At 45.7% G+C, this 69,747-nt stretch overlaps 2 protein-coding genes across 7 annotated transcripts; both read left to right on the top strand.

Annotated features, from left to right (window-relative positions):
* The first annotated feature begins 13,534 nt into the window (after positions 1-13,534).
* On the top strand, positions 13,535-24,496 carry Prrt4 (proline-rich transmembrane protein 4). Of its 3 annotated transcripts, none has more exons than NM_001109226.1 (5): positions 13,535-13,664; positions 15,254-15,976; positions 16,084-16,188; positions 16,525-16,650; positions 22,170-23,995. In NM_001109226.1, the coding sequence occupies exons 2-5, from the start codon at positions 15,325-15,327 to the stop codon at positions 23,993-23,995; spliced, it is 2,709 nt and encodes a 902-aa protein (NP_001102696.1). In that variant the 5' UTR covers positions 13,535-13,664; positions 15,254-15,324. The 3 variants fall into 3 exon arrangements, with proteins under 3 accessions (NP_001102696.1, XP_006236282.1, XP_038964038.1); XM_006236220.5 differs by lacking the exon at positions 13,535-13,664 and adding an exon at positions 13,737-14,094 and having other exon boundaries at positions 22,170-24,496; XM_039108110.2 differs by lacking the exon at positions 13,535-13,664 and adding an exon at positions 13,737-14,094 and having other exon boundaries at positions 15,172-15,976; positions 22,170-24,496.
* A 4,134-nt stretch (positions 24,497-28,630) lies between these two features.
* Positions 28,631-67,606, top strand: Rbm28 (RNA binding motif protein 28). Of its 4 annotated transcripts, XM_039107509.2 has the most exons (21): positions 28,631-28,770; positions 28,899-29,156; positions 30,375-30,575; positions 32,514-32,672; positions 32,957-33,051; positions 33,797-33,872; positions 34,454-34,546; positions 35,936-36,007; positions 37,765-37,942; positions 38,038-38,174; positions 40,937-41,009; positions 49,037-49,146; positions 53,453-53,526; positions 54,284-54,419; positions 55,330-55,394; positions 57,251-57,409; positions 60,212-60,361; positions 60,651-60,725; positions 63,478-63,731; positions 64,283-64,385; positions 66,750-67,606. In XM_039107509.2, the coding sequence occupies exons 3-21, from the start codon at positions 30,515-30,517 to the stop codon at positions 66,882-66,884; spliced, it is 2,205 nt and encodes a 734-aa protein (XP_038963437.1). In that variant the 5' UTR covers positions 28,631-28,770; positions 28,899-29,156; positions 30,375-30,514; the 3' UTR covers positions 66,885-67,606. The 4 variants fall into 4 exon arrangements, with proteins under 4 accessions (XP_038963437.1, XP_006236252.1, NP_001402807.1 ...); XM_006236190.5 differs by lacking the exon at positions 30,375-30,575 and having other exon boundaries at positions 28,632-28,770; NM_001415878.1 differs by lacking the exons at positions 28,631-28,770; positions 30,375-30,575 and having other exon boundaries at positions 28,975-29,156.
* The last annotated feature ends 2,141 nt before the right edge of the window (positions 67,607-69,747 follow it).

Below are 69,747 nucleotides of genomic sequence, written 5' to 3'. Positions count from 1 at the left end.
TCAGCTAACATGGGCATGAGCCCCACAGGCTACCCCCAAAAGTAACGTAGTTCTGGTAAATTCCTAAAAGGTGGCCTTACTCATTAAGAGGTGGGAATCCTGTTCTGGCTAGTTTGATGTCAACCCGACACAAGCTAGAGTCATCAGAGGGGAGGGTGCCTCAATGGAAAAACAATACCTCTGTGATATTGGGGTGTAAGACTCACCTGGGCAGCAGAGTAAAGCTGGCCTTGGTAGTGTGAGTTGTAGGCCCCAAGGGTGTGAGTGCAGGAGAGATGGCCGTGCTACTTTGTCTGTCCTGCGGTGCTGTGGGCAAGGGAAAGATGATGTTTCTTTTACCCTTGCCCCTCAACACCTATAGCAGGTGGAAGAGCTAGCCCTGAGGGCTTGAGAGCAGGAGAGCGGCCCTGCCCCTTGCTAACAGCAGCATTAGGTGAGCTAGTGGGGCAGTTCTGGAGAGCTCACTGCAGTGGTGCAGGTGCAGGAGAGCTGGCCCTGCCCCTTGCTGACAGCAGCATTAGGTGAGCTAGTGGGGCAGTGCTGGAGAGCTCACTCCAGTGGTGCAGGTACAGGAGAGCTGGAGGGCTGACCAGCTCAGCTACCAGTCAGACCCAGATCCAGGGCTTTGAGTTGGCTCAACCCAACCTCTACCCCACCTGTGAACTTCTGGAGAGAGTGAAAGGCCAGTCCTGAAGATCCAAAGCTTCAGGATCTCCATGACACAAGGTAACAACAGGACATCTGAGAGGAGTCCTAATGAGGATCCAATATTGACAGTGGAGCAGAACCCAGAGGCTCAACCAGACCAATGACTCACTGCAATGAATATTTGCAAGTAAAGAAGTGTGGACAAAAAAGACTCACTATGACACACTATAGCTTCCAGCAGGAGGTTTCTTTTTTCTTTGAGGTGGGGAGGTTGCAAGGGATGCCAGATGAATGGGACTGGGGTGCATGATGTGAAATTCTCAAAGAATTAATAAAAGATTAAATAATAAAAGACAGGTGTGTAGGCAAGGCAAGCCTGTAGGGTTCTTTCTTTCTTTCTCCCCCCCCCCCCTTTTTTTTAGCTGGGGACCAAACCCAAGGCCTTGCACTTGCTAGCCAAGCGCTCTATCACTGAGCTAAATCCCCAACAACCCTGGATATTTTCTTAATTAGTGATTAATGTGGGAGGGCCCAGGCCATTGTGGGTGGAGCCCCCCTCTCCCTTTGGCTGGTGGTTCTGGGTTCTATAAGAAAGTATACTGTGCAAGCCAGGAGGAGCAAGCCAGCAAGCAGCACTCCTCCATGGCCTTTGTATCAGCTCCAGACTCCAACCCTGCTTGGGTTGCTGCTCTCACTGCTTTTTGATAATGAACTACTATGTGGAACTGAAAATTAAATAAACCCTTTCCTCCCAGGTTGCATCTGGTCTTTTTTTTTTTTCAGCATAGCAACAGTGACCCTACTAGGACAAATCCCAGCGTCCCCCCCCCTCACACACACACACACACACACACACACACACACACGCACACACACACACACACACACAAACTTGAGTGGAAGGGGAAAGGAGATGAGGCCACTTGACCAACACTATTCATGTAAATTAAAAGCATGTGCACATCTATGACAGTGTTTCATGATAAAGGAAATGTAATCTTGGCGCTGGAGTACTGTTCAGTGCTTAATAACATTTGCTGCTCTTGCAGAGGACCTGGGATTGGCTCTCAGCACCCCATGTGATAGCTCACTCCTATTCCAGAGGATCAAATGCCCTCTTCTGCTCTTTGTGGGCTCCTGTACAAAAGTAGTTCACATAAACTCATGTAGGCTCACATACATACACATAAATAAATAATAAGTAAATAAACCTTTTATAAAAATTATGGGGTTGGGGATTTAGCTCAGTGGTAGAGCACTTGCCCAGCAAGCACACGGCCCTGGGTTCGGTCCCCAGCTCTAAAAAAAGAAAAAGAAAAAAATTATGTATATGCCAGAAAATTGGCAGAAAAATGCAAAGAAGAGGCAGAAACTACCTGTGATCTTAGCAAGATCAGATAATCACTGTTTGACTATGGTATATTTTGTGTCTAGACACATATATGCCTATATAGACAACTGTAGCACAATTGTGAATTCTTTCCCGTATACTCTTATGTGTCCTCTTTGTCCTGCTTCTATATAACTTGAGAAACCAACACTATAACAGAATTGTATCCTTTCCCTTTCTTTAGGATGTTATTGGTAACAGTTGTATTAGGTGTGCGTTAATTTACTTAGTTAATTTCCCTATTGTTAGACCTGAAACAGTATCCAAGGGTCTGCTTTTAGAAACTGTGCTGTCATTAATATCCTTGTACAGACAATTTTCCTGTATAGCCGCTTTTGACACCCAGTTAACATCTAAAGGATGAACAACTCATGATCTCTGGTACATGCCTGTAACCCTAGCATTTTGGAGAAGGCAAGAAGTTCATGAGTTTGGGGCAAGTCTGGGCTACATGGTGACCTTTAACAAGTGTGAAATTTAAAACAGTTTCTAGTGTCTGTTGCAAAACAGTACATTTACATTTTGCACTGCTTAAGACTTCCCCAGCCGGGTACAAAAATGCCTGACTCACCATGTACTGTTGGCTACTAATAAAGGGTGGGAATTGGATGGTGGTTGAGTAGGAACCACTTGCTTTGGGAGGACACAGGAACAAGTTCTGAAGCAAATGAACAAAATTGCCCTAACTGTATTCAATCCAGACACCCAAGGCCTGGTACACAGTACAACTCCACCATAAGCCCCCATCACAGTGAGTTCTGCTTTCCCATGACTCCCTCAGGACTTTGCCCACCACAGAAAAGCTTCCAGTGAAGGGAAGCTACCAAAAACTATACCAGAATTTGAAGGCATTGTCTAGCATTCCCTCTTCTGGAGGTCAGCATCTAGAACAACATTGTCTTTTCCTTTTGTGGTTGGACCATGCTTTCTTCTTAGTGTTGGTAGGAGTGCATATAAATGTAGTGAGACCATTAAAGGGTTTGGAGGATGATTAACCTAAAAGCCAAGAGAAACCATTCCCTAGAGTGGAAGAGATGAGAAATGTTATGGCCCAATGTTGAGGAGACGTGGATGTTTGTTTTCTGATGGGGTTAGAGAGACTACTCAGTGGTTGAGGTCACACAGTACTCTTGTGGAGGTTGGAGCTCAGTTCTGAGTACCCATGGTGGCCTCGCAATCCACTGTAACTCCTGTTTCAGAGGAGCACGTCTTTGGCCACGGCAGTCACCAGCACAAATCCACATGCAGACATGCGTACACACATAATTATAAAATAAAAATAGCTGGGTGTGGTACTGTACACCTTTCGTGTCAGCACTCAGGAGGCAAAGGCAGGTAGATCTCTGTGAATTCAAGGCCAACCTGGTCTCATAGTGAGTTCCAGGCCAGCCAAGACTATATTTAATAAGACCTTGTCACAAAGATAAACAAATATAAAATCTTTAAAGTAAAAATAGGTGTATATATTTTTGCCTGATTACATATACTCATGTGAGATCTTCCAAAAGTATTAATTTTCTTAATGTGATATATCTGTTCCATCTAGTCCCCTTATTCTGCATCTAACCTCTGTGGTTCTATGCATTATAGTTTGATTATCATTGACTTAACAGCCAGTATCCACATATAAACGAATACATACCATATTTGGCTTGCAAAGTCTGGGATACTGTTACGGAGTTTGAGACCACTGGGAAAAGACCACCAGACTCAAGTTAGATTATAATTAAGCAAATCTACTAGGAATTCTAGCAGGGCCACAATCTCTAGCCCAAATCAGTGATGTGCTGCCCAGAGGCCGGCGACAGAAGGAAGGGCTTTTAAAAGTGAAAACCTCAAAATAGTCCTTGAGTGTCTGCATAAGCAGCTTACAGAAGCCAAATCAGCAGCCAGACATAGCATAGCAATCAGATGTCACAGCTGCACATTTGTGGGTTGGAGTCAGGGTTGCTGGGAACTTCCAGAAACTTGAGAACTTGAGTCAGAGACAAACAGCTCTTAGGTACCAAGATAGATGCCAAGCACAAACTAGAGACATCACAATGACTCATCCAGGATGACTTATCTCTAATTCTATCCATTTACCTGTGAATTCATGGCTCGCTCTCTCCCTCCCTCCCTCCCACCCTCTCTCCCTTCCTTCCTTTTTGTTTTTTTAAAATATTATTTATTTATTATATATAAGAACACTATAGCTATTTTCAGACACACCAGAAGAGGCCATTAGATCACATTACAGATGGTTGAGAGCCACCATGTGGTTGCTGGGATTTGAACTCAGGACCTCTGGAAGAGCAGCCAGTGCTCTTTTTTTTTTTTTTTTTTTTTGGTTCTTTTTTTTTTTTTTTCCGGAGCTGGGGACTGAACCCAGGGCCTTGCGCTTCCTAGGTAAGCGCTCTACCACTGAGCTAAATCCCCAGCCCGCAGCCAGTGCTCTTAACCACTGAGCTATCTCTCCAGCTCCCTTCCTTCCTTCCCTCCTTCCTTCCCTCCTTCCTTCCTTCTTTCCTTCCTTCCTTAATAGCTGAGTAATGCTCCATTGTATAAACATACCTCATTTTCTTTATCAATTCTTCTGTTGAAGAACATCTAGGTTGTTTCTAATCCCTAACTATGAACAGAGCAGCAATGAGCATGTTTGAGCAAGCATCTCTGTGGTAAGACTAAATGTCCTCTGAGTGTCTGCAGAGTGATGTAGTTGGATTCTGAGGCAGAGTGGATCCCATCTTCCTGAGGAACCACCATGTTGATTTCCGCAGTGGCTGTACAAGTTTGCACTCCCATCAGCAACGAATGAGTGTTTCCCTCATATCCTCACCAACATGAACTGTCACTTGTTTTCTTGATCTTAGCCATGCTGATAGGTGCAAGATAAAATCTCAAAGTTGTTTCGATCTGCATTTCCCTGACGGCTAAGGATGTAGAACATTTCTTTGTTTCTTAGCAACTCGAGTTTCTTCTGTTGAGAATTCTCTGTTAAGAACTTCTCCCTGTTTTTTAATTGGGTTTTTCGTTTTCTTGATATCTAGTTTCTTGAGTTCTTTATATAGTTTGGGTGTGGAGTTGGCACAAATTCTTTCCCATTCTGTGGGCTGCCATTTTGTCCTATCGACAGTGTCCTTTGCCTTGCAGAAGCTTCTCAGTTTCATGAGGTCCTATTTACTAATTGTTGATTTTCGTGCCTGCATGAATGGTTTTCTTTTCAGAAAGTCTTTTTTTCTAACGTGTTCAAGGCTATTCCCCAATTTCTCCTCTATCAATTCATTGTATCTGGTTTCATATTGAGGTGTTTAAACTATTTGGAGTTGAGTTTTGTGCAGGGTGATAAGTATGGATCTATTTGAATTCTTCTTCCCATAGTCATCCAGTTTGACCAGCACCATTTGTTGAAGATGCTGGATTTTTCCAGTGTATATTTATGGCTTCCTTATTTAAAAAAATCAGGTGTTCATAAGTATGCAGACTCATGTCTTGGTCTTCAATTCAGTTCCATTTATCACTGTGTCTATTGTTGTGGCAACACCATGCTATTTTTATTATGACAGTTTTGTAGTACAACTTGAAATCAGTGATATCTCCCGCAGTTCTTTTATTATTTAGCAGGTTTTAATTATCCTGGGCTTTTTGTGTCTGAAAATTATCCTTTTAAGATCTGTGAAAAATTGGGTTGGGATTTTGATGGGGAACCTGTAGGTATTTTTACTATATCATTCCTACTTATTGATAAGCATGGGAGAGTTTTCTATCTTCTGACAACTCCAGTTTTGTTCTTCAGTGAATTTAAGTTTTTATTATATAAATCTTTCACTTGGTTAGCGTTAACCCAAGATATTTTGTTATAAGAAGCTATTGTGAAGTATGTTCTTCCCCTGATTTCTTTCTTAGTCTGTTTGTCATTTGTATCTAGGAAGGCTACTGAGTTTTGTGAGTTAATTTTATATCCAGATACTTTGTTGAAAGTGTTTATCAGCTATAGGAGTTTTCCAGTGGAATTTTTAGAGATATTTATATTTACTGTCTTATCATCTACAAATAAAGGTACTTTGACCTTTTCCTTTCCAACTTGTATCCCTTTGGTCTCCTTCACTAGTCTTATTGCTCTAGCTAAGACTTCAAGTGTTTGAAAGGGCTTCAAGGGCTGGGAGAGATGGCTAAGAAGTTAGGAGCATTGGATGCTTTTCCAAAGGGTCCTGAGTTCAATTCCCAGCAACCACATGGTGCCTCATAATCATCTATAATGAGATCTGGTGCCCTCTTCTGGTATACAAGCATACATACAGACAGAACATTATATACATAATAAATAAATCTTAAAAAAAAAAAACTTCAAGTACTATTCTGAATAGGTATAGAGTGGATAACCTTGTCTTGTTTCTGATTTTACTAAAATTTCTTTGAGTTTTTCTCTATTTAAGTTGATATTGACTATGGGCTTGCCATAAACTGTATATATTATGTTGAGGTATATCCCTTGTATCCCTATATCTCTAGGACTTATATTGTTAAGGGGTATTGGACTCTGTCAAAGGCCTTTTCTGCAATTAATGAGATGATCATGTGGTTTTTGTCTTTCATTTGGTTTTTGTTTTTTTTGTTTTTTGTTTTTTTTTTTTTGGTTCTTTTTTTCGGAGCTGGGGACCGAACCCAAGGCCTTGTGCTTCCTAGGTAAGCGCTCTACCACTGAGCTAAATCCCCAGCCCCTTCATTTGGTTTTTATGTGGATTATATTTATCAATTTATGTATGTCGAACCATCCATGTGTCTCTGGGATGATGTCTAGTTGATCAAGGGAGATAGTAGATGATGTTTTTTGATGTGCTCTTGGATTCTGTTTGTGAGTATTTTTTTTTTTTTGGTTCTTTTTTTCAGAGCTGGGGACCGAACCCAGGGCCTTGCGCTTCCTAGGCAAGCGCTCTACCACTGAGCTAAATCCCCAACCCTGTTTGTGAGTATTTTATTGAGAAATTTTGTTTCTATGTTCCTAATTGAAGTTGGTTTGTAATTCTCTTTGTTGAGTCTTTGACAGGGTTTGGGCATTGGGGTACTTCATAAAACAAATTGGGCAATGTTTCTTCTGTCTCTGTTTTGTGGAATAATTTGAAGAGTACTGGTGTTAATTCTTTGAACTTCTCGTAGAAATTTGCACATCTGGCCTCGCGTTTGTTTGGTTGGGAGACTTTTACTGACTGATTCTATTTCACTAGGGGTTATAGGTTTATTTAAATTGCTTATCTGATATTGATTAAACTTTGGTAAGTGGTAAAACTGTTCATTTCTTTTAGATTTTTCCAATTTGGTGGAGATCAGGTTCTTTTTTTTTTTTTTTTTTTTTTTTGAGCTGGGGACCGAACTCAGGGCCTCGTGCTTGCTAGGCAAGCGCTCTACCACTGAGCTAAATCCCCAACCCCGGAGATCAGGTTCTTAAAGTATGCCCTTATGATTATCTGGGTTGTCAGTGTCTGTTTTTATGTCTCCCTTTTCATTTCCAACTTTGCTAATTTTAATCTTCTCTCTTCCTCTTTTAGTTAATGTGGATAAGGGCTTCCCAATCTTACCGATTTTCTCAAAGAATCAATTCTTTGTTTTACTGGTTGTATTGGTTTTCTTTGTTTCTGTTTTATCTATATCAGTCCTCAGTTTGATTATTGCTTGCCATCCACTCTTTTTTTTTTTTTTTTTTTTTTTTTTCCGGAGCTGGGGACCGAACCCAGGGCCTTGCGCTTGCTAGGCAAGCGCTCTACCACTGAGCTAAATCCCCAACCCAGCCATCCACTCTTCTTTTCGTTCTACACCTTTCAGGTGTGCTGTTAAGTTACTAGTGTGAGATCTCTCCAACATTTTTATATATTCTTAGTGCTATGAACTTTCCTCTGTGTCTCATAATTTTGGGTATGTTGTATATTCACTTTCACTCACTCCTAGAAAGTCTCATTCCTTTCTGAATTTCATCTTGACCTGTTTTTAATTCTTTGGTGAGTTGTTTAGTTTCCATGAGTTGGTAAGTTTGCTGCTGTTATTAACATTCAGCTGTAAGCTGTGGCGATCAGATAGGATGCACAGTGTTATTTCAACTTTCTTGTGTCTGTTGAGACTTGATTTGTGTTGGCATGTGCATTAATTTGGGAAAAAGTTCCGTGAACAGCTGAGAAGAAGGTATATTCTTTTGTGTTTGGGTGATATGTTCTGTAAATAACTGTCAGGTCCATTTGGTTTATAACATCAGGTAGCTCCAGAATTTCTCTGCTCAGTTTTTGCATGGATGAGCTGTCTGTCTATTGGCAAGAGTGGGATATTAAAGTGTTCTGCTATCATGTGTGAAGGTCAACATGTGATTTTTTTTTAAAAGATTTATTCATTTATTATATATAAGTACACTGTAGCTGTCTTCAGATACACCAGAAGAGGGCATCAAATCTCTTTACAGATGATTGTGAGCCACCATGTGGTTGCTGGGAATTGAACTCAGGACCTCTGGAAGAGCAGTCGGGGCTCTTAACCACTGAGTCATCTCTCTAGCCCTCAACATGTGATTTAAGCTATAGCATTGGTTTTTTTTTTTTTTTCCAACCTCAGGTGCCCTTGTGTTTGGTGCATAGATAGTAAGAATTCCAATTCTTTCTTGGTGGATTTTTCCTTCAGTAAGTTGTGCAGTGTCCTTCCTTATCTCTTCTGATTAGTTTTGGTTTGAAGTTTGTTTTGTCAGATATTTAAATGGCTACACCAGCTTGTTTCTTAGGTCCATTTGGTTGAAATAACCTTTTCCGCTTTTTTACCCTGAGGTGATGTCTATGTGTTTTGGATGCAGAAGGAGGGGTCCTGTCTTCTAATCTGTTCTCTTAATCTATGCCTTTTTATTGGGGAGTTGAGACCATTGATGCTCTTGGCTATTAATTAGCAGTGTTTGTTGGTTTTTGTTATTTTGTATTTTGTTGTTGTGTTGTGGTTGTGGTGGTGGTGGTGGTGTGTGTTTCCCCTTTTTTGATTTGTTGGTCTGGGAATGTTTAGCTCTTGCATTTTGGGGGACTGTGGTTAACCTCTTCTTGTGTCTTCTGTAGGGCTGGATTTGTAGATAGATCTTAACTTTGGAATGTCTTATTTTCTGCATCTATTGCGATTGAAAATTTTGCTGGATATAGTAGTCTTGTTTAGTCTTGTTTAGCATCTATGGTCTCTTAGAGTCTGTAGAATACCTGTCTAGGCCCTTCTGGCTTTTAGAGTCTTTATTGAGAAGTCAAGTATTATTTTAATAGGTCTGTCTTTATGTGTCATTTTTCTGTTTCCCTTGCAACTTTAATATCTTTCTTTGTTCTGTATGCTTAGTATTTTGATTACAATCTATTTGCTGTTCTGTATGCTTCTTGTACCTTTATAGGCATGTCCTTCTTTAGGTTGGGAGATTTTTCTTCTATGGTTTTGTTAAAAAATATTTTCTGAGCTTTTGAACTGGGATTCTTCTCCTATTTCTGTTATTCTTGGGTTTGGTCTTTTCATAGTGTCCCAGATGTTTGGATGTTTGCCAGGATTTTTTTTTTTTTTAGACCTAACATTTTCTTTTACTGGGGTATTCATTTCTTTCTATTGTGTCTTTAATGCCTGAGAGTCTCTCTTCCATCTCTTGTATTCTGTTGGTGAAGCTTGCCTCTGAGGTTCCTGTTTGAATCCCTAAGGTTTTCACTTCCAGATCGTCACCTCAGTCTTCTTCATTGATTCCATTTCTCCTTACAGGTCTTGAACTGTTCTTAACCATTTCCGTCCTCTGTTTATGTCCCATAGGTTTCTTTAAGGGATTTATCCATTTCCTCTTTAAGGACCTTTATCATTTTCACAAATAGTCCTTTAAGGTTCTTTTCTTGGGCTTCAACTATGTTGCCATTCTCAGAGCCCGCTATGGCAGAGCTGTTGGCCTCTGGTGGAGACATCGTCCTGGTAGTTTTGATTGTGTTTTTACATAGGCATCTGGGCATCTGGGTTTGGGGAGATTATAATTCTAGGTGCTGATATCTGATCTTGTCTTTGTTGGACGTGTTTTTTGTTCCCTCTCTTGTTTCTGTTGCCCTGTCTAGTTCTTAGAGCACGGTGGCCGTGTGTTGCCTGATAGGAAATTCTTCTGGGATCTTGATTGGTATTGCCACTGAAGGTTCTGGGTAAAATGTGTCTCTATGTATTGGGAGCTGACACATAGGAGTGGGATGGGCTAAGAGGTGGCTAAGGGTTCCATAGGAGGGAGGAAAGCCGTGTCTCACCAGGATCTGTTTGGTCTCCCAGGAATGGGGACGGAGAGGAAGGAAAGGCAGGTGAAGAGCTGAGGATGAAGATAGGGGGTTGGATTTGGGGGAGTAGAGGGAGGGGTGGACAGCTACAGGTAGACTATCTGCTTCTGTGGCCGGAGTCCTTTGATCATGATTAAAGTTGGAGGGTAGGGGTGAAGTGCTGGTCAAGAGCCCTGGGTGTAGTGGCACACACCTTTAATCCCAGCACTCAGGAGGCAGAGGCAGAGGCAGAGGCAGAGGCAGAGGCAGAGGCAGAGGCAGAGGCAGAGGCAGAGGCAGAGGCAGAGGCAGAGGCAGAGGCAGAGGCAGAGGCAGAGGCAGAGGCAGAGGCAGAGGCAGAGAGGCAGAGGCAGAGGCAGAGGCAGAGGCAGAGGCAGAGGCAGAGGCAGAGGCAGAGGCAGAGGCAGAGGCAGAGGCAGAGAGGCAGAGGCAGAGGCAGAGGCAGAGGCAGAGGCAGAGGCAGAGGCAGAGGCAGAGGCAGAGGCAGAGGCAGAGGCAGAGGCAGAGGCAGAGGCAGAGGCAGAGGCAGAGGCAGAGGCAGAGGCAGAGGCAGAGGCAGAGGCAGAGGCAGAGGCAGATGGATCTCTGTGGATTCAAGCTTGGTCTACAAAGAGAGATCCAGGATAGCCAGGGCTTCACGAAGAAACCCTATCTATAAAAGACAATACAAAACAAAACCCCTCTGATCTCCCAGGCTGGGTTTGGTATTGTATTGTGTGGTGATCCGGCGGGGCTGACTTTGAAGAACTCCTATGTCCACTTCTTTAAGGCTTTCTTCTTGGGCTGCTGGAATGCCCCAGAATAGAGTTTTCCAGTCTCCAGCCTAAAGAACAGAGGGGTTCAGATTCTCTGCATCCAGCATTCCAATGACACCTGGGCACATACCTTCAGTATGGTGTCTCAGTTCTGGATGCCCAAGGTTCTGCCAGTCCAGCGCATCTTCTTCTCAGAAGAAAATCCCACAGGCCCTGTTGGTTATGGGAAAGATGGACTGTTTCTTGGTGGTTTAAGAGTTAGGGAAGAGACCTAGGAATCGAATTGTGCTTTGATTGGTCTTTCCTTTAGCCCACGCTCCCACAGTTCCTGAGGCATTAGGGTCGCCAGTTTCTGTACTTTCTGACAACAGTGTGATGTGAATCAACCTGACTCTAGGTTTCCTTTCTGTCAGTTGGAGACAGCTTTTTGCTCAGGGCGGCTAAGTCAGTAACTGTGTGCCTGCCAGCCATCCTGCCTCAAAGGTCCTGTTGCTCTTGGCCCTTCCTGTCCCCTCCATCCTTGTAGAGTTATCCATCGACTCTAAAGTCTTCTTAATGATGTTTTAATAGGGTTTTGGGAGAGAGTGAAATTAGAGGTATGAATTCAGTCACCATCTTAACCGAGAGACCTAACTTCCCCCCTTTTCAATATCTTTGTGAAAATATCATTCTTGGGAATAACCCTGCTTGGTCATGGAAGATTGCAGCTTTAATGTACTGGGATATGTTTATTTCTGCCTTTTCACTTAGAAGTCTTTAAGGGAACATGATTAGCAAGAAATGAGGCTTTCTAAGAGGGGGATTTAAAGAGAATGTCTCCAGTGGGGGTAGCTTTTATTAAGCATATGAGAAAAACAGCGTCTGAATCCTAGCATGCTGCCTGTAAGCGGCCCCTAATGGCCTGAGGAAGGGACAGAGTAGTGACTTCCTTTAGAGACAGCCAGGGCAGGTCTTTCCTAGTGTTGTGTTTGGAGATTCAGGATAAATCCCAGACTCTCACAGTCATTGACTGACTATGAGAGCTTAGTGGGAGACTGGATTTGAACTTGTATTTATTGACCCCATGAGTTCTGTGATCAGAAAATGAGTCTCGGATGCCTTTCTGAATCACAACACATTGCATGCTCTTCCTCAACCAAAAGACTATGCTGGCTCTCTGCTTTCTGGAGTAGGACTAGATCATTTTTATCTGTCTGTCTGTCTGTCTATTGGGGCTGGTTTTCATGTAGCTTAAGCTGGCCTCAAAATTCCCCTGTGGCCAGTCAAGGATAGCCTTGGATTTGGATCCTTTTGTCTTTACTGCCCAAAGAGTGATGCTAGGTTTTTGTCCTAAGACCCAGCACAGTGGGCAAGTCTTTTGCAGTTTGGTCTGTCTGCCTTTCTGTCTGTCTGTCTGATTGGTTGGTTGGGGTTTTATTGCTTGTTTTCGAGATTATCAACTTGTAGTCCTGACTGATCTCAAACTTTCAGTCTTTCAAGTGACAGAGTTAAAGGCATTTGCTATTCTCTCTCTCTCTCTCTCTCTCTCTCTCTCTCTCTCTCTCTCTCACCTTTTTTTTTTTTTTTTTTGGTTCTTTTTTTCAGAGCTGGGGACCGAACCCAGGGCCTTGCGCTTCCTAGGTAAGCGCTCTACCACTGAGCTAAATCCCCAGCCCCTCTCTCTCTCACCATTAAACACAGTATTTTTGAAGAAGGAAAGCAGGAATGGATTTAGACACTCCAGACAAACACAAACTACACTTATTCAGTCAGTCAAGGATACAGCTTCTAGACAGTGCAGCGGGCTTAAGTGACTGCTCGGTACTCCTAGCTAGCAGTCCTGTGAGGCCGTACGTACGCTTTCTTTGTTTCCATGCTCTTCTACCACGTCTTATTGGAGACATTGTGGTCCACCTCACACACCAGCTTGTATCACAAGATATTCTCTCCCACAGATATTTCTGAAGCTGAGTATTTTGGAGAGATTTTAGCAAAAAGAGGTGTTATGAATGGGGATTGACACTTGGCAGTTGGCCTGCAAGGAAGCGTAGGAGGCCCTCCTCAGTGGTTGTATGTTTGCAAACCACCAGGTGATGAAGAAGGCAAGCAGAGAGATTGAGTTCAAGTCTCTGACAAGCTGAGCAATCTTAAGCTATTTTGTAAGTTCTGGGGACTTACTTTTTCTATCTCTAAAATGGGAACATATTCATTCCCATTGTTGTAATGTAGATCTTTATCCCGGGCTTAACAGAGTGGATTTGATTGCCTGGGATGCTATCCTATGCCAGACTACCGTTGTGTGTGTGCATGTACTCGTGTGCATGTGAGTGTGCGTGTGTGTGTGTGTGTGTGTGTGTGTGTGTGTGTGTGTGTGTGATTGCGCGCGCGCGCGCTCGAGCGCGCCCAGTGCCCTCGCCCGAGGGTGTTTCTCCGGAATGGCGTGCATGTGGGTGTGTGCGCTGGGCCGTCCTCCGAGCCTGTGGCTGCCAGCGCCAGGCTGAGAACGAGGCACCGGCTCTCCCGCAGCTGATTGGCAGTGCTGGGTGAATGAGTGCGCTTGGGGCAGGAGCAGCGAGGCTGCTGCGGCTCGGCTCTGATGTGCGCGCCCGCCTGCCGGCCCGGGTAGGGGCGGACCGCGGGCGGCGGGAGGGCTGGGAGGAGGGAGAGGAGGGCGGACGCGGGAGGCGGCGGGGAGGGCTGTGAGAGCCGGGCAGCCGCGGGGCCCCGGCGCGGGCGCTGGGCCGGGGAGTCGGGCTCACAGCCAGGAGGCGGCGCCGCGGGGAGGGAGCGGAGAGCCGAACGCGAGCGCAGCCCGGCAGCTCAGCAGCCCGCCGCCTGCTGAGAGCGCTGCGGGTCGTAGACCTGGCTGGGGACAGCCCAGCTTCGGGTGGGCTAAGCTGTGATCGCCCAGCAAGGCAAAGGGAGTCCCAGCTTTGGGCGCAACGGAGAACAGGCTAGACTCGCCGAGCCTTGCCCAGCTGGGGCCCGCTGAGCCAGGGAGCCCCTTCTCCCAGGGGTTGGCCCGGGGGACTCGCCGGAGGGAGAGAAGCAGGTCCGTCGGTCCCGACTGGGGGAACGGGAGTGTGGTGTGCGCACGCGCGTGTGCTTGTGTGCCTGCGAGGGGTGGGTGTGTAAGGGGTGTGAGGGGGGCATGATAGAAATGATGGTGTGTGGTGTATCTGTATAGTGTGTGTTAGGGTTGTGTGTGTTGCTGATTGCATATGCAGAGAGAGAGAGAGAGAGAGAGAGAGAGAGAGAGAGAGAGAGAGAGCCACGTAGGAGGGAGAGGGGTACATCAGGTATCAGGGTGGAGTGTATACATGTGCAGGAGTGTGTGAAGGGTGCGTGGGTGAGTGTGTCACGGGTGCTAGGTGCGGCTGTGTGTGTGTGATGTAAGGGTACTGGGTGCACGTATGTCCCTGGTTCATTCTCCCTTCCCCCACCAGATGTGTTCTGGGGAGGGGGGAATAGCCTTTCTGCAACTGCCCCTTACCAAGCTTACCCGCCTGACCTCCTTTCCCACGGAGAAAGAAAGGGTTAATCGCTCCCTCCCTCAAAAACTCCTAGGGTCACAGGGAGGGTAGCAGCAGGCCAAGCCCCCAGAAAGACGGGAAAGGCTCCAGAGAGCCTCTGCTAGGCCAGGGACTCTGCTTCTCTGATATTAGCCAGTGTAGCCTTCCGGGTCAGATCACTCAGGCTTCTGTCCTGCCCTTCCTGAGGGCCTCGTGCTCCAGTAGTTTCTCTCAGGGACTGGAGGTGTGGATCAGGAGCCACCGGGAGGGTCTACTTTTTTGCCACTGTCTTACTGAAACGATGCTTGTTATACAGTGGGTCTCAGTAGATATTTGAGAGAGGGGAGAAAAAGCTGGGTAGGGGTTGGGGAGGAGGGAGAGAATCTGCATCTGGGAGGCCAAGTCGATTCCCTCTGTTCTGGTTGAGGAAGAGGCTACTGCTTGTTAGTCAGACATCAGTCCCCCTTGTGGGAAGGTTGGGTGCATTGTGGTGGTGGGGTGTGCAGAGAAGAGATTTGCACTGGAGCCTGCAGGAAGGTGCTGGTAAGAAGAGGTGCTGTGCCCCTTTCAAGCATAACATTTTGCTTGTGTTCCTGCACCTGCTTCTCTGTGATTAGAGCCTTCGCCTAGGGCATCTGATCCCCGGAAATGGAAGAAGGTGGTGGAGGCCTTGGCTCACAGGACTTCTCCTCCCTCTAGGACCCCTGAGCTCACAACGTGCTGACAAAGTGAGCCCCCTGCCTGCCCAGGCTGCTGAGCCAGGTGGGGCCATGGCAGGCCGTGGCTGCCTGGAGCTGGGTCTGTTCTGCTGGGTCCTGCTTGCTGTACCTGTGGGTCCACAGCCTGCTTCCTCTGTACCAGGTGCCCCTCTTACTACTCTGACCCCACCACCTCAGAGTGAGGCCTCTATGCTATCTCTCAACCTGGGACTAAACTTCAAATTCCATCTTCGGGGACCTGCTGCTGTCTGGGGAAGCCCTGTCACCGAGACCCATCCTCTCTCTCCTGGACTAGGCCAGGAGTCTGAGGAAGATCTGGAAGGTGATCTGAGGACCGATCCCCTTTGGGAACTGCTGGTGGGTTCCCCTGGGAACTATGTCCCAGAGTGGGGCTCTGCCGAAGGCAGCTTTACACCCTGGGCTTCCTCCCTGCCTCCTGAGTCTACATCCCCCCTCTCAGGGCCCACCAAGAGGCCCACTGCTCCCTCTCAACCTAGGATGAGCACTGTGACCTGGGCCACTGCTCTGACAGCTACAGCACCTCCAACCAGTGCTCCCAGGCCTCGGCAGAGTGAGCTTGAGCTGAAGTTCGATGTGGCTTTGAGAGCAGGTGCAGCCCCCACTCTCGGTCATCGGTCACTACCCCTGCTGCCCAGCCTGAGGGCCAGCCTGGCAGAGATTGCTGGGCGCTTGGGACCTTTTGGTAAGTAGCCACCCCATTTGAGGTGAATCTCTGCTGGGCATCGGTTGATGAATATACACTGTGCAGTAGTAGGTGGGAGGCAACTTCAGCCCAGACTCCTTCTGCAGGGTTCTTCGGTACTACTCTGTCTCCACTCCGCAACTTCTCGAGTCAGAGTTACCAAGGCACAACAGCACAGCCAAGTTTTGCTTCTGAAGTGTCAGATTTTCCCGGTGAGTGCTGGCTTTATTGTAACAAACATCTGCATGGGATCAGCTGAGCTAGTGGTCTGTGGTTCGACCATCATCACCTTTCTTGGCCTGAGGAATTGTCTGCATTGCTTTTTCTAAGCTCCGGGACAAGGGCTAGCATTCCTTGGTGAGGGGAGGGAGGGGGGAAAGCAGACTCCTTGATATATTGACTCTGACTTGGTGCTTGTAATTTAGTTCATGGTGTACATGTGGCTATTGTTCTTGGGGCTATGCTTTTCTTAACACAAGCTCTGAGGAAGGATAGAATTTTCTCCAGCTGGTAGGATGATACTTGAGCCCCATGTGCTTCTTTTACAGGGCTCTTTGGTACCACTGGGTCCCTTCCCCCACCACTCCTGGAAAGGAAGTTCTCAAGCCCAAGCCCATTGGATTCAGTGGCTTCCCCCAGCTCTGCCTCAATCAAGACCACACCAGTGCAACATGGTAAGCACACAAAGTCATTTGTATTTGACACACTGCATGCTGGACACTCAGCAGTATCCTGGGACCTTTCTGTGTCACTGTCCTCATAACCACCTCTCCCTTCATCGTCACGGTGGGGAAATTATACATTAATGATCTAACGGGTATTGTCTGGGAAGGTACTACATGGACTTAGGGAAGTGTTCTCTGAGTTGTCTGCTGCCATAGACAAAGTAGGACAGAAAGAGGTAAGTCAGAGCCAACCAGTGCAGGGGCTACTTCACTCCCCCTCCCCCCTTCCATCCTGGGTGCCTGGTCTGCCTTCCTCCCTCCACTCCAGCCAGCCTTGGAGTTTTCTCCTCTGCTGTTTGATCTGTCATGACATGCTGTCAGACCTGGACAAGGTTGAGCCCTTCACAGAGAAGATATTAAAGAGAGGACCATGAACAGACAGATGTCACCCTTATTCTAGGGAGCCTTTCAGAACATGCACCTAGACAGGTGGATGGTGCCAAGGAAGCATTCGACTTCTTTTTTTTTTTTTTTGGAGCTGGGGACCGAACCCAGGGCCTTGCGGTTGCTAGGCAAGCGCTCTACCCCTGAGCCAAATCCCCAACCCCTACATTCGACTTCTTTGAGCCTAAGTCTTCTCACTTATATAGGGTCTAGTAATAGAACACTCTGTGCGTGCGTGCGTGCGTGCGTGCGTGCGTGTGTGCGTGTGTGCGTGCGTGTGTGTGTGTGCGTGTGCGTGTGTGTGTGTGAAACTCTAATGTCTCCAGGTAGTGTAGAGTCTTGCTGGATACCAAGTAGAAACTCATTAAACAGTAGCTCCTTAACTTTGCCTCTTGCTCACACTGAGCCTCGAATATACTCTCCCTCAGTCTTGCAGATACCCTGGCCTTGACCCCACCTGCTGATGGGATAACAGAGTTCCTAGGGCAGAGGGCAGGGGTGCTCAAGGAGAAGCTTTGCTAAATGAGGCCATGGGAGCCATGGGTAGGGACTTCCAGTCCAGCTTTGTTCTACTAAAGACTTTCTGTGTCTGTGAAACAGCTAAGCCACCCCACTAAGCTCGCCCATGGATACTCTGGCTCTCTAGCCCCAACCCTGACAATGTGCTGTATTTTATAGCATCCTTCAGCCATCATTGTAGTGTTCCCTCTGTGGTGTGCAAGAAATGGCCACTGCACTGTTAGTGTGTAGCAGCAGCAGCAGGATCTGCCGTGGGTGGGGGGCAACTCTGTGCCTCAGGGGATAGATGCTGGCTGGCATTCTGTCAGCCTGGGTGACAGTGCTGGCCAGGCAGGTTTAATGAGTCTGGACAGTATCAGAGGCAGCCCAGCCCACAACCCCCCTCTCCCCACCTCCGCTTCGCTGCTGGTTGCAGGAACCCAGAAGTCTGGGTTTTAACCCTTGCTCGTGTGTGTGTGTGTGTGTGTGTGTGTGTGTGTGTGTGTGTGTGTGTGTGTGTGAGAGAGAGAGAGAGAGAGAGAGAGAGAGAGAGAAAGAGAGAGAGGAAGAGAGAGAGAGAGAGAGAGAGAGAGAGAGAGAGAGGAGAGGAGATCAAACTTGTAACAAATATATTCTGTGTTGTTGTGTTGTTTTGTTTTAAGATAAGGTCTCATGTAGCTCAGGCCTGCCTCAAACTGGTTTTGCAGCTGAGGCTGGCTTTGAACTCCTGATCCTTCTGCTTCTACCTCATAAGTGCCGGTATTTCAGGTGTGTCTCACCATACCAAGCATCCTAGGATATTTCTAACTCAAGTATCTCGTTGTGTCATGATATAGGGCTCCTTTGCAGTGGGTCCCCTTTTCCTGAGGACCTTGTATTTTCACACTGAAATTTTATAATGGGCTCTCTCCCATATCCAAGGACTTCAGGCCCATTGATGAGTCTTCATTGTTCTCCCTCTGCTCCCTGATCATACTGGCAAGTCTGGGCTAAGAATGGCCAATGCCTGGGCTATCTGGTTGTTAAATATTTCCAGTGTCACTGCTGCAGAGGATCAGTCCTCTACAGTGCTGGAGTTGGGGGCAGGGAGAAAGATGCTGCCAAACCAGTAAAAGGGCTGCAGCTTCCAGCATCCAGAGTTGATTCCTCAGCCCTTTGATCTGGGCAGCTGGTAGATAATCAGACCTGGCTTCTCCTGGACCTAGCTTATCGTGTCCCATCCCCCTCCTCAGCCAGCTCTGCCTCGACAATTACTCATGTTGACACCATCTTTTCTCTCACTCCTGAGGTCAAGGGCCACAAGGACAGACTGGAACCTTCCTGAAGGGGTGGCTTGCTCAAGGGATCCATCTCCTGGGGGATATAAGGAATACAGGGCTTTTAGGGAAAACTCAAAGCTATTTCTGAGGAAGCTACAAATGGAGAGACAAGAGATGAGGACAAGTGGCGTCCTCAGAGGCAGAAGCTAGGCTGTCTCCTACCTGTCTTCATCCACACTTGGCCCAGTGGGGCTCTCTGGATAAACTCTGGTCCTTAGGAACACCGTTCCAAATTGAGAAGTTCATCTCTTATACTTGAGGTGTTTCTCGTGCTTTGCCTATTTTCTCTCCTGGATTTTATAACTGTGACATTCGCTCTATTGGCTATTGCGCTTGGGAATAGAGATGAGAAATGGGGCTTCATGTGGCCATTAGTGAGAAGTGGGTGGACATGTTCTCTGAGAACACGTGCCTGTATGGTAAGCACAGAGGAGAGGCGGAGGAATCACAGGTGGGGACAGACATGGGCTTCTGGGCAGGAAAGGACCAAAGGAAACCAAGGTAATCTAGTAACTGAGTAGCAGTAGGTTAGACCAGGGCATTAAAGGGGGCCAGAAACTGAGAAGATGAGTGTATTAGTTTGATGCACTGACTTCAGGCTGGTGCCTCCTCTGACCATCAGAGCTAAATGGCCACTGGGGAGGAGGGTAACACAGCACTAGGTCAGTGTCCTTCGAACAACTCAGACTGAGACAATAGACTGCTATCTACTCAGTGGGCTCACTGTTGTCTTTCTAAACAAGTTTAAGAGGTGCTAAGGGCTCTCCACACAGACCATAGACTTAAGTTGTTAAACCAAGCACTAATCTATGGGGCTGGAGACAAGATTCAGTGGTTAAAAGCACACACTGCCAGGTTGATTCCAAGAACCCATATTGGATAGCTCACAGTCCATAACTCCAGCCCCAGGGGTTGCAACACCCTCTTCTGGCCTTTGTGGACACATGCACTCAGCCTGTAAATACCCAACACATATAACTACAAATAAAATAGATCTTTAAGAAAGAACTAATTTGAAGTCAGAACTGATCACACACAAACAAGACGATTGATTGCAGATAAACATTAGCCAGTTATGATACTGTCCAGAATTATATATTGAATGATTTTTTCTTTTCTTTTTTTTCCGGAGCTGGGGACCGAACCCAGGGCCTTGTGCTCGCTAGGCAAGCGCTCTACCGCTGAGCTAAATCCCCAACCCCTTGAATGATTTTTTTACACACCTCATTTGTCTTCACGACTGTTCTGTGTAATAGGTATTCTTACCCAGTTCAGATTTCTGACGTAGTGGGAACTGAAGTGCATGCTGTCACTTGTAGCTGGCAGGGAGCTCTGCCCTTTTAAATTTCTGATTGCTACCCCCATGCCTTTCCTAAGTGTCCAATTCTTCTTACCGTCTGTCTCTTGAGCTGCCTGGGATTTCACTATGTTTTCTTCTGTTAGGTTTTTGCTGTCTCCAGCAGGAGGGAGAACAGCCCCGAGGTGGAATTTCCTCCATTATCCTGCTTTGGAATCAGTGGGGGATGGACAGGCAACTGGAGCATGAGTAGTGTAACCATTAGAGGTCCTTACTCCTCAGCACACACCTGTCTCCTGTCCTCCCCATCCCCTGTGGCTGTCTCTAGACTTCATTACCACCTTTGCTTCTGCCATTTTTTTTTTTTTTTTTTTGCCTGCAGCTGTGGTCCCACTGAAACTTCGAGGTGCAGGAAGAGATCAACTTCTAGCACATTCCTTTCTGCTTGGTCATAGAAGGGTCTCCAGTCTAACCTTTAGAACCAAGGGTTCTAAACTTTCTTACCGATACTAAGTTACTAGATTAGAACCAAGGTGTGTTTTTTTTTTTTTTTTTGTTTTTTGTTTTCCAGAGCTGAGGACCAACCCAGGGCCTTGGGCTTGCTAGGCAAGCGCTCTACCACTGAGCTAAATCCCCAACCCCAGAACCAAGGGTTTTAATCCCTTCCAGTCTTCACTGACTTCCCTTTCCACAAGAGATGTGGGAGATGTTGGGGCACAGGATGAGGCCAGAGCCTCGGTTAGCACACCCCAGCACACCTGAGGGCTTCACTTATCTAGATAGCATGTTGCCCCACTATGATTTCCCCTAATTGTTCCTTTGCAGGGGCGGGGGGGGGGGAGTCCAAGGCTACTCTCTGAGACCCATCCCAATACTATTTTCTGTAAAATGGGAGTGAGGAAAAGGGACACCTATATCAAGAGCCTTATACTAGAAGGCGTGAATGTGGTGCTGTGGTAGAGCATGGAGGTCAGGGGAAAGAGTTTGAGCCTGGCATAACAGGTCATGTCTATAGTGTTAGCCTAGCACCTAGGAAGCCGAGACACAATGATTGTTGTGAGTGAAGAGGGCAACTTGGACTACATAAGAGGAGCCTGGACTACAAAGTGAGACCCTCTCTCATAAAACCAACAAAATAAACAACAAAAGAAAAACCCTAGATTAGTGGTTTTGTGGGTGAGTCATGATGGGGGAGCTACTGCTAATCATTGGCGTAGCACTGGGGTGTAGCCTGTAGAAAGACACTTAATAAAATGTGTTCTCTTTGGAGTGCTAGGGCAGAGGACTCTGACCTCTTTTCCTGCTCTGTGTGTGCATGCTTATGTTCAATGCATGTTCTGTGATAGGGACAAGAGAGCACCGGAAAGGGACAGGTGTGCATGCATGTGTGCACGTGTGTTGGGAGAAGCGTATTAGTACTCGTGACAGGTTATTGTGGGGAAGGGATGCAGATTGGTGCTCATTTGGGTCCTGGTACTTTGACTGTTTGTGACCTTGGATAAGCTCTTCTGCAGAACCCTCAGTTTCTTCTTCTGGTAAAAAGGGGATTTCATTTATTCAATGAAAATTACTCAGTGCCTCCCACATGCCACAAACCATTTAAGCATGGAGTTTCATATGTGTGCAAAGGAAACAAAAACTTTATTCTCGTATAACGTCTTTTCTGGTGTGGGATTGGTCTGGAGGGGAGCATCCACACACTTCCTTCCAGCAGCTGTAAAGCCCTGTAACTTCTTAAGAAAACGTCTCCCCCAATCTAATAAAATCAAGGAATGATTGAGGGTGTGTGTGGAATGAACAGTGGATAGGTGGGAGGAGAGTGGTCGCTGAAGGCTTCAGCCTGAAAGATGGGGTTCTGGGAGGAGAAGGGGAGAGAAGAAAAACCAGCTCCTAGAAGAAATTCAGATTACTAGCTGAGGGCGGGGTGGGGAGTTTGCTAATGGCTCCAGCGAAACATTTTCTGTCCACAGACCCCACTGTCTCCACTTCTGACCCAGACGAACTCTCTCCGGCCAGCTTCGGGAGTCCTTCAGCACAGCCTGGATGTGAGCCAGGCTCTTGTAGTGAGCCTGAGTTGTCCGATGACTCGGGGCAGCCGCCTGCCTCCCCGCTGCCTCTCTTCTTCTTGACCCTGGAGGCCGACTGGGCAGAGGCTAGGGCTCGCTGGGGTCTGGCCTGGGAGGCCCATGTATACGGAGCAGGAGCGCTCTTCGGCCTGGTGGCCCTGCTGGCTCTGTTGTCTCTGGCCCTCTTGCCCTGGCGTTGCCCGCCCGGCGCCCCCTGCCTGGCGTTGCTGGATCTGCTGCTGCTGTCGGCGGGGACCACCCGGGCCTTCCCGCTCTTCTACGACGCCTACGGTCATCGCGATCGGCTGCCGGCCCTCGCCTGGCTGCTGCTGCAAGACCTTCCGCTGCCCTGCCTAGCCGCAGGTCTGGGGCTAGCTTGCCTGCTGCTGGCCCGGCCGCGCACTCCGAGGTGCCCCATCGGCTTGGCGGCGCTGCTGCTGCTGGGGTTGGGGCTGGCGGCAGCGGCCGCCCTGGGAAGCGCAGTGCACCGCCCGCTGCGGCCCCTGCGGCTCGCCTCCCGCGGGCTGCATGCCTTCCTCGCTGCCTTCCTGTCGGGGCTCCTACTAGCGCTCTCCTGTTGGGGCGGCCGGCGGCGGAGGGCGGGGGCACCCTTGGGAGGATCTGGCTTTAAGGGTGCTACCCCTGTCCCACAAGTGCGCAGCCCCTTCGCCCCGCGGGAGTCCTGGAGGCGAGCGGCACGCACAGCTCCGGTGGCCGGGACCTTTGGGCTGCTGAGCGGAGCCCTACAGGGCTACGAGGTGCTTCACGCCCTTGGCTACGGAGGCCAAACAGGCTTGGAGGGGCCCTGGCCCTGGTGGGCTTTCCAGCTTGGTCTGCGTTTGGGAGAGGTAGGCGTCGCGCTCCCGTTGGCGCTGCTTGGCCTCTACCCCGCGCTCTGCAGTCCACGTGTGCCGCGGCGCTGCTGGGCCAAGCTTTTCCGACTGTCTCCGGGACATGCTGCCCCGCTGCTGCCAGGAGGTTGGGTCCCCGGAATCCGGGACAAGGAGCCCCTGGGTAGCGCGATCGCGCGTGGGGACGCGGAGCTGCTGCAGCTCTGCGCCCTAGCAGGCCCAGGTCCTGATCTCCTTCTCCAAGGTGGCAGCTGCCCAGGCTTCGAAGGTGCCAGGGCCAACACAACGCAGTCACCAGCCTCCTCCCCTAGCAGCGATTGCACGGTGGACTTCCGCCCGCCCTCGCCCATCAACCTGCGGCGCAGCATCGAGGAAGCCCTCTGTAGCGAGGCGCTGCTGGCTCCTGGCCTCTTTCAGGGCCCTGCCTTTGGGGACGCCCTGTCTGGGCTTGGTCTCTACCGCACCATCTCATTGGGGAACAAGACAGGGGCAGGACCCAGTGAGAAGTCCGAGAAGGTCCCTGGATCCCCAGCACCTCCAGAGCTTCCCTCTCCTGGGGCCTGGCCTCCCGGCAGCAGCGCATCATCGGGCTCTCTGTGTGGACTCTCACGGGACAGCTCATCCATGCTTCTGTGTTCCAGCCCCGACAGGCCCCCGCGCTGCCCGTTAGTCTGCGTCCTCAGTCCCCCGCGACCCTCAGAAAGCAGCCCCAGCCTCCCAGCCTCAGGGTCCTACCAGGCCCTATCCCCACCCTCCCGCGACTCCCCGGAACATGCTTCTGAACTGCAGGCTGAGGAGGCATTGCTGCAAGAGCAATTCCTGGACGCCTGCCGACAGATTGATGAGCTGAGCATGGGCAGCGACACCATAGACCTGTGAAGGGGCGGCTATTTCACAGCCGAGAAGCTGTTTGCTCCCTTTTCTGGCATCTGATCTGCTCAAGACCTCCTCACTGTAATAATTCTCCAATTCTGCCTGGTTCAGATACCTCTCTCTGATTCTTTCCCATCCAGAGGCCCCTGGGTGGGTGGGTGAGCAACCAGGCTCTATGTATTGGGAATCAGTGCCAAGTTCTCTGGAGCCATGGAGTGCTGATGCCCCCAGCTACAATTTTAGGCTGGCAGGGTCCTACTTTCCTTGACCGTCACCAGCAATAAAGCTCCAAGGTGCTCCACTCCTGACCATCATATCCCCTAGCCTGGTGCTGAGTGAGACAGCTATCCTCAAAAGACCTAGTTCCCTGTCTGGGCTCTGTACCCACCTCTGCCATTCATTGAACCAATCCCTAACGATGGATCTGTGGCCCAAGAAACCTTACAGCAACTGAGTGGGAAACGAGCGTTTTCAGAGTCAATGTATCAATAAAATATTTTCAGAGGAGAATGTTCTGACTTTCTTGGAAAAGCTTGAAAGTGGGGGCTACAACCTCAGCAGCTCCACAGAAGTAGAAATGGTCTGCCTCAGACTCCCAGGGACCTTCACAGGAGAGAGAGGACTCTTCTGGTGTGTGAGTCCTGAGACAAGCACCTGAAGCTGCCCATCTGACAGGCGAATGTCTTTTCCTAGAGAAGACACAGTCCTGAGAGGTGGGGGGACAGAGATTCTTTAGCACTTGGCAAAAATGCCTCTGTTCCTAGGAGCCCTGCCTCAGGTCTTGGGAGATCGCTTCCTAGGAGTTAGTTAATAAAGATCTTCATGGAAATGTGGACACACGTGTTAAAGGGCCTGATTCCTTCAGTTAGGCCATCTGACAACCTGTGTGCCAAGTTCCCACAAGAATCTACAAAGAGGAAGCTGTCTTTTCTCATCAACAGGGAGTCTTGGAGGCTGGTCTTACAAGGATTTCATCCCCCTTCCCCACAGAGCTCTCATCTCTGATCCTCAGTAGAGAACAGCTGTCTTCACTGCCCACCTCTTGCCCCAGCCCCAGCTTAGTTCTCTAAGAGAGATCACATTGCAGGGATCCATTAGCACACGGAACCACCAGCTACAGAGTATTTGTCCCTTTCTGGAAGCAGTTAGCCTCTGGTTATATATACTCTGTATATATTCTGCATTTGTCATCTGGCTAAAATGTAATGGTTACGGTGGCAGGGTCTTGGATCGGGAAAATGAAAAACCGGCAGTGTTTGGCAGATGTCCTGCATATCACAGAGAGACCTGAAGAGACATGCACATCAGGCTCAAAGTGGGGAAAAAAAAACCCCAGGAAGCTTAGTTCTCTCTCTCTCTCTCTCTCTCTCTCTCTCTCTCTCTCTCTCTCTCTCACACACACACACACACACACACACACACACACACACACACACACACACAGTTACATATGCACCAAACTTGGATCACCAGCTAATGGGGTTTGGAGAAAGGAGCCAAGAGGGATGCAGAAAGGGTGTCGAGGAGGGGCTGAGGCCCTTGTTCCCTGCAAATGAAGATCTATCTTGACTGAGGACGGCATTCAGGGCCTCAAGACCTCAGAGGGAGGAAGGAAGCCAGGAATGTCTAAGGGAGGGTAAGAGTCCTGGTGGAGAAGAGAAATGTGAGGTGAGACTGAGGGATGAACCTGGAGTGGTCCTGACCATGTCTCCTCCATGACCTGGCTCAGTGTGGCTCCGAAATTCTTGCTGCATCCTTACTCTGGGCTGAGGACCAGAGAACTGCCAGCTTCCTAATTACAGGCATTTCTCACTGGTGTCATAGTGGCTGCAGTGGGCCCAGCATTGGCACTGCACTGTATCATGCAAGGAATGCTTGCTGCTCTGGGAAATTGTTCTCCTTCTTACCCCATTTCCTCTTCCAGCGGCTTCTCCTCTGCTTCTGCTTGCACCTCGATCCTCTGTCATCCCTTCCTCATGCTCATCCTCTTCAGCTGCTCTGTCTTGCACAGTCTCCTCACTGAATCTGATTGGCTTCAAGCACTCCGCTCCCCTGAGCACAGCAGTCCAAATCTGGAGCTTCCCCAGTTCAGTCTGTCTCTGCTTGTCTCTCACAGACACTCGTTTTCCTGTCTGAAAGCTCTGAATGCAGCTGACGAGGAAGGAGGCCAAAGGAACATTTCTCAGTACTCGCCAGATCCGACACTTTGTTGATTTTCCCTCATAAGAATTACTCCCAGGGCTAGAGAGGTGTTTCAGCAGTTAAAAACTTTTTTCTTTTTTTTAAATTTCAGAGATCTTGAATTTCTGACACACACACTGGACTGCTCACGATCACCACTAACTTCAGACCAAGGTGATCTGATGATCTCTTTTGTCCTTCATGGATACCTCTCTTATACACACATAGCCCTACAAATAAAAATGAAAATAGGGCTGGAGAGATGGCTCAGCGGTTGAGAACACTGTCTGCTCTTCCCAAGGTCCTGAGTTCAATTCCCAGCAACCCCATGATGGCTCACAATCATCTATAATGGCATCTGATGCCCTCTTCTGGTGTGTCTGAAGACAGCTACAGTGTACTCATACATGAAATAGCTCTTTTACACACAAATAAGCCACGACGTCAGTTAGCCCCACATTCTGTCTTGTGCCTTATCTCTTACCCAAAGCAGGCTTCTCAGAAGAAATAGATCCTAATGCATACATCCTACAGTTTCAATATTGATACTGGTGGGGGGGGGTGGTCTGAGAGATAAACTTCCATTCATTCATGAATTCATCCACTCTCTTAAAAATATTTGTTGAATGCTCAAAATATATCAGGTGATGAGAATAAAAATGCAGACCAAGAATATGTGATCATTTGGGACTTGCAGAGGAAAGGCAAGCACTAATAGAAGTCATTATAGCACAAGCAATTCTTACATTTGTGAGAAGTGGGGAGAAGAACTATCTCACCTTATAGAAGGCTGGGCTTATGGGGAGAGTGAGAGTGGAGTGAGGGATGGCGCCTGAGAAAGCCTGGCTAAGGACATCCCAGGCTTCTCTTCCTTCCTTTCCAGGCTTCAGCACAGTGATGGATGAGGGATAGGTCTGCAGTTTATTTCCCTTGGAAGCCACCTTGCAGGGTTCCATGACTACTGCTGTTTAATAAAGAACACTGCATGTGTCCTGAGTAGATGGATGAGCAAATATTCTTGGCAGAAGAACCATATGCCCGTCCTGATATGCATGGATAGAAGGGGACCAGGCAGGAAACAGATGGGGGATCCAGGTCTGAATAAAGGGAAAGACGGAAAGGCTTGATTTTACTGTGTATTCTGAGGGACACAGAACCCTGACTATGGGTATTTGCTGCCCCCTAATGGACATTGGGAAACAGTTTAGTTTTTGTCCTTTAAGGAAAAATTGGATTTAGGGTATTTAGAACGTTTGTTGTTGTTGTTGTTGTTGTTTTGTTTTTGTTTTGTTTTGTTTTTGAGGGGAGAGGAGGATTACAAATGAATATTAAATTCTTTCCCCTTTATCTACCTTAGCTATGACTAGTCCCCAATATAGGTTAGTATTTGAGGATAGGATTTGATTTTTAAGGAGGAGGATGTGGAATTCCAACCAATTTTGTTTAAAAGATGCTATTTCTGCCCGCTTTACTTTTTAATGTAAGATAGGATGGACTTTGTGGTAGCCTTGGCAATCTATTTTGTATTTCAGTGCTTTTTCTTCTGATTTATCTATTTAAAATATAACTGTGGTAGTTTTTTCCCCCAAAAGCACACATTACTTATTTGAAGCCTGTTATGACTTTATAAATTTCATGTTTAGTGCACCCCCTCCAGCCATTACAATCAAGTCATCCATCTACCCACCCATCCATCCATCCATTCATATATTCAATATATTGAATATGGATGGCTCTTGAAATGTTCACTGTACCTTTCACCCTATGAGGTGTTTGATACCTACCAAACTGTTGAAATTTAAAAGTAAAGACTTTTTTTTCTTTTTTCTTTTTTTCGGAGCTGGGGACCGAACCCAGGGCCTTGCGCTTGTTAGGCAAGCACTCTACCACTGAGCTAAATCCCCAACCCCAAAAGTAAAGACTTTAAAAGCGTCTCAAGTACTTTTTGCAGCTAGGCACTTTGCAAGAACAGCAGTTTTCCGTGTACGACAGACAGTGAGCCCACTGAGTGTCAGACACTGAGGATGGCCTTGAGTCTATCTGATAAATAGACACGAATGAAGATCTTCTGTCTCTAGGCAGCAGTGCGATCTAGTTCTGTGCATATAAGCTGGGTGGTATGTTTGGCTTGGGTGTGCTCTGATGTGATCTTGCAGAGATGTAAGATTTTAAAAATGCCTGTCTCTCACTCCACACTCTATTTACATCAAGGCAGGAACCCTGTCTTTTTTTCGGCAACTAATTTTACCTCTAAAATATAGTAGGAGCTCAATAAATAAGAATTGAAAATATGGTTTCATACGTAGAATTTGTTATTTGGGGGATTTTAGTAGATACAATTTGTCTCTAAGACCAGGTGACATTTTGTCTCATGTTTTCTGAGGACATGTGAATTGTTCAAAATATGTATGTTACATACTTGTGTCTATGACGTTTTGGGTGTTTTTTTTTTCCCCCCGCATGATCTGCGGCAACTCTTCAGAAAAAACTTATTGAACACCCACTCTATGTCAGATGAGGGCAGGCTTAGGGGGAAAATGACTTCTGCCTGCTTTGGTGAATTTGGGGTCGAGTTCCTAAATGAAAGATTTTAAGAGAGGGTAAAGTGTTGATGTCAAGTTTTCCCCAGTGGCGGGGGCGGTGCTGGGACTGCACAAAGACGGTCGCTGAAGAAGCTCCGCCCCCAGGACGTCATTTTTCTTTTTCTTTCCGGAACTTTTCCTTGCAGTTTGCGTTTCCTCCCGGACTCTTTTGAGCAACGAGTACTTCTTGAATTTCCCGGCACGGGTTTCCTGCCAGAGCTCAACCCAGCGGTCGCTCGCGCCGGTGCTGGTTGCGCGTGGTCTCACACGCTTGTTTCTCGGTCTCATGGCCGGTCTGACTCTATTCGTGGGCCGTCTCCCGCCCTCCGCTCGCAGTGATCAGCTGGAAGAGCTGTTCAGTCAGGTGGGTCCGGTGAAACAGTGCTTCGTGGTGACAGAGAAAGGTAAGGAAAGAGGTCGTGTGCTCCTGGGAGCTGGAACTGGTCGAATTTCAGGGAGCTATATATTTACGATCTGTTTGTTTTGAGGCAAGGTTTTCACTCTGTAGTCCAAACTGGCCTCGAATTCGCTACCGGTAGCCCTTATGCTTCTTCCTCCTGAATCCTTCCGATTAATGATGTGAGCCATCCCAGCTAGTTCTTTGCTCTCTCCAAAAGTACGGGACTGGGAACTAAGATTCTTTTCTAAACTGATTCAGTTTAGCTGTAGATTGGCCCATAAGATTGATTTATGAAAGGCAAAACACTTAACGTTTCTATTGCGTTTTCCCCTTTATTACGCGTGCTCAGAAGTTCAAACGCAAGCCCATTAGCCGGGCGTAATGGTAGTAATCTTAGCATTTGGGAAGGCTGTGGCAGGAGGATTACTGGGAATTCGAGGACAGCCTGGTCTATATAATGGCAAGTTTAGGACAGCTTGGATTACACAGCGAGACCCTACCTCAAACAAATAACCCAAAGTAACATTTAATAAAGCACCAGTAGGGCTTATTGAGAGTCCGGAACGGTGTTTAGTTTAACATAGGCTAATTTATTTAATGTTCTCAACAGTCTTATAGGACAAAGAGCCTTAATCCCATTTTTAAAATAAAGGAATATAAGCTTTAAAGATGCCTAATGGCGAATGAAGGTGTGGTGGTGAATGAAGGTGTGGCAGGATGTTCCATCATACCCGTGAATCCCCAGATTGTGTTGTTTATTAGAAAATCCTACTTCTAGTTGTGTGGCTCACTTTTAGCACACACCTTTAATCCCACACAGCAATGGTTAGTTTGTAGAGGAACGTGCCTGTGTTTGAAAGTAATGTCTGAGAGACAGATAAAATGACACATCAGAGAAAGATTTGACAGACGAATAGAATACACCCAACTCTCACAAGAACAGGGAGAAAAGAGATCCCAGGAGCCATCCCACCTGATGCACAGAAAAAAACACCCCCAGGTTGTTCCCATCCCTTTGCGCACACGTAAGTAAATAAATGTTACAACACTGATGTGTCAGGAGTGGTGGTATCTGACTATAATCCCAGCAGGGTAGGTGGAGGCAGGAGGATTAGGAACTTGAGGCCAACTTGGGTTATATAAGACCCTGTCTCAAAAAACAAAGCCAGAAAGAAACATTAATGTCCTTTTTTCCTGGTGCCATTGTGTTTCTGAGAGGCAGAGTTCAAGTCCATTTAAGATTCTGCTTCACCCATAACCCACCACCATAGCCAAGGAAGGCATTGCTGCTGGAGGTGTAATGGACATTAATACTGCTTTACAAATGGTGCCAAAGACCACCCTCATTTACTGTGGCGTACAATGTTGAATTGGAGAAGTTGCCAAAGCCTTAAGACCAGTGCCAAGCCCATCTCTGTGGAATGTAAGTTTTGTGTACCCTTACCTTAAACCTGATGTTCTTGGTCTAAATCCTTACAATCTCTTATACCCCTTTTAAGAAAAATTATGAGCTTCCTCTCCAGTCAAGTGAGGTGTACTAGAAACGAGTGTACTAGAGGGGCTGGGGATTTAGCTCAGTGGTAGAGCGCTTACCTAGGAAGTGCAAGGCCCTGGGTTCGGTCCCCAGCTCCGAAAAAAAGAACCAAAAAAAAAAAAAAAAAAAAAAAAGATATCCCAAGCGAGTGTACTGTGGTAGAGGAGAGGTGGGGATGGAGGTAAAGTGGCCTGGTCCGGAATGGGATTGGCATGGCACTTCTTATGATTGTGAGGGTTCTGAATGTGTGTGGCAGTTCTTTGTGGAGACAGTTATTGTATGCCTTTATTTGGGCACGAAACTCACAGTGGAACAGCTTTGTTTTTATCGTACTTATCAAGAAGAGGTCTTGATTTTTTTATTTTCTGAAAGATGAGTGATAGGTTTTTGTGAAAGTTCTAAGAGAAAAGAAACCAATCTTCATGTCACCGTTTGTTCTCTGGTGCTGTGTGTCAGCCATGCAACCAGTTTATACAAACGACCATTCTGTATTATAGCACATGTCCTCTGGGGAGATTTAAGTGTATTTGAAAGGGAAGCAGAGCCTAAGAGTTGTTTCTTCTGCAGGTCATGGGCAGACATCGCCATTGGGGTGTGTGTGTGTGTGTGTGTGTGTGTGTGTGTGTGTGTGTGTAAGAAATTATAGTTTTATTATTAATTCCCCTCCCCAAACAAAGGGCCATGGTGAATAATTATTTATCTTTTAGGTTCTGTTATTCTTTGCGGAGTCTCATAAAAGGCCATGAGGCTGGCAAGGAGAAATTAACTTAGTTCTTTAAAAAATTAACTTCTTGGGCTCAGCAGTTAAGAACACTGACTGCTCTTCCAGAGATCCCAAGTTCAATTCCCAGCAACCACATGGTGGTTCCCAACCATCTGTAATGGGATTTGATACCCTCTTGTGGTATGTCTGAAGACAGTGACAGTGTACTCACATACATGAAATAAATAAGTCTTAAAACAATTAATTTCTTAATTTTATGGGCATGAGTGTTTTGCCTGTGCACCGTGTGTGTCTGGTGGTCTGGTGCCTTGCTGATCTTGGAGACCAGAAGAGGTCCTCTGGGACTGGAGTTACAGATAGTTGTAGGCCAACATGTTGGTGCTGGGAATAGAACCCCAGTCCTGTGAAACAGGAGTCAGTACCACTGAACCATCTGTCCAACGTTAGGCTTAGTTTTGACACTATTTTGACACTCATTTATTCTTCTCTATCTCAAATTATTCTTTGGAACGAAGGGATGGTCATACTTGTTTTACCTAGCTTGGTGTGTTCTGCAGCTAAAAGGAGGCCAGGGATTTATACCTTTTTTGGAAATATGTAATTTGGTACTTAAAATGTCAAGGTGTTGATGGTATAATGAGAACAATACCTAGAGGCTTCTAAACCGGGGTTTATTTATTTATTTTCTGAGGTTCTTTTTTCAGGGCCTTACTTATTGCTAATGTCCTCTAAGAGAAGACTGTGTTGTTATCATCTGGGTTTCTAGATCTACCATATGTATTTTTCCTACCCTTTCTGGTGATCTTTCCTTGTTGTATGTTGAATTCTTTTGTGAAGGCCTAATGTATATCATGGGTACTCCATATTCTTAAGATTATCAGGGCTGGGGTAAGAAGAGGACATCAAATTGGAAGCAGGAAGAAGATTAACAGTCCTCAAAGTGGAGAAGGAGCTTCGGATCCCAGCCATGTTCTTTTCCTTTGGAGACTCATCTCAGGGGTAGCTCACAGAGCGGCCGGGTGGAACACACGCTGGCTTAGTCTTTGACGACTTGGGGCCTCTGTCCTCTCACTCCAGGTCCCTTCCTTTGTGCCTTGTTCTAGGGAGTAAAGCATGCCGGGGCTTTGGCTATGTGACCTTCTCCATGCTGGAAGATGTTCAGAGGGCCCTTAAGGAGATCACTACCTTCGAAGGTTGCAAGATCAATGTGACCATTGCCAAGAAAAAACTGAAGAACAAGTCCAAGGAAACAAGGAAAAATGGTGAGTTTCTAGTCATGCTGCAAGGGTTAGGAAGACACTGAAAACCCAGAAGATCAGAGAGCTGGGGGAGTGTCCAAAACCTGAGTTCCCTAGTTTAGTTTTTGTTGCCAGAACTCCTCTGGTGTGCTTTGATAGTCATTCGCTTGCCTCTCTGTCTGTGCAATCTGGTTCCGGAATATTGCACACTTGATCTCATGGCAAATGCTCTCTGTATTGGAACCTTCTTCACTTATGTCTGTCCTAGAAATGGGTTGCAGACTTATCCCATGTCTCTCACTTTTTAGAAAATTCAGAGTCCCCAAAAAAGGAGCCAAAGCACAAAAAAGCCAAAGTGGCAGATAAGAAAGCCAGATTAATTATCCGGAACCTCAGCTTTAAGGTGAGTGATGGGGCTAAGTGTGTGTTCTAAAGGATGCTGGAGCCAAGTCAGGCTCGTTGGCAGAGATCCATCAAGAATGGGCAGCATTCTTTTGGGAAATAAACCTTAGCCTATTGAATTGGGAAAATGGACCTGTTTATTAAGGGCTCAGTGGGTAAAGATTCTTGTTGTCTTGAGTTTGATCCCTGGGTCCCACATGGTGGAAGAATACCGACCATTGCAAGCTGTCCTCTGATTTCAAGGCACATGAGTATGTGGTGTTCCCCCCAACCCGAAATTAAATGAGTAACTATAATTTAAAAGGACTTAGTAAATTCATAAAGTGCGAAGACTGATGCTTCCCTTTGGAAGAAGCCACTACTGAGAAAAGGTTCTGTGTGTTTAGCCTCTCTCTCCTTCCCTTTTTGAGTGAGACAGGGTCTCTCTGTAGTTCATGTACATTTCAAACTTTGTAGCTGAGGCTAGCCTTTTAACTGGATCCTCTTGACTACCTGTTGAGTGCTGCGATGGCAGGTGTGGAACACCATGCCTAGCTTTTTTTTTTCTTTTTCTTTTTGGCTTCTTAGATACAAAGTAAGCTGTCATCTGTTCACGGTTATTTGCTGTTCTAATCGTGAAAGTTTAACAGACAGGAATGAAATGATCCAGACTCTGTAGAAAATGAACTCAGTAGTTAATGTTCCACATGTCTTTGCTGTGGTAATGGCTCTCGTTTTCCCTTTTCCCTTTTCCCTTTTGGCTTTAGTGTTCAGAAGATGACTTGAAATCAGTATTTACTCACTATGGAACTGTTCTGGAAGTGAATATCCCAAGGAAACCAGGTACTTCCACATCTCCATTGAATGAAGATAATTGGGTTTTATTTGTTTTTGTTGTTGTTGTGTTTGTTTGTTTATTTTCAAGACAGTATCATTGACTGTTCTGGAACTCACTCTGTAGACCAGGCTGGCCTCAAACTTAGAGATCTGACTGCCTCTTCCTCCCAAGTGCTGGGATAGAAGGCATGTGCCACCAAAGCTCTGCTTGATGAAGATAATTTAATGTGACTTTTTCCATATTACTGAACTGGAAATAAGTTGTTTGCTATGTTCATTGTGGCCCTAGACAATGTGATATTTGCAAGTTGCCCGGCATAGTGCTTGACAAGTAGGGAAGCCCAAGTGCTGGCGCTACTCCCTTGCAGAGATTGTTAGGGAGCTCAGACTTAAACTTGTGTCAGTTGCCTCTGGTGTTGCCGCATTGCTTCCCTAAAGCTGGAGTTACAGGGGTTATTAACTGTTGCTTTAGGGCAGGCGTCTCTTGGCTGATTGGCAGGCTGTGGCTTGTCAGCCTGAGTTGCTGTAGTCTTCTTGTTCTGTGCTACCCACTGCTGCCTCTAACCTTTTTGTACATTTATTCACAGATGGAAAGATGCGTGGTTTTGCTTTTATTCAATTCAAAAACCTCCTTGAAGCAGGAAAAGCTCTCAAAGGCGCAAATATGAAAGAGATAAAAGGTAGGTCTTCTACACTTACACCATGACTTTGTTATTTCTGGTGCTTGACTGAATTAGAATTAGCACAGTGTTCACATTTTTTGTTATGTTAGAAAGATGTTTCTGTGGCTTAGGCTCTCATCGCTAGGGTAACCTGGAGTTCCCTAAATAGCCAAGAATGGCCTTGAACATCTGATCTTTCTGCCACCTCCAAGTCCTGGGATTACAAGTATGCACCACCAAACTATAATTTTTGGTGAAAATTTCTAGTATTTAATCTTAGGCTGAATTTGAAAGATCTCATGCCAGGAGCCCTTTTTTCACTTGGTGGGTCTTTTGGAGTTCCTAATGGCTATCCTGGACAAAGCTGCTAATAAATGCAGTTGATGCCTGTGTTCTTCTCTTTTGGTTGGGCCACTATTCATCAGTGCTCCTGGGCTATTAATCTGCTCTTGGTAGTATCAGGTACTGGGCTGATGGAAGGGTCAGCTTAGTTCTTTCCTAACTTTTGAGCAGGATTTCCTTTGCTCCAGAATACTGTTTTGCTTCTTGCTTTTTGAAATATTTTTAAAATATTCACCTTTTTAAAAAAAAGTGTATATATGTATATATATACACGTGTGTGTGTGTGTGTGTGTGTGTGTGTGTATATACACACATATATACATATATATTGTCGCTGTCTTCAGACACACCAGAAGAGGGCATCAGATCCCATTACAGATGGTTGTGAGCCACCATGTGGTTGCTGGGATTTGAACTCAGAACCTCTGTAAGAGCAGTCAATGCTCTTAACCACTGAGCCATCTCTCCAACCCAATATTCATCTTTTTAAAAAAAGATATTTATTTGTGTGTATATATATATATATATATATATATATATATTAGTGCTCTATCTGCATGTATACCTGCATGCCAGAAAAGGGCATCAGATCCCATTTTAGATGTGAGCGACCATGTGGTTGCTAGGAATTGGACTCAGGACCTCTGAAAGAGCGAGCAGTCAGGGCTCTTAACTGCTGAGCCATCTCTCCAGTCCCACATTTACAACTTTATCTCATATTATCTAAAGTGTGGTGGCTGTGTAAAAATGTGGAATTTCTGTTGTTAAAAGGTTAAGAATTAAAGAGAACTACGGAACGTTTTTAGTCTTGTTTTTGTTTTGTAACAGTATCTTACAAGGTAGTCCAGGCTGATCTGGAACTCAAGATATTACCTCTCTTATCTCTCAGAACCAATAGTTGGGCTTGAGAGATGGCTCAGCAGTTAAAGGCTAAGCTCACAGCCAAAAGAACCAATAGTCTCAGAATTGGCATTTCTTTGTTTCTATCAATATGTTATTGTCTTAAATGGGTGGGAATTAGGGATATTAAAAGGGAAAGAGTCTCTGACTCCACTTGTTTGACAGGGCGGACTGTGGCTGTGGACTGGGCTGTGGCCAAGGACAAATACAAAGATGCCCAGCATACTTCTGTCTCAGGTAAGATGCGTTGGCACTCGGCAGGAGGGCTGGGAGGAAGAAAGGACTCTGGTGGGTTGTTTTGTTTTTGTTTTTTTGAAACAGCGCTTCTGTACATAGTTCTGGCGGTCCTGGAATTTGCTATGTAGACCAGTCTGGCTTCAAACTCCTTGAGATCTGCCTGCCTCTGCCCCCCAGACAATGGGATCAGAGGTGTGAGCCGCCATGCCGAATGAACAGTTGCCGAGTTCTGATAAAAGTATGCTGGAACTTCCCTGTCGTAGTCTGTAGTGGGAATGTTGAGCTGTTGAGCTGGAGATACCCAGAGCATAGATAAGTCCCTTCCACCCACTCCAACAAAGACAAAGCATCCTGGGAAATCTCCATTCCTGTGGGCTCAGGATGCTTGTCAGTTCACATGGGACTGCCTGGTGATCTGATCGCTGGACATTCACTTCTGAGGTATGAGTGAGGAGGGGCCTTAGGTCATTTTTTCCTCACTTATGTTCTTACCTCATACTAATGGACTGCTGAGAAGAGAGGGCAGGGCTGGAGGGCGCATCAGTTAAGAGCACTGCGTTCTCTTCTAGGGGATCTGAGTTCAATCCCCAGCACCCACATGGCAGCTCACAAACATCTGTAACTCCAGTCCAGGGGATCCCATGCCTTCTGCCTTCTGAGGGCCCTGCGTGTTCATGGTACATAGATACATATGCAGACAGAACACTTTTATATGCATAAAGTAATACATTTCTAAAATAAAACTTAAAAAAAAAAAAGATAAACCAATGCTTTTAAGTCACCAGAGTCTCAGAGAATATTTCACATCAGAACTAAAGTTCATGGAGGGCCAGAGTGAGCAGTGTATTTGCTGTGGTGTGTACGTGGTAAAGAGTTTTGGCTGCCGTTTCTCATTCTGGAGCGGGTTAATCTCTAGGCTTCTCATGGAGACATCATTGTGGGTGGCGATGGCTTTGGGTGTTTTGTTTTGTTTTCCTTTATTTTTGCTGAGACTGTTTGCTGTCATCCTTTGGTGTCTGTGAGGAATTGAGCCATTGTCTGCTCAGACACCCAAACCCTCAGATGCTCAACTCTCCTATAGAATTGATGTAACTATTGTCTTAGTTAGGGTTCCCATTGCTGTGAAGAGGGACACGGCCATGGCAACTCGTATAAAGAAAAGCATTTACTTGGGGCTGGCTTACAGTTTCAGAGGTTCAGTCCATTGTCGTCATGGTGGGAAGCATAGCAGTGTGTAGGCAGACATGGCACTGGAGAAGGCGCTCTAGGGTCCTACATCCTGATCTACAGGCAACAGGAAAGAACTGGTTCGAGCTTCTGAACCCTCAAAGCCCACGCCCTAGTGACACCTACTCCAACAAGGCCACACATCCTTAGTGCCACTCCCTGTGAGCCTGTGCGGACCATTTTTATTCAATCCACCACATCTTCCATACATTTTAAATCCTCGCTAGATTATTTGAAAACCTAATATACTAACAAAGCTACATAGTAGTTGTTATTCTGAATTGTCTAGAGAATATTGACAAAAAATTTAGATATTCAGGATGAATACAGTATTTTAAAAAACTTTTTTGGTCTGTGGTTAATTGAATCTGAGTGTGTAGAAGTGATAGAAATGGAATCTGACTGTATAGTAAAAAAAAAATAGGAAATCCTGAAAAACCAAAGAAACTAGTACTTGAGGTATTAGTCGTTCCTCTTAATAATCTTGTTTTAGATAACAGATGAATTCCTTTCTCTGTCTTCCTCCATAGGTGGAAAGAAGAGCAGCGAGCGTAAGCCTAAGGAGTCGAGTAAGAAGAGCTGCAGGGTGGAAGAGCAAGTAGAAGATGATGATGATGATGGTGAAGATGAAGAAGATGATGATACCCAAGATGATGAGGACGAAAGTAGAGACTCGACGGTAGCTTCTCCTGTGAGCGTGCGGAAGAGGTAGGTGCACGTCCTGGACTAGAGTGAGCTTGCACGTGTTAGGAAGCTCAGCAGCCTGTGTCCCCCACGACGAGCTCTGAACCGTGCTGTTGCAGAGCAGTCAAGAGAGCAGCTCCCGAGGAAAGCACCGAGGAAGACACTTACGATGACAGCGATCTGGAGGAAGGGAGCAGCTCCTACGGCGACGGGACGGCACACAGCGAGAGCAGCACTGAAGAGCTGGAGGACGAAGGTTTGCTTGGATTTTCCTGGACAGATGCCTTCCCGCTTTGAATAAATTAATGACAAGTGGACACCAGCTCCGCCCGGGCCTCTTGCAAATAGTTTTCTGTCAAATTTTTAACTACTGTAAAGAGAACCTTTATTTTTCATTCTTTCCTAATGTTTTTCTTCCCATCCCTGTCCCTCTATTCCATTTTCCTCTCCCCTTCTCTTTTGAGTCAGGATCTCACGTAGCCCAGACCGACATTGACTGGACAGTGAGCTTGACCTTCTTATCCTTCCTGCCTTTACCTCTTTGGCAACTCGCACCAGCCCCTAGTTTGTGTGGTGGGGATCAAACAGAACTGTGCATGCAGTGCGAGCACTAACTGGCTGTGTCTGCTTTCCTCCGCCCCCTTTGTGAGCCAGGTCTCCGATGGCCCAGGCTGGCCTCAGTGCAGTATGCAGTTGAGAATGCCCTTGAGCCGGTCCCTGCTGCCTTCACTGTGATCTGACCCCAGAGCTGGGACCACAGGTGTACACGGTGCTATATGCTTTATGTGGCTCTGGGGTCTGGACTCAGGCTGCGTGCGTGCTGGGCAGTCATTTGCCACCTAAGCCATATTCTGATTCCTTTTGTTTCTTTATTGTTTGCTTTGTTTTAAAGATGAGTTTGAAATGATTGAGAATTTAGAGTCTTCCTTAGGGAAGTTAAAGCCTAGCCTTAATATTGAAGGTGTTACCACTTCCAATGGTCTAAGTCAAATAACTTGATAAACAGGATACAGACTAAATAGGTTTTTTTAAAAAACAAAACAAAACCATTTTGAGTTGATAATGTAGATAAAATGAGTCAGAAAAACAAAACAAACAATTCTGAGTCTGAGATGAGGTAAAGAACTATAAACTCAGCTTGGGCTTCCAGACAAACTTATGTCTCAAGTAAGGCCGATTTATTTTCTTCTAGTTCTGGGGGTTATTTGTCCCCAGACCAAGGTGCTCTGTTCCTGCCTTACTTAAACTTGCTCACTGTGACACTAGGAGCTAAAGGCTCACTACGAGGCTTGGAGAGGCACAGCTCAACTCCTCAGAAGGACTACTGGAGCACTGGTAGAAGTGTGAGCAAGTCCATATTGAGGAGAAGTAAAGCAGGCCATTGTATAGTGCGAAATGGCCAATAGCTGATTCCCAGGGAGTGTGTCGGAGTGGGTGTTTTTATTCAGCTGTGTTGCTTGTGTTTCTGTAAGCCTGGTGTTTTGGTTTGGCACAGAAGAGACAGAGGAAATCAGCTTTTTTGTTTCTGAGGATAGAGTCAAGGCTTTCACACCAAGGACACAGTGAGACCTACAACTTGGTTCATCTCCCTCCTGTCATTTTCTTTTTTGAAACTGAAAACTTAGTGGGACTCAGCTAAGAAGTTAAAAAAAAAAATAGTACAAAGGAGCTTATTGTAGAAACCAAAAGTTCTTTTTTTTTTTTTTTCCCGGAGCTGGGGACCGAACCCAGGGCCTTGTGCTCGCTAGGCAAGCGCTCTACCCCTGAGCTAAATCCCCAACCCCAAAACCAAAAGTTCTTACCAATCCAACAATTCTCCAAAGTATTCTCTTTTTTTCCCAGAAATTTGTATGTGTACACACAGCATATAAGCGGCTTTCTTAATTTTTTTTTTTTTTTAGAAAGGGTCTCACAGTGAAGTCCATGCTGGACTTGAACTTGAGATCTTCATACCTTGGTCTGTCAAGTGCTGGGGTTCCAAGCCACCACACCTTCTGTAATGTTTATTCTTCAAGCAGTGAGTTTCCTATTCATCTAGATTGTTAACTTCTTAAACCATATTCCCAGAGACAATCAGTATTATGTTTTTGTATACCCAGAGAACATTTAACATGTTTATAAGTAGAAACACATGCACATACATGCAGTTATAGTATAGTGTGTGTGTGCATGTGTGTGAATGTGTGTGAATGTGTGTGAATGTGCCACAGCAACATACGGGAATTTTCCTCCACACCTTTACCACATTGGACTATATTGTTTTTTGTCTTTTTGTTTTTTTTTTTAAGACTTATTTATTATACATAAGTACACTGTAGCTGTCTTCAGACATACCAGAAGAGGGCATCAGATCTCATTATAGATGGTGTGAGCCACCATGTAGCTGCTAGGATTTGAACTCAGGTTCTATGGAAGAGCACTCAATACTCTTAACCGCTGAGCCATCTCTCCAGTCCTATATTGGTCTTTTATGTTTTGCCAATTTAAGTAAAAAGTAGTATTTTTTCTTAAACTATGCCCCTTTCTCCTCCCTTTCTCTTGCTGCTGGGTATTGAACATATGTCCTTGGTTATGCTAAATTCACATTCTACCACTGAGCTACATCTTCAGTCCCTCTGCTTTTCTTTTCTTTTTTTTCTTTTTTCTTTTTTAAAGATTTATTTATTTATTATATATAAGTACACTGTAGCTGTCTCCAGACACACCAGAAGAGGGCATAAGATCTCATTATAGATGGTTGTGGGCCACCATGTGGTTGCTGGGATTTGAACTCAGGACCTCTGGAAGAGCAGTCAGTGCTCTTAACCACTGAGCCATCTCTCCAGCCCGCTTTTCTTTAAATATTTTGAGTGTGAGCATCTTTTAATATATCTAGTCATTACATTCTTAGTCCATTTTAAAATTAATTTATATAAAACATTTAAGAAGTTATCCTTTTGCCACGTGACTTGCATTTGTCTTTTTGAGGTTTTTTGTTTTGTTTTGTTTTGTTTTGTTTCTTGTTGTTGTTTACATTAGATGTTCCAGTCTCAAAGAAAAAGAAGAGGAAGTTACCCTCCGATGTGACTGAAGGGAAAACTGTCTTCATCAGGTATGCCCTCTGTATGCGAAGCTGTGTGTCCCCTTCACCTGTCTCCTTGCTGACCTCGCCTTCCCCCACTCACCTGTCTCTCCTTTGCCCTCTCCTCCACCTTCTCTCTCTCCCTTCCTCTTTTCCTCTCTCCTTCCTTTAGTACTAGAGCTAGATGCTATGAGACTGGTTAGCACTTTGGTCTGGGGGACACCAGTGAGAAATGTAAGAACAAGAGCTTAAGACCAGAGATAAGTAGCAGGTATGGTCTCTGTCTTTGTTAGAGTTTTTGTTTTATAACTGGGGTGGCATCTTCTAAAGCATTTCAGCTCTTAGCTGGTTCTCACCTTTACTTTAGGAGAGATACTGAGGATACTGAGGTTTGCCCGAGGTAACTTCTCTCTTCATGCCTAACTTCTCTTTTTCTTCCCTTTTTGTTTTTTATATTTTTGAGAGAGGGTCTCATGTATCTCAGCTTATGTAGCTAAAGATGACCTTGAACTTTTATCTCCTACCTCTACCTCCTGAATATTGTGACTACAGCTGTGTTCCACCATGCCTAGTTTATATTGTGCTGGGAATAAAATTTAGGCCTTTGTAAACACTACATCTATGGAATAGTTTTTTGTCAGCTTGACATAAGCTAGTCATCTGGGAAGAGGGAACATCAGTTGACAAATTGTCTCCATCAAACTGTCCCACAGCCAGGACTGTGGGGCATTTTCTTGATTAGCAATTGAGTGGGAGGGCCCAGTGTTGTCCTGGGTTGTATTAAGGAAACAAGCTGACAGGACTAGAGAGATGAGCGGTTAAGGGTACTGATGGATCTTCCAGAGGGCACAGGTTTGACTCCCAGCACCCACAGAGTGCTTACAACTGTGAAAGGATTGGCATCAGTCAGGATGCCCCAAACCAAGTTCACAGCACAAAGGAGATCTGTTTGCCCCAGAGAGACAAAAGGGCTGGGAACAAGAGACAAAGACAGGAGATAAAGGACAAGGTAGCAGGGGAAGGGAACGAGGGAGAGGGGAAGGGGTATTTGTCTCAGAAAGGGGGACAAAGGACTGCCTCTGGATGGAGAGGAGACATGTGGCCCTCGGGGAAATGGTGGTTTATAAAGGAAACCCTGTGTTAGTATGAGGTATTTAATTTTAATTGGGCATGTTAATTAGGTGAGCCAAGGGGGGCTTTTGATTGCTGGACTTGAATACTTTGTAGCTGGGTCTTGGTAGTCACCCTGGGTGTTGGGATGGCCAAACATAGGAATACACCTTGGTGACTGGCTTTAACCATGTAGTCTAAAGGTTTTTAGTGTGGCCGAGGGAATGGGAGAGAAGGGCAGGCCTGCCAGAGCCCCACTTGCACACTTGAGCTGGCCAGAGCCCCTTTATTCCCACCTTTTTGTTTCGTTATTGAGTTGTTTGGGGTTGGGCAAGTGGGCATTGTTCTGTCTGCTTCCTGCTGACATTGGTGCTTCGTTGTTGGACCCAAAGAAGCTGGGTTGTTGGTCCAGGTTGGGAAGAGCAAACTCTTTTACTTGTTGTACGTAGGGAAGTGTACTCTGTGTGGCTGGACCAGAATAGAGATTCTGAAGAAACGGTCAGGGCTTGGGCTGGAGTTGTTGGAGTGGTCTGTAGTTGATTTGAAATGTGCTGGGCAGATAGGCTAGGGACAGAGGTAAAGTTAGTTAGTTTAGAAAACATTTTATCTTGGATGTACATTTAAAATGACGGGTTAATGGTCCTGGGAGTTGGAGTCCCAAGACCAGGGAAGGAGAGATCCCACCCTTAGAAAGAGGCAATGGAGTGGACAGCTTAGGCTGTTGGTTGGCAGGAGGACTTTTCTGAAGTCTGTTTGAGAGGTCTGGAGAGGGGCCAGGGAAATTTCCATTGGCTGTCTGAGGTTAATCGGAGAGCCACTGTTATCTGAAAGCAGGGTCTTGTGTTGGGGAGAACATAATATGAGAGGCTTTTGTTACATCAGAGTAGTCTTTGCTGGGGTGTTCAGGTGGGCTCTGAAATTGAAATATTTTAGGAGCCTGGATGATTGGTGAGAGGGACGGTCTGTAACAGGGTTTGAGAGTGTGAGGATGGTGTGAGGATGGACACAGAACAGGGGTGAGGGAGCATCCTGTGCTGAAGGAGGGCTAGGCATGCTGTTGTCTGGGTTATGTAGTAGGGTATCCTGGAAGGACATGGGATGAGACATAAAAGGGGGTCACAGCTTGGTGGGCTGTAATGTTGTGATTATTGTCTTCACTAATAATGGTGGGGTCAGTGTGATGTGGCCATCTGACAGGAAGGAGCTGCCATCTATATGAAAAGCGGCAGAAGTAGGTAAGAGGACCGTCCTTTATGTGAGGGGGCTGGGGTCTTTGAGTGTAGAAGATCTGGGGAATGTTGAGGCAAAGAGATAAGGACGGATGGGTTAAAGAGAGGACTAGTTAGAAATGTGAGTTTTTGATAAGAAAAGTTTGGACGGTGTCTTAGTCAGGGTTTCTATTCCTGCACAAACATCATGACCAAGAGGCAAGTTGGGGAGGAAAGGGTTTACACTTGCATGCTGCTGTTCATCACCAAAGGAAGTCAGGACTGGAACTCTAGCAGGTCAGGAAGCAGGAACTGATGCAGAGGCCATGGAGGGATGTTACTTACTGGCTTGTTTCCTCTGGCTTGCTCAGCTTGCTCTCTTATAGAACCCAGGACTACCAGCCCAGGGATGGCACCACCCACAATGGGCTGGGTCCTCCCCCCTTGATCACTAGTTGAGAAAATGCCTTACAGCTGGGTCTCATGGAGGCATTTCTTCAACTGAGGCTCCTTTCTCTGATAACTCCAGCTTGTGTCAAGTTGACACACAAAACCAACCAGTACAGAGGGATAGAATACAAGATGGAAGAGATTGGAGTCCCCCATAAGCTAGGAGTTGAGAGAGATATTGATGGGATGGGATGGGAGGGAGGAAGTAAGTCCAGAAGTGGCTTGGTGTGGGAGTGTATCAGGGGTGAGGTATTCAGGCATCCATGAGTGGAGGAGGCCGTGAGGTTAGAGATGAGGAGTGGGGATGGCCAAGGTGGTTTACAGTGAGGTGTCCATGGGTTGACATGAGAGAGAACCCAAGATAGGCGCCTTGGAGAGGGGAGCTTTGGAAGGTGAGAGTCAGGCCCATTGAGCCGAGGAAACTGAGGAGTGAGGCAGATCACATTGACTTTCAGAGAGGTAAAGACCACAAATTAGGAGGTTATATACTGAAGCCAATGGGAGGGAAGAGGGAGGAGGTAAGCCAAGTCTATAGGAGTGCCTGGCCAAAAAGTTGGGGATTGTCTTCAAATCCCCAGAGAAGTCCAGTCCAGTTGGGATTGTTGAGAATCAGGATCCATCTATGTGAAGGCAAAAAAAAATATTGGGGATGGACATTCAGGAGTATTGAGTCCTAAGATTTAGGAGTGAAAAATGAGTTGTGGTGTTAGGGATAATGGAGAGGATAACCTAAGGGTTAGAGACTTAAAAGGTGTAAAGGGACAACAGTTAATAGACTGAAGGCCCTGGACTAGGTGGAAGGCTCTGATAAGGTATTTGGACTGTTACATGAGAGTATTGTAGGGTGACGAGGTGGGACATGGGAACCGTTTAGACACTGAATGAGGCCGAGGCCGAGGCTGGGCAAGAGTAGGGAGAACTGGGGCTTGGGGATGTAGGCAGAAGGCCTTTGAGTATGCCAGAGAGGGATTTATGATGTGCAGCAAGGGAAGGAGGTGGCATCCCATACAGCGGATTGACTCACAGAGGATAAGAGAGGTTTGGGGATTTCAGAGAGCAAGAGCGTGTACCAGTAGGGGCTGAGGGAAGGAAGAGGAGGGATGCAGGAGTGTCCTGAGAACTGTGGTCAGAAAAAGGCAAACTTGATGCTTGAGTGTGATAGAAAAGACGCCCTTTCCTAATAAGGGAATAGGGCGTGATCAAATGAGGAGAAACCAACCTAGAAAGGAGCAAGCTAAGGGAGGAGGGCTGTGGAGGGCTGCTGTGTATTCAGACTATAGGTGAGGGAGGGGGGAGTGGGACCAGCAGTAGCACAGAGGAGGAAAGAAGTCTAAAACAGCTTCTTATGTACCTGAAGTTAGTCCTTTCTCAGACCTTTAGGACTTACTTAAGCCTTTGCATCTTTAGACCTTAACACATTTCCTTGGACCGTCATCACTTCAGATCTCTGCATGCATTAGATTACTTTCTTAGACTGTATACCTTGTATCACTTTTTTTTCTTTTCTTTTTAAAAAAGATTTATTTATTTTATGTATGTTAGTACACAGTCACTGTCTTCAGACACACCAGAAGAGGACTTCAGGTCCCATTACAGATGGTTGTCAGCCATCATGTGTTGCTGGGATTTGAACTCAGGACCTCTAGATGAGCCATCTCTCCAGCCCCCTTACTTTTTTTTCTCAACCTACATAACTTCTTTGTTTTTTATAACCTTTAGAAATTCAAATATTTGTTAGTTATGAATCCTGTCAGCAAGGCGAACTCTACATATGAAATGGACTAACCAGGCTGCTGGGTGTTTGCTGTGGTTAAATGTCATCAGAGATCTGAGAGGGATAAATTTGAGTAGGAAGTACAATTTGTTTTTATATCAATTAAAATGATAAAGACTTCTTAGTTGTTTGAGACTGACGTGGGATCATTGCAGAAGCAGTTGGTCTTCAGTCGTCTGAAAAGAACTGCATTTAATGGTTGCCCAGGGCAGCAGGCCTTTGGCTGTCAGACTAAGGTCTGAGGAATTTTTCCTGTAGAGGAAGGACTCGAGAACATTGACCTTATTTTGGTGAGGCAAAGTCAGTCCAAAGTATCCCCAGTTTGTGTAAATTCCTGGCTGCAGGTGAAGTGTGGGGCCATTTTTCCCAGTGGTTACTGTTACCACAGGTGGAGTCAGAGCTGTGGTTTCCCTCTGTCTTCTTTGGAGATCTTAAAGTTTTCTTATTAGGAGGGGGTGTCTATTGTGGGAAGTTTTTATTGGATACTTTAAATGCCATATTCATCAGATCTCTGAGAAGTTTGAGGACCTTATATTAAGTATACCTGATTTTAGGCTTAATTTGAAAACACATATGCACGAGGCTAAAGAAAACCTATTTCTGTAAACCATAAATGTAATAAACTTTTCATCATTAGAGAATATCACGCTTGAGAGCTGAAGTCAGTGTCAGGGCAGGAAAGGGTTAGTAAGTTGGGCCCTGGTGAGGGCCTTGGCAGGCAGGGTCTGCTAAGATGAGCATAAATTGTATTGTAGTTCAGGAGGATTTGGCTTTAGGGAGGGAGTCGGGGGAGGAAGTGGAGGCCGTTGTAACAGTATAATACGGAGCCGCAGAGGGGGAGCTGACGTCTTCATGGTGGGTGGGTGGAGAATTGGTTTTAGGACTGGAGTGGGGGCTACATCAGGCTGAAAGGAGGGGGCTTTTTGAAGAGACAACAGTATGGGGGAGGGAGGGGCTGTTAGAACATTGCAGCTGGAACAAGTTCACAGTGGCTCTAGAGGGGGAGTGTGGGGAGTGGGGGTCACAGTAGCCCAGACATGGACCTAAGGAAGCTGCAGGAGGGACGTTGCAGAGGCCCAAAAGAACCCAGGAGAGCTGTCATGACTTAGCATGCAGCTCATGGTGAGGAAAGGATCTCACCGTGACCCAGACATAGGCCGAAGAAAGATGCAGTTCCTAAGGAGACTGGAGAGAAGACGTGGGATTGTTAAGGAGGGTCGGAGGGCAATAATCCCTCCCTGCCAGGCTGGCCTGTTCTGGGTTGTGCAGAATTGGCAGGGCTGTCATGGGAATGAGTGTAGCTGGGTGGGCTGCAGATGGGTGGGGAGGAAGAGGACCTCCTCTAGCCGGGTCTGTAGTAACTTGGGCCTGAGGAGTATAGCATCCTGGCTGAGGCAGGCTCAGGCAGTGTAGGCTGTAGGGAGGTGTGGGTGGGGCAGTCTGCGTGGCAGCACAGCAGCTGGTGGGCACAAGGTGCTGGCAGGCAGTACCCCTAAGACATGAAGTGGTACAAAGGCTTACAGTGGCATGTAGGACAGTTCAGACAGTGTCAGAATCACAGCACAGGGCTTGGATACATCCAGTGCTAACGTGCACTGCTAATGTGTTTTTTGGTGCAGGAAACTTCTATCGCCAGTGGAGGCCAGCAGGTCAAGGTTGAGAGACCGGGCATCCTCCTGATTCTTGAAAGGCCAAGAATAGAGATCTCTGGGACAGAGGGGTCAGCACTCAGACTCTGTCACCAAGAGAGAGCCCCCAGGGGGCCTGAGGAAGAGTCTGGGACTGGGACCTGGAGGCAGGGGGTGTGCTCCAGACTGTAGCAGTAGTCACCAAAAGTGAAAAGAAAGCTTTGCGGACCACACCGAACCAAATGGAATGTACTCATCAGAAGTGTAGGGATGTAGGGGGCTTGGGGGAAACTCACCAATTAGCCACTGTTGGATGGAGAAGGGGTTGGGGTGGGGGGTTCTGTAGGCCAAAATCTGAGTTTTGGCCTCGTACCTTCAACAGCAGTCTGTAACTCCAGTTCCAGGGGACCTGATGCCCTTTTGGACCTCTCTGTGCACTGCATGTGCACGGTGCACAGACATTCACGCAGGCAAAGCAGTCATACATATAAAGTATGAGTAAGTAAATCTAAAAGAGAAAGCAAACCGAGCAAGCCGTGGGTGGCAAGCCTGTAAACATGCCTCCATGGTCTCTGCTTTGTTTCTGGCTTCAGGTTCCTGCCACAAGCTTCTGTCATGGCTTCTCTCAGGACAGACTGTAAGCTGTAAGGTGAAGTAAACCCTCTCCCTCCTGAGTTGCTTTTGGTCATGGTTTTTATCACAGGAATAAAAAGCAAACTAAGACACTAGGCAAGCCCTCTGCCCACTGAGCTATGGTCCTAGCTAGCCCCTAACTTCTCTTTGAAAGTCATGTCCAGAATACAGGACACCTTTTGTTTCCAGGATATATGGATGGAGTTAGGGCTTCCTGCGTTTCATAGGTCCCGCTCATTTACTACAGCGCCAGCAGGCTGCCGAGTGAGATGGCTCAGCAGGAAATGGCTTAACACCAAGTCTGACAACCTGATCTTCAGGATTTACAGACCAGAAGTAGAGAACTAGATTCCTACACATTGTCCTGTAATTGTCACATGTGTTTCATGGTGCATATGTACATATATACATACTAAAAATTTTAAAAATACATGACAAAGCTTTAGATTCCCAGATTAAGGATGTTCAATGCTCTCTTTCCCTCCCCCCCTTTCTCTCTCTCCCCTTCTCTCTTCCCCTGTTTGCCTAGTCACTTCACCATGTTTTTCTTTTGTATTATTTTGAAGGATTTCATATAAACATGTAGGGAATATGTCTAGTTCAATAAAAGAAAGACATGTTTTTTACTAGCATGCTGTGAAAGCTTCTGATTGTAATAAGAACTCAGCCACAATGAGTGAAAAGAGGGCGGACTGGATGAATACTAGTTTGTTCACAGAATCAGTGTTGGCAAGGTGCAGATCCCCAGCAGGGGTGAAGGTTTGGGCATTTTTAGACTCCTGTTACTGGAGGTTGTGGGACTTTTGTCTGGGATACCATCTTTAGAAGTATAAATAAATAAAGGCCGGAGGTGTTTCTGTAAAGTGTATACTTGAAGGATAGAGCTAAGCAGAGCTTTCATGTCTATAGACGTGACTGTCAGGTCACGCTGTAGCCTACCTGCATCGTCCCAGAATCTGTGGCACTTCTATTTTGAAGTTGATGTATCTGCAGCTTTCAGTCTTTTTTATTTTGTCTATAAGTTTTAAATTCTCAGGTGAGAGAATCTGATATAGGAAGGCTGGGACAAAGGGACAGACTGATAGAGGATTAGCCACTAGGGGCCGCTCTTGTGTGCTGTTGCTTTTCTGAACAAGGGAGAAGGGATGTGAACAAGGCAGACATCATTAGTTGATGTCTAATTCATGTACTTCAGATTGAAACTCAAGGTCTTACTTTGTCACTGAAATTTGTGTGACATGTTTTTTTCCACAGAAATCTTTCATTTGACTCAGAAGAGGAAGCGCTTGGGGAGGTCCTCCAGCAATTTGGTGATCTTAAGTATGTCCGGATTGTCTTGCATCCAGACACAGAGCATTCTAAAGGTATTCACCCTCAGCTGACCAGGCCCAACATTAGGAAAGGCATAAATTATGCCATTCTGAGTGGTACACAGTCCGTCTAGGCTCTTTCTTGGCTTCCATTGAAAGCCCAAGGACATTCTGAGATTGTCTTTCATGACGTGGAAGTCAGCAATTTAATGGCTTTGCCAACCTTAATCTTGTCTCAGGCTTTAAGACTCTTATTTACTTTAAGATAATGGATTCCATTTGTTGTTCTCCTTTGCATTTCAAATGTGATGGCATCTCATGGGTATTAATCATTCCACATTGCTCAAAATTAATAGGGAACTTTTTTCTTTGATGCTTTTGTTAGAGATAGAAACTGACAGAAACTTTGGTGCATGGCAACAGTCAGAAGAAAACTATGCAGTAGGAGTGGTGCATGGGATATTTGCCCCTCCTGCTATTTATCTGTTACTCTTAAGGGCTAAGCATTCATTTTAGCACACTGCTGTGTATTAGAATGCGAATAGATACACATATATAGCATCAACCTATTTATAGTCTTTTACCTCATGGACTGCAGCCATTCTGTTTAAGCTTCACATTACTCAGAGTTTCCATTATTGTGACCAAATACCTGACATAGAGAAAGCACGGTTTATTTTGCTTTGGTTTCAGAGGATTCAGTCTGTTTTGGTGGGGAGGACATGCAGAACAACTTGACTTGTTATGGTGGGCCAGGAAGTAGAGAAAGGGTGGAGCTGTGGGCTGCTTACACTGTTTCTTTGATGAAATGCCACCCACCTGTAGGGAAGATCTTTCCCCTTAATCCGTCTGGAAACATACTCACAAATATACCCAAGGGTGTGGCTTCAGTCTCCTCGGTGATTGTCCAGCCAGGTTGACAGTGATCGGTAAACCATCGTAGTAAGCATTGAGGTCAGGGTTGGGGATTTAGCTCAGTGGTAGAGCGCTTGCCTAGGAAGCGCAAGGCCCTGGGTTCGGTCCCCAGCTCCAAAAAAAAAGAACCAAAAAAAAAAAAAAAAAAAGCATTGAGGTCATCATTCATTCTGATTCTCTAGTGATGCTATAAGCCCTTTCCTCAGAAAAATGCTATGTCTGAGGGTTTGTCCATGGTTAAGAACTTCCATTCTAAACCTTATTTTTCAACGGATAAAACTTGATCAATTTTACTTTTACTCAGTTAAAATAGTGGAAGGCAGTACTGAATGGCTCCCTGGAGGTAAGGGACATTAAATCACTGTGGATGCAGGTTTATTTACTTAGAAAATGACTAAAGTAATAAAATGTCCTCAGCTCTGATAGTCACATTTCTGGTTTGTTTTTCTGGAATGGGCAACTAGAATACCCAGAGTGTAGGCACAACACTATATTACTTTTATCTCTTAGATTAATAGCCTGCAATTGATTGCTAGATGTCTTTTCTGTTCTATTAGTCTTAATAGTTAATGATTTTAAAAGCATAATTCTTTTAGATTTATTTATTTATTTAATGTATACGAGTACACTGTAGCTGTCTTCAGACACACCAGATCTCATTACAGATGGTTGTGAGCCACCATGTGGTTGCTGGGAATTGAACTCAGGACCTCTGGAAGAGCAGTAGGAGCTCTTAACCGCTGAGCCATTTCTCCAGCCCTTAAAAGCATAATTTAACTTTTTAACTGTATTGTCATTTGCTGGCTCCAATTTGCTGAAGTTTTCTGACACCTTTTCTGTGTTCTCTTGGCAAGCCATTTTACTGCCTAGATACCTGTGATCCACGACTTTAGGGGGATGCTGAGACTGAGCCAGCACTGATGCTGGGACAGTGACTTTCCTATACTTTGGTGTCTCTCTCTCTTTCTCTCTCTTCTTCTTCTTTTGTTTTCTTTTTTCTTTTTTTCTTTTTTTTTCTTTTCTTTTTTTTTTTTGAGACAGGGTCTTACTGTGTAGACCAGGCTGGCCTGAAACTCACAGAAATCTGCTTGCCTTTACTTCCTGATTGCTGGGATTAAAGGTGTCCACCATACCTGGCCTGCTTTTCTTGATATGAGATGACTATGCAATCTGCCTATTAGAAATCTTTACCTCTGGGGTTGGGGATTTAGCTCAGTGGTAGAGCGCTTGCCTAGGAAGCGCAAGGCCCTGGGTTCGGTCCCCAGCTCCGGGAAAAAAAAAAAAAAAGAACCAAAAAAAAAAAAAAAAAGAAATCTTTACCTCTGCATCCTCTATTTCAGTACACTTGTCCTTCAGTACCCATTGGGGAACTTGTTCCAAGACCATGGCAAATACCAAAATTTACAAGTACTCAAGTTCTTCATATAAAATGGCATAGTGTTTGTATATAACCTATGCACATCTTCCCATACACTTTAATCTCTAGATTACATATATGCATGGATTAAGGAACAAAAATAAAGCAGTTTCCTCTTGGATTAATTTAGCCAAGTGTTAGCCTGATTTGAATTCTCCAGTTGTCTTGTGTCTGCTGTCTGTCCCTAATAGAGGACTTTGCCTCATACTTATTGGACAGCACAGAAAGCATGGTATGGTGAAGTCAAGAGGAACCTTTATGGAAGTCTTTGATAGGAATAAGTACCTTTACTACTTCCAACAGACCCAGTATAGCAACGGAAGTGCAACAGATGTTACCAGCCTGTGTCTACCTGGTGCTTTCAACAGTTACATTTGTTTAAGATTGTTTCCACCCTCTCACTGTTTTCAGCACACACACACACACACACACACACACACACACACACACACACACACACACACACACAATTTTGGATGAGGGGCCTGGAAAAGTACATAACTTAATAGTAAAGCTATGCTTTACTGGGAAATTCAAGGCACAGTTAGGTTTACGGCATGCTCTCTTTATGGCAGTTAAGCCTAAAGCAGCTGAGTACACAGTAAATGGTTAAGCCTAAAGCAGCTGAGTACACAGTAAATGGTTACGTACGTAGTCTTTTTTTTTTTTTTTGGAGCTGGGGACCGAACCCAGGGCCTTGCGCTTCCTAGGCAAGCGCTCTACCACTGAGCTAAATCCCCAACCCACGTACGTAGTCTTAAATGATCTCAAGGCATGTTATTAACTTCATGACAAGGCCTGGAAAAAAATCCAATCTCCTTGGGGTCAAGAGATGCTTTCATTAGAATGTGTCAAATACACACCCCCTAATAAACATAAAACAAGCTGCTGTTATATTGTTTTTAGAGTGTGAAGTCCCTAAATGTTCAATATGGATCACTTTCTCCCCGAGTGTTTTTGTTTCGTGCATGGTTGACTCCACTAATGTGTAGTTCTGAGGTTGAACTGTGTTTGTTTCTTCTGACTATCTGTTAGTGCTTTGTGCTGTAGTAGGTGGTCCAGATTCCTTAAGTACTTCTTATTTGTGGAAGATGCTACCTGATTAGTGTTTGAATAGCAGATGGGAGGTGTTGGGGACACAGTAGTAGGAGCTCTTGGCCTGTGTTGGGGACTTAGAGATCTCTCTAGATGGTGACTCTTGGGTTAACCTACTCCATGTGTGCCTGCATTCATTTCAATGTAGGCCTTAGCTCTGGGAGATGAGGTGGTGTTATTAGAGGAGAGAACTCTTTTTGAGTTTTGAGTTGTAAATATATTATGAAATATATTATACAACATATTTTTTTGAAATTTACTATGTGGTGAATTTGTGCAAATTTGCTTTTAATCCATAGTAGAAATTCTTTTGGATCATTCAGCCATTTATTTAACCCATGAAAGATGCTTTATAAAGATGCTAGGGCTGGAGAGATGGCTCAGCAATTAGGAGCACGGAGGGCTCTTCCAGAGGACCTGGATTCAATTCCCAGCACCCACACCTCAGCTCCAAGATCTGACATCCTCACACAGACATATATGCAACAAAACACCAATGAGCATAAAATAAAAATAAATTATTTAAAAAATCAAAAAATTATTCTAGAACATAGGCTAACAACTGAGCTCACGACTGTTTTCCTGCAATGTTCATACAATAGAGGCTGCCCTCTTTTACCCCAAGAGGCATAGCTACCATTACTTGATGCCTCAGGCATCTTAAGACTATGAAATATAATTAATTTCAGAGTGAAATGTTTCTAGCTCATCATTTCATGTGGGTATCATTAAGGAGAAAATTGAGACCAACTGCTAAGAAAGGATGTGTATGTTGTAGTATCTTTCTGGGGTCCCTCAGCACTCAACATAGTACCTGCTCCTTAGGTGCTGCTCCCCTCCTGTTTGTGTCAGGCCGTGGATGTTTTCAGTGCTGTCTTTTTGCTTACTGTGGGAATGAGGGTGTATCTCATTAAATTTTGTGTCTTTGTGCAGGTTGTGCATTTGCACAATTCGTGACTCAGGAAGCAGCTCAGAAATGCCTTGCAGCAGCTTCTCCAGAGACCGAGGTAAGGAAAGCATATCCTTCTCCTATGCCTGGGACACAGTAGCTTCTATAGGCAAGAGCTGATGCTTGCACTAGGTGGTAGTGGTGGTGGTGGTGGTTGTTGTTATTAATTTTTAATAAAGTGAAGACTTGAGCACTTTTTGCTAGGCACTGAGCTTTGTATGGGTGGCCTTAATCCACACTTTAAGATGATTGCAGTTGCCCATATTTCTTAAGTAAGGAAACAAGTTTGATATTTCTAGTGTTCATTGTTATCTGTGTATCAGCCTCTATTCTAGGCTAATAACATGAAAGACTGAAAGAAGGTATTAATGCTATTTGTGAAACTGGATGAGTGTCTGATAGAGAGAGTAGATATTGAGAATTTTTCTGTTTTTTAAATGAAGCATTCAGTTTTTGAGATGTTATATCCTATGTTGTCCTTGTCTCTTAAATATTCTTATACTAGCTTTAGAATGCTAACCATGCTTACAGAACACTTTCCTCAGTGTAGGCCTACTTTGGGACTGAGCTACTGTAAAGTAAACTCCTTACTGCTGGTTCTCTTAAGTACATACAGATGTGACCTTTTGTACAGTTGTAAAAATGACTTTGAGTCTCAAGGGTCCATGTGTAGCCAGCCAGGCAGATGCAGCCTGTGGCCTGGCTTCCATGGCAGTTACAGTGCGCCGACTCCCTTTCTTGCTCTTCCTTGGTCTATGCTAATGCTTACTTTCTGCTTGCTCCGTGCTTCAAGAGAAGGTTGTACTATGTTTCAGGGTGGTGGGCTTAAACTGGATGGCCGGCAGCTCAAGGTCGACTTGGCTGTGACCCGTGATGAGGCAGCAAAGCTTCAGACAAAGAAGGTGAAGAAGCCAACTGGAACGCGGAACCTCTATCTGGCCCGAGAAGGCTGTGAGTAGTGCACGAAGATAGCAACCGGGCATCTGAGTAGCCGGCCCCATGGCCTGAGGGCGAACCAGCAATTATATTTCGAGATGTATTTCAAATACAAACCCCAAATTTCCTCCTTAACAGTGTTTTATTGTTTTCCACTTCAGTTGGTGTGGCTTCGTTAGGAACCGTCACCCATTTTGCAGACTAATCAGTTCTGTTCTCTGCTGTCTGGTTGCCTCAGATTGTTTCCATAGCAGGATTGGAAGCACAAGGGAGGAAAACTCAAATTACCTGCTTTTGTCTTTGTTTCTAATGAGGCTTTTGTTTGTTTTTAAGAGGTTGAAAAATACAATTGAAATGACTTTTTTGTATTATTGATAGGTTTTTAAATGTTTACCTAGCATCTTTCTCATAATGTCAGAGAAGAATGAGAAATTAGCTTTTAAGTATTCATCAGCCTACTCCTGTGTAGATGCATAGTCCCAGCTAATAAAGTTAGGCTGTCAGCTCTTGGATCCACAGCCTCTGAAACCGTAATTCTGTCCTCTAGTCTGGCTCATCTAATTAATGGCTGCGTGATTCTCACCCGAGTGGGTGAGGAGCAGCTCAGTGTCAGGGCAGGTTGTTGGTGGAGCATTTTACGTTATAGCTGCATTCGATCGTCTTCCCCGCCTTCCTGTCTGACTTGCAGCCTGAATGTGATGCTGTTTGGAGGCAGAGAGAAACAAGATTACAAAATGTTCAATTTGTCTTTAGAGCAAGTCTAAGTCTAGAACTTAGCCCTGTAGCTATTTTTGGACCTAACCAACTGGCCAACACAGTCCTCAGGGTCCAGTACAAAGGGTTTGCATCATTCAAATCACATTCTTCCTGTTGCTCAGTGAACATTCCCTTGGTGACATCTTGGCCTTTTTCACTCTTTCTGCAGTGATCCGCGCTGGGACGAAGGCTGCTGAGGGTGTGAGTGCCGCAGACATGGCCAAACGCGAGCGGGTGAGTGGGTGAGACATCAGTTACGGCTCTCATGGTTATGTAAGAGAATCAGAAACAATTGTTGGGCTACATTGCTCCTGAAGAGCCACGTGTGAGGACCACCCTTTACCTTGTCAGAAAGAAGCACACAGGTGAATGGAGAACATGGGAACAGAAGCTGTGTAGGCAGGCTTAGGCACGAGAGGAGATGTGGGTTTTGGAAAGAGTAGCTAAGATACCTTTTGGGAGGGATGGTATCTATAAATTATACAATTACTATAGATCGACTTCATCTATAGGCTTTCTACCATTCATTGACACCTTGGCTGCCTAGTAGTGTATGGAGTAGCTGTTACTTTTGGACACATAGCTTACTTTTGTTGTTGTTTCGAGATAGTCTCATGTAGCTCAGGCTGACCTCAGTGTAGTCTACTATTTGTGAAGTTCTCATCCTCCTCCATCCACCTTCTGAGTACTGGGATTACAGGCCCATTGCATCATGCCCAGTGTACATGGTGCTGAGGATTGAACGTGTGTGCTAGGCAGACACGTTAGCAGCTGGGCTGGATCTCTAGCTTATGTAGTTTACCTTTAAAAGGGCAGCCTAGAGCCAGTGGCGTGGTTCAGTAGGTAAAAGAGCTTACTGAACAAGCCTGGTTGACCTGAATTGATCCCTAGAACCCACAGTGGCTCAGAGAATCTGCCCTCCCTAAAGTACCACATGCATAGTGTGGTTCACACAGACACACGCCTGATAATAAAATAAAGTAATTAAAGGATGAAAAGCCAGCCTAGAACTGTAAAGACACAGTGCAGCTGTGGAACCTTAGTGCTCAGTGAGCAGTAAAGGTAGTGTAGTGATCAGAGGAGCCACTGTGTCTTTCCAGCATAGCTTTGTTTTTTATAGTAGCATTTTTAATTTGGTTTTTGTTGTTGTTGTTGTGTTTTGTTTTTTTAGTAGTGAATATCTGGATATCATGGTATTGGAGAAGCAGTGCAATAAGATACACTGAGTTTTAGAGTTACTTTCGCTAGCTTACTGGATTGTTTATGAGTGTTATAAAAAAATAAGTTAACTTGGGCTGGAGAGATGGCTCAGCAGTTAGAGCACTGACAGCTCTTCCAGAGGTCCTGGGTTCAATTCCCAGCAACCACATGAAGGCTCACAACCATCTGTGATGGGATCCAATGCCCTCTTCTGGTGTGCATGAAGACAGCTGCAGTGTACTCATAAGTAGAATAAATAAATATTAAAAAAATAATAAGTTAGCTGTAGGAAGGAAGTACCAGACGTTTCCAGTTGGGTGAGTGAGGACTGAGTGTAAATGCTAACTTCAGTATTACGTATAAGAATATTTGTGCTAAGCAGGGCAGTGGTGATGCACACCTTTAGTCCCAGCACTGTGAGACAGAGGCAGGTGGATCTCTGAGCAGGAGTCCAGCCTGGTCCACAGAGGGAGTTCCAGGCAGCAGGGGTTATAAAGACAAACCCTGTCTTGAAAAAACAAAACAAAACAAAAAACAAATTTGTGCTGGGGCACATTTTGAGCTATGTGGGTTTTTTGGTTTTTTTTCTATTTTTTTTTTTTTTAAATCTCATTTGGCCCCATGTCAGTGCTGAGAGTTAAATATTGATCTGAAGTTCCATTTTTATAAATGAAAAATTGAATCTTAAAATGTCATTTGACTTCTCCAGTTGGGCGACTTTTGGTTCAGATCTGACTTTGGAGTTCATGATCATCCTGCCTCCCTGAGCCTGCTTTTCTCTCCGATGGGTGTGGCATGAGATGGGGTTATGACCCCCTTCTTTTAGACAGGTCAGAGCCTGCCCGACAGATGTACTGTATGTTCAGAGCTTGTCTTTTCTCCTCTCGCAGTTTGAGCTACTGAAACATCAGAAACTCAAGAACCAGAATATCTTTGTCTCCCAGACCAGGCTTTGCCTGCACAACCTCCCGAAGTCAGTGGATGATAAACAGCTAAGGAAGCTGCTGCTGCAGGCCACTGGAGGAGAGAAGGGGGTTCGCATTAAGGAGGTGAGGCTCGCAGTCAAGGGCTTCGTTTCAGGCTGTGTTGCCAGCGTGTCAACAGGTTTTCTTCTGGACATGTAAAGTTGAGTTTGGCAGTTTTCTTTTGGGAACTGTGTTTCATGTCTGACTAAATTACAGCAAAATGTGAGGAAATCTCTCATGAATTAATTTAGCAAGCATTTATTCAATCGCTGCTGTGTGGTCAGCATTACATAAATAATATGTGGATTTTGTTGCAGAGAATACAATTTATGTGTTTTGGTTCCTAAAAGAGGTGTGTGTGTTTGCATGCCTATGTATACACGTATTTGAAAGAGAGAAAGGGAAGGGGAGGGAGAGGAGGAGGGGAAGAGAAAGGAGAAAAGGGAAGAGGAGAAGCGGGGGAGAGGAGAGAGAAAGTTCACAGAGCACATGCAGGGCTCACATGGGGATGTCAGGACACCTCAGTTGTTCTCGGTCAGTCCTCACCTTCCAACTCGTCTGATACAGGCTCTCTTGTTCACTGCACTCCCGCGCCTACTGTTCTCAGCGCCTCTGTTTCCACAGAAGCTCCCTCTCCCACCATAGCACTGCTGAGATGACAGACACTCACCATCATGCCTGGCTTTTACATTGGTTCTGGGAATCTGAACTCAGGTTCTCATGCTTACGTGATGTCTTAGTTAAGGTTTTATTGCTGTGGACAGACACCGTGACCAAGGCAACTCTTATGTGACATTTAATTGGGGCTGGCTTCCAGTTTCAGAAGTTCAGTCCATTATCATCAAGGTGGTAACATGGCAGCACCCAGGCAGGCATGGAGTTCTACATCTGAAGGCTGCTAGCAGAACACTGGCCTCCAGGCAGCTAGGACAAGGGTATTAAAGCCCACGCCCACAGTGACACACCACTCCAACAAGGCCAAACCTCCAAATAGTGCCGCTCCCTGTACATGCCAAGCACTGTGCCCACTGTGCCCTTTCCCTAACCCCTAAGGTAGCGTTAACTATGTGAGGCTTCAGTACTCCGTCCTGAGCAGCACAGCCTTCACGTTGACTGCGTCTCCATTGAGTTACAGAACTGAGTTCGCTCAGCTCTGTCTCTTTTGAAGGCTGTACCATTATACTGGCCTGAGACTCTTGGTTGTTTCCTCAGATAGACTGAGCTCTTTGAGGAAACATAGTATCTCGGTTTTCCCAATCCTGGGGATGCTTGGCATAGAGTAATCTGTGATCTTTAGACTTAAAAGTGCCATTGCCAATCTTCTAGGTGTGCTTTATTTGGTTTTATTTTATAAACTGTATGCCTAGTACCCAGAGGCCACTTTAACATATTCCTTGGTATTGAGCAAGTAGCATGAGAGGACAGTAATGTGTGAGAACGTGTCTGACACCACAGTTAGTTGTGAGTACCCACAGTATTTGTGTGTGCCCGTTTTGAGCTCATGCAGTTTAGTGCACTTCTGTATATTGTGCATGTACAGGCTGTAACCATTTCCTCTAAGATAAAGCCTGCGTCCTGGAGGGAAGGTGGGTTGGTGAGCTTAGAAAAGAAACACTCCTTAAAGGCTCAGGACCTTCCTGAGACTGACCACACACTCTACACCTCTCACTCCTCAAGCGTGTATAAACAGTAAGGGCTACTGAGAGGTTAGACAGGCTGAGGCCTAGAAGAGGCTCAGAGCAGCCAGGCTATCGGGCAGAGGCAGAGACCTGATAAGTTGCCTGGAGGAGGCCCAGGCCGTTGAGCTACCTAAAAAAGACACTAACCTGTCGAGCTGCCTTCAGGCTGTGCAGTGTGCTACACACAGGTGCCCAGCTTGTGAGCTGTCAGCCCTGCTAGGGTGGGCTATTGATGACGTAGCTGTCTTTGAGTCATTTGAGTCATTCTGCTTCTGTAAGTAACCTCCAGTAAAGTGTCTGGCTCACCAGCTGGACTTTGGTGTTGTCCTTACCTTGGTCTGTCTTTGGTTCCCTGTCTTGGATAAGTAGATGTTTGTTCCCGTCTCCCCAGGAATCATGACAAAAGCATCATATTTTCTGTTCCTTTATTTGTATAAGTTCTGCATCTCAGTGATGTGTTTTGAATGATGTTTGAAGTGAGTATATTGAAGTCAGGAATTCGTTCTCTCCGTCCCTCTGCAGTGGACAGACTAGGACCTGTGCACGGAGTAGTAATATGTCTGTGTCTGTTGTACTTTGCCTCCTCCTCTACAGAAGAAGAGCAGCTGTAGGCAGTGATACTGTATAAGCCGTGCATTTTCTCAGATTACCGTCTGTGCTCCTCGTGACCCTAGGATATTTACTGTATCCTGACATTTAGAGGAAAATATGCACCAAAGAGTTTCTGCTGCTAACCCAACACAGCTGAAGCTTGCCGTATTCCGGGGCTCATCCCATGTCAGGATTTGTTTTTTTAATCTAAAACCATCAGGTCTCCATTAATTTTCTTCCTGGGGGCTGTCTTCAGGGATCGAGTCTTTGAACAGTTCTCCATTCTCAGCAATAAGTTGCTGAGAAGCTGAAGAATCCTGTAGCTCTTCGTTACATGCATTATGAACAGCTAAGTATTACAAACTTCCCTCAGGGCGTTGAAGAGATGGCTTAGTGGGTATGAGCACATAATGCTCTTGCAGAGACCTGATTTTGGTTCCCAGCTCCAGGGATCTGTTGCCTCTTGTGGACTCCGTGAGCGCTGCATTCGAGTGCACATGCGCACACATGGCCATACACATATACATAAGATTTAAAAAAATACATTTTTCTCTGGAAGTTTTTATTTCTTATTCATAACTACTGTTTTATTTTTCTTTTCTTTTTCTACTCACAGTGTAGAGTGATGCGAGACCTAAAGGCAGTTCATGGAAAAATGAAGGGTCAGTCCCTGGGCTATGCCTTTGTGGAGTTCCAAAAGCATGAGCATGCCCTCCGAGCCCTCCGCCACTTCAACAACAACCCGGAGACCTTTGGGCCCCAGAAGGTGAGTCTGCCCCAGAGAGACCCGTTTGCTGAGAGTAGCTGCCGTGTGTCCCTGGCAGGTGGTGGGAAAGAGTACCAGGTGGGCAGGGCAAGGTGGGGACAAGAGATGGTGAATCTGGTTGAGGTTCTCCTAAAGATCGTGACTGGGCACAACCTGCAGAACCAGCCTGTAAAGAAGGTGGGAGAAGCAGCCTCAAGGATGACAAAAGGAGAGGCGGGTGGGGGAGCATTAGGCCCACTGCACCCCCAGATTGTAAAGTCTTATGAATGATATTGTCTTCCTCTCACAGAGACCAATAGTGGAGTTCTCTTTAGAAGATCGAAGGAAACTTAAAGTAAAGGAGCTGAGAATCCAGCGCAGCCTGGTAGTGAACCTAAATTGGGTTTGGTTTTGTCCTGTGTGTATGTCTGTGTGTCTGTCTATTTGTCTCTGTGAACCTAAATTGGGTTTGGTTTTGTCAAGCATGTGTGTGTGTGTGTGTCTGTCTGTCTGTCTGTCTGTCTGTCTGTCTGTCTGTCTGTCTGTCTGTCTGTGTCTGTGCCATGGATTCTAGAGGTCAGAAGAAGACAGCTTGGGGAACTTGGTTTTCTCTTCTAGCATGTGTGTGCTGGGGCAGAACTTAGGCCGTTAGGCGGGTGGCGAGTGCCTTTGGTTGCTGAGCCACCTTCCTGGCTCCTGTCTGATGAACCCAGAACTCACAGAGATCTCTCTGCCTAACTACTGGGAGTAAAGGTGTGTGCCATCAGGCCCAGCCATTTTTTCAGGGGCTTAATTAAACTTTTCTCTTTTCCATTTTATGCTTCTGCCAAGTAGGAGTTTACTCTGTTTCCTAACACTCTCCCTGGTGGTTTTTTCTTTGCTGTCCCTCTCCTGAGTGGAAAGGGAAGAAAAGCAAACTGGTGTGATCCACCATGAATCTCTGTACAGTGTGTGGGGGCCATGTCAGGGCCATGTCAAAACAAGTGGCTGAGGCTTAAGTTCCAGAATCCTCCTCCTCCATCATCATCATCATCATCACCACCACCACCACCACCACCATCATCATCATCATCATCATCATCGACAGGATTTCCCTTTGTTGTCCAAGCTTGCCTTGAACTCAGAATCCTCCGGTCTCAGCAGAACTGCTGGTTTTAGACCATTTTCAATTTGTGTGGGAAGAAGGAAAATCAGGAGCTGTAAGCTTTCCTTTCTTGGCTCCATGTTCCCTGGCAAGTTACTTCTGTAAACTGTAGCTTGTAAAATAGGTTAATAACATCTGCATCCCTCATCTAAGGAGGCTTAAATAAGTTGATACACCATTGCTCAGCTGTAGTCACTACTCTTTTTACCCATCTTCCCTTGGGACATGCTGGGCTAGATTATCTTGAGATCTGTAATTATAGCATGCATCAATACTCGGCTACCATTTGCATGTGTAGCAAACATAGTGTTCAGTGTATGTGAAAAGCATGGCAATCAGATGAATGGTAACAGTGGCTAAAACTGTGACCTTTGTGGGAGAACCTGGGCTCTTACTCTTGGACTTACCAAATTGCCTTTACAAACACCTTCCGGGTGTTTCTGAAGCTGCCTGTACTGTCTTAGAAGTCTTTGTTCCCTGTGTTTATATACCTACTACACTTGTCAAGGTGATCCTTCCTCCTCCTTCCCACTGTCAGATAAGCCCTTCTTACACAGGCTTCATCAACCTGGTTGTTTTTGTTTTTATTTTGTTTTATTTATGTGTGTGTCTTGTATTAGTTACAGTTCCATTGCTGAGATAAAACACCATGAGCAAAAGCAAGAGTTTGTTTAGCCTCATGCTTCCAAAGGGGTAAGAGCCCATCCTGGCAGGGAGAGGTAGCAGCAAGCAGCAGGTATGAACAGAGGGGGAGGCTGAGATCACATCCTCAGACTGCAAGCCCAGAGCAGAGAGCCAGCTGGAGTCAGGGCAGGGCCGTGAGCTCCCAAGGCCTGCCCTCATGATGTATTTCCTCTTAAACCTCCCCAAACTGCGTGGCCAACGGGGACCAAGCATTCAGACACATGAGCCTGTGGAGGCCATTTCCACTCTCACCCTGCTTCAGTGCTAGGATCTCCTCTTGACTTCCTTACTTCACTGCCCCCTCTCTGACGCTTTCCCCTTCTTCATGTTGACCTAGGTTTTCAATCTGCCGTTTCCTTCCTCTGGAGGAATTTGTTTAGCATTTCTTGAAAAGTCCATTTCCTGGCCACAGTTCATTCGTTTGCTTGTTCGTTCATTCATTCATTCATTCATTCCTTTTTTAAAAATTATTTATGTATGTGAATACACTGTCGCTGTCTTCAGGCACACCAGAAGAGGGCATCAGATCCCATTGCAGATGGTTGTGAGCCACCATGTGGGTGCTGGGAAGTGAACTCAGGACCTCTGGAAGAGCAGCCAGTGCTCTTAACCACTGAGCAATCTCCCCAGCCTTCCCTCCCCCCTCTTTCTTACTGAGAAAGTCTCTTTCACTTTTGTGAAGGGTAATTTCATCTTCTGGAACTTCAACTACCTCCAAGTTACCTTCTTCTTGGCTTCATGATTTACTGCAATGTGACTGATAAATCTAGTTTGGAGTTTGGGATGTTTATTTTATTGGTTTTCTCTCAGCCCTTAGGCCTGTGCCTTAATATCTGTCACTGGTCTTAAAATTTTTCTAGCTGTATTACATTAAGTAGTTTTCAGTTGTTTTGTTTCTTCTGCTTGTGTTCACCTTCTTTGTGTGCTAAACTTGGGTGTGTGTGTGTGTCTTGAAACAGGGGCTCATATAGCTTAGGCTAGCCTCAAACTCCTGACCCATTCCCTCCTTCCAAGTGCCTAGATTCTAGGTGTGTGTTGTCATGCCTGGCCCATGTTTCATCATGGACGATTGTCACCGGCTTTTGAATACTGGGTTAATGCTTGCTGCCTGTTCCTGTTTGCTGCCTTGTCCCCTGCCTAGTAGCTGTCCATTACTGGGCAGCTTGTAAACTGCTTGCATTTACTTTTCTGTGAGCTGTGTGGGGCCGAGTTCCTCTTTGACCAGCTCATGCCAGGAGCCTCCTCTGCTGAATATGCCAGCAGGTAAACCGCATCTGGAAATCAGGTGGGCATTTCTTGTTTTATGTAGCAAAAAATGGGATCTAAGCCTGTGACCAGTAAGCCCCAAAAGGAACAGAAAGAACAAGGAAAAGACAAGCAACAGAAAGCAGCTCAGGGCGGCACGCGGGATCAGAGTAAGGCGCCTGGAGAGCAGGGGAAGGGCCGCTGCACCTCGTGGACAGGGTTCCAGACCAAGGCCGAGGTGGAGCAGGTGGAGCTCCCCGACGGGACAAGGAGAAGAAAGGTCCTGGCGCTCCCTTCACACCGAGGCCCCAAAGTGAGGTGAGGAGCAGGAGAGCCTCGGAAGAGGGTGCTTCCCAGTGCATGGGTGGTGTAGGTGGCTTGTCTTTGTAGCATTTGCTTGGACAAAAGGGGGACTTGTGCTCCCCTTCCCATGGGAGTTATCAGGAACGGCTCAACCCCCACAGAGACATGACTCATACCATGGCAGAGGGAACTCAGAGGAGCCACTAGGGCAGACTGCTAAGCCATTCTTCTTTCCTAAGCTTTTCCTGGCCTGTGTGTCAGCCGAGGCTCACCCGTTTGTTTCTCTTTGGGACAGTAGATTAGTGCTATGAACAAATGATCTTTAAAAAAAATCTTGGTAAGTAAATGAAGGTTTCTGTGATTTCCATTGCAGTCACGGGCAACAATGCATAAACCCAGAGAAACAAACAAAGGAATATGTAACTATTACGACTTAGGATATGCTGCTGTGGGCTCTATTTAAGAGTGACTGCTTTTAGGCTTAGAAACAGCTATGTAGAAAAGAAATTTGTCTCCTAAGCTCTTTCAGGATTCTGTGTGACATTTACTTGGCTATCTTATTTCAGGCTGCGGGACAGAGGCAAAGTGAAGTCCCTTCCTTCTAAGAAGCCAAAGCCCCAGATGGGCCAGCGGAAGCAAAAGAAGCAGCAGTCAGCTTCTTCCCTGCAGGTGAGGTCGGTGGGCCGAGTGGTTTGTGCTGCTGCTGCTCTGTTGGGCTGAGCAGAGTAGACTTTGTGGATAGCTGAGTGGGTAGTAAGGCGGCAGCTCCTAGAGGATGAGGGAGGCATAGTGTAAAAGTGGGGAGGAAAGTAGGCCCTTAGCTTGTGTTTCCTGTGCCTGCTTCCCCCCAGAAGAGTGTATGAAAGTAAATCCCACTTTACATGTAATATGTCTCAAGAGACACATTGCTCAGAAAGTCTTCAGACTATATCTGAACGGCCAAGTCTACACACACACACACACACACACACACACACACACACACACACACACACTCTATCATTATCATATCTACTGAGAGTAATCAGAAGCTCTTTATACCCTCTAAAATGTAGCCATTAAATTTTTTCTAATTGCCTCAAAAATGTTTTTTATTTGTGGTTAGGAGCGGTTAGGATGCTAACAGAGCCCACACATTACATTTGCAATATTCCTCCCTCCCTCCATTCTGTAGGTTTATTCTTTCTCACTACATTTCCCCACACTGTTAATTTGTTGGAGGATCAGGTCGTTTGTCCTTGAGGATGTATTTTATGTTGAGTTCACTTCCTGATGGTAATGTGTCTCTGTGACCGTGTGCCTGTCAGCTGGTGGTTAGGCCTAGAGCTGTAATCAGATCAGTTTTCTTGGATCACATCACTTCACAGATGTGCTTCCTTGCACCTTGTCCAGTGCTGCAGTTTGGTTGTTGACTGTTAGTAATGCCAAGACCAGTCAGTAGGTGTCAGGTTGTCTGCTTCACTGTTCCACCTAGAAACCTTAGAACCCCTACCGCCTTTTCAGCTTTGTTTGTTTGTTTGTTTGTTTGTTTTGTTTTGTTGTGTTGTGTTGTGCTGTGCTGTGCTGTGCTGTGCTGTGCTGTGCTAGGGATGGAACCCAAGGCCAGAAGTGCTCAGCTGCTGAGTTATGTCCCTAGCTGCTTACCTTTGATTTATAACAACAATGGACTGTTTTACAGACTTGTTATTTCATTATGAGTTACAGAATGGTGATTTTTCCAATACAGTCACCCCTTTTGCACCTAAGAATGGTGTTCTAAGAAATCTAGAAAGAAGAATCTTGACGTATAAGAAAAGCAAGCTTAGATGTTTTGGTTTTTTTTTTTCTTCTCCTTGCTGTGCTAAGTTTCCAGAGTAGTGATCTATTGCCATACCAACCTGCTCTGGTGGCCTATGAGACAGATACACACACACACACACACACACACACACACACACACACGGGAACTAATTGATACATATATGTATGTATGTATTATAAAATCCCAAATTTTCATATAATGCTCTATGTTTCAACCAAATGCAGTCAATCAAATGCAGCCATTATTCTTGTTCTGTCTAAGCCAACAGAAGAATCTTGAATCAGCTCCTGAACCCTTCTGAAGAGATCTTGTCTGTCTTTGGTAGTGTTGCTTTCTTGTACAGGATGTTCTAGGTGCATCTCACATGTTTCTTTTCAGTTTTTGGCGATAGCCAGTTTCCTAAGAAGCTCTAGTTCTTTATAGTAGAAAATAATAGTTCTGTTGATCCTGTGTGCGCTCTCTCTCTCTCTCTCTCTCTCTCTCTCTCTCTCTCTCTCTTTCTCACACACACATATATATGATGGATACACACACACACACACACACACACACACACACACACACACACACACACACACGTAGTTTGTGGTATGTCTATAAACTGCAAACATGCCTAGTGCCCCTAGAAACAAGAAGAGGGTGCCGAGTCCACTAGGTTTGGAGTCACAGATGCTTGTGTAACACAGTGCGGGTTCTGGGAACAGGACCAGGGTCCTCTGGAAGAGCAGGCAGTTCTCTTAGCATCTGAGCAACCTCTCCAGCCTCCTTGAGCATTTGAGGACAAGCTTTTATCTCCCTCCCCTTTAAGAATAAAAGAGTCATTAGCATCCTGTTCTACTCAAATCTGTCTCTGGGAAGTTTCTGGCTATATCATACTATATTGTAGAAATCTAGTCTCAAAATTTCATTAATGGACTTCTTGTGTGGGCAGGAGCAAACAAGGGTGTCCAAACTAGCTTCTCCCAGGAAATCGTCTTCCTAGTGCACACGATCTTTGTACCTACGCATGTTTTGGATACCCTTGATAGGGCTTGAAATTAAGTGGGTAGCCCTTGGAAGGAGAGAGATGAGTCAGGAGTTCAAACACACCCTCAGATACATAGTTTCAGGCATGCAGAAAAGAAGGAAGAAGGCAGGTGAGAAGGCAAGAAAGCAAAAGGGAGGGGAAGGAAGAAAAAGGAAAAAAGAAAACCAACCAAACAAACAAATCTTATGTTTCCTTTCTTTCACAGGCACCTAAGAAAAAAGCTAAAGAAAGTAAGGCAGAAGCCCACTTCAACCGACTGGTTGAACAATATAAGCAGAAGTTGTTGGGCCCTTCTAAAGGAGCATCCCTTGTGAAGAGAAGCAAATGGTTTGACAGCTGATCGTGCCTGCAGCCTGTAAGAAAGCCATGTCTTTCACTGAGGAAAGGATCCTAGATGATACCCACTTTCTTGGGGACTCTGTGGGTTGTCTACATTCTTGGTCCGTTCTCCAGTGTGGTGTTTGTTAGCCACAAGGAAACACCTGAAAAGCACCATGAAGGTTTCTAACTTAACCGTCTTAGTGCTAAATCTGCACATGTAATTGCAACTGATTTCTAATCTCTTCTCAGATGGAAACTATTGTAAAGAGTGTCCCAGAGTACTGAATTTTAAAGATGCATATTTTGTTATGGAGTCTGTAAGTGAGAAATTGTGACTTTTTGGATGTGTCTCATTTTTAATATACACAAATATATTATTTATGAGTTTTTCTAAAAGAACCTTTTTAACATTTTTAATCGGTTACAGAGTTTGCACAACTAGGAGCAGAGAAAATGCTTACTAAAGTAGTCTTGAGTGCTGGAGATGCCAGGGAAGGACTGAAGGCCGTCCGTCTGGCATCAGGCAGCACCTGAGAACTGTCTGTCCCTGGCGGAGGGGCTAACTGGAGATATGGTTGCGGGCTGGGCACCAGCCTGACCACACATGGCCCAGATGTGCCCCTCAGCACCTTCTCCCAGGGACTGAGCTCTCTGGTGAGGGAAGGCAGTGGGCACGAGGCTCTGACCTATGGGCCTGAAGTCTTACCTGGTCCTGCAAAATAAACAGTTTAACCACATGGACTCCCGGCTCTTCCCTGCACTACATACTTTTAAACATTCTTTCTACCTGTACTTTGTCTTGTCTACAGAAAGCTGGCCATGGAGGGTGACTTAGAGTCAGGGTCCACACGGATTCTGACACTATGGAGAGTAGGCCCTTGGGAAAGAAGATCACGGGAGATAAGCAAAGCCCCGTGCTGTATAACTCTGATACACAATGTGGAGTACGTTGATTTCTGCCCCCTCAGAGCCTTGTGCCTGCCCCGTCTCCTTAGGATCTTGTTCCTCAGATCTCCACTGAGCCATCAGCACTTCTGCTGTTTCTTCAGTATCTGAAGTAGGGCTCCTCATACCTCCCCACTTCTGACTCCTGACTGGATTCTCAGATCCTGTTTGTTTCCTCTTGGCACTAATCACTATCTAAAATTGTCTCCCCATTAAAACATCTGCTTTGAGACTTCCTCTTGTTTGCCCTTACATAGTGGGTGTGGAATAAATATTTACTGAATGAAAAAAAAAAAAACAAAAACCAATAACAAAGGAACAGGAGCAGTGGTAGTCTGTAGAAAGGAAAAGGCTGAGAACTTAGCTTGCTTGGTTGCTGGCCTAATGTACTACTTTAAAGGATGCTATCCCAGAATATCGCTGAGCTGTTTTATCGCAGTGTCTTGGGAAAACCAACTAGCGCTCCAGAAAGCCCTTAATAGTTTAGAGATAGTGAAGGAAAAGTCATGAAAACTTTAGGCCCTTTAGAGGTATCCCAAGGACAGGTACTGTGTTTAGGGTCAGTTCTAGACAGGATGGGAGTTTTGAACACTGTTACAAGTCCCCAGCAACACATCTGTCCTAGAGATCGGGTAGAAAGTGCCTTAGGGATACTGTCAGAATGGCCACAACTTGCCTGTCAGTTGGTCTAGTTTCCCTTGCCCGACTCAGTCTGCTTTCCAGACACCTTTCTTCCAGTGCACACATATCCTTAATATTTGAAAATGTATCTTAATATTTAGGATTAGAGAAATTTGCCATCCTTTCAGACAGTGTTGCCAGATTCTCCTAGATCCAGATATTTCTCTAACATTTCTTTAGCAGCCCTGTGTGTTAAAACACCAGTCAGTCGCTTGGATATTATCGCACAGTTCTTTAGATGAGCGCTATCAGGACGCTATGCTGTTTCTCAATGACCAGACTCCTTGTGTGGGGTCTTCCTTTGAGACGCCTTCCCTTGGGATCCTCAGTTGGCTCCTTGACCCTTTGCCATGGGAATGTTAATGTGGGGAGAATTGTACTTCACTTTCTAGCCGGGTGTTTCAGGAAATGGGGTTTCTCAGTTAACTTGAGGGTCACGTCCCAGGTTGCTTGGTTAATAAGAGTAAGCATTTTTGTTAATCTCCAAGACTAAAGGTCATAGTGAGAATGACCACGTTTCACCTAACGTTTCTCGTATGATTATGCACTAGGATCCCTCAGGGGTAAGTAGAGAGTGGTGTGCAGCTCTTTCTGTGCCTTGTTTTTTCTTGGTTAGACCTAGGTTTTGAAGTTGGTTCTGTGGGTTCAGTCTGTCGCAGATGCTTCAGCTGTTGTAGAAACAAGAACTGTGGTTCCCTCTGATCCAATCCCAGAGCGTGCAATTCCTTGAAAGACAGTCACAGCTCTGAGCAATGGGGCTTCTGAGACCTGCTTTGTCACTCCATCTTGTCACTTGCATGTACATCGCAGAGCACGTTTAGACAAACCAGGATGGCCATGGTGATGCTCGGAAACAGTCTTTTGGGACCAATACCACGAGTGACTCGACTGAAATGTTAAGTGACACACAGCAGCCGTGTTTCCAAACATCCTTGGACGCTTTTGTTTTCTGTTTGCTTTTCATGACAGCTTCTCTGGCTGTCCTGGAACTCATTCTGTAGACCAGACCCCAAACAACAGAGATTTGCCTGCCTCTGCCAACTTGTGGAAGTAAAAGAATCCCTGGCTATTTTTGTCTTGAAAAGAAGTTTTTCTAACAATGATTTAGAGCCCAGAACCTCAAAGCTCCAAAGAGCTTCTTCCTCATTTGTCTTCCGTTGTCTGAGGAGGCTGGTAGTCAAATGTGCCACAGTGAACACAGACACTGCCACCTCAGGAAGTGCAAATCTGCGGTCTCAGCTCTTTAGCTGCCCTAG

The sequence above is a fragment of the Rattus norvegicus genome, chromosome 4, assembly GCF_036323735.1.
Source record: "Rattus norvegicus strain BN/NHsdMcwi chromosome 4, GRCr8, whole genome shotgun sequence".
Lineage (NCBI taxonomy): Eukaryota > Metazoa > Chordata > Mammalia > Rodentia > Muridae > Rattus > Rattus norvegicus.
The sequence above is the reverse complement of the archived record's forward strand: the minus strand, read 5'-3'. Positions and strand labels throughout refer to the sequence as shown.

What these genes read in the sequence shown, in the direction of transcription:
- Prrt4 (XM_006236220.5), top strand. Translation starts at nt 15,325, where the DNA reads ATGGCAGGCCGTGGCTGCCTGGAGCTGGGTCTGTTCTGCTGGGTCCTG. An exon ending in TGGGCGCTTGGGACCTTTTG is followed by an intron (nt 15,977 to 16,083) that starts GTAAGTAGCCAC and finishes CTCCTTCTGCAG; the next exon opens with GGTTCTTCGGTACTACTCTG. An exon ending in GACCACACCAGTGCAACATG is followed by an intron (nt 16,651 to 22,169) that starts GTAAGCACACAA and finishes TTCTGTCCACAG; the next exon opens with ACCCCACTGTCTCCACTTCT.
- Rbm28 (XM_006236190.5), top strand. Translation starts at nt 29,039, where the DNA reads ATGGCCGGTCTGACTCTATTCGTGGGCCGTCTCCCGCCCTCCGCTCGC. An exon ending in GAATATCCCAAGGAAACCAG is followed by an intron (nt 33,873 to 34,453) that starts GTACTTCCACAT and finishes ATTTATTCACAG; the next exon opens with ATGGAAAGATGCGTGGTTTT. An exon ending in GGGAAAACTGTCTTCATCAG is followed by an intron (nt 41,010 to 49,036) that starts GTATGCCCTCTG and finishes TTTTTTCCACAG; the next exon opens with AAATCTTTCATTTGACTCAG.